The sequence below is a fragment of the Arachis hypogaea genome, chromosome 1 (genome assembly GCF_003086295.3).
Source record: "Arachis hypogaea cultivar Tifrunner chromosome 1, arahy.Tifrunner.gnm2.J5K5, whole genome shotgun sequence".
Classification (NCBI taxonomy): domain Eukaryota; kingdom Viridiplantae; phylum Streptophyta; class Magnoliopsida; order Fabales; family Fabaceae; genus Arachis; species Arachis hypogaea.
The window spans coordinates 69,056,621-69,128,709 of NC_092036.1; the positions used below are offsets into that span (position 1 = coordinate 69,056,621).

The 72,089-nt window shown below is 38.5% G+C and overlaps 1 long non-coding RNA gene and 1 other non-coding gene across 2 annotated transcripts; one reads left to right on the forward strand and one right to left on the reverse strand.

The window, feature by feature from the left end:
- Nucleotides 1-35,167: 35,167 nt before the first annotated feature.
- Nucleotides 35,168-35,599, forward strand: LOC112736619 (uncharacterized). Its single transcript, XR_003168807.2, has 2 exons — nt 35,168-35,340; nt 35,425-35,599. It is a non-coding gene; the product is annotated as an uncharacterized lncRNA (long non-coding RNA).
- An 8,128-nt stretch (nt 35,600-43,727) lies between these two features.
- On the reverse strand, nt 43,728-43,835 carry LOC112717003 (small nucleolar RNA R71). The gene has a single exon (XR_003160541.1). It is a non-coding gene; the product is annotated as a small nucleolar RNA R71 (small nucleolar RNA).
- Nucleotides 43,836-72,089: the final 28,254 nt, after the last annotated feature.

Below are 72,089 nucleotides of genomic sequence, written 5' to 3' on the forward strand. Positions count from 1 at the left end.
AAAGAAGAAGGAGGTGTTGAACCCATATGCACCTTTTCCCCACAGGCTTAAAAGTGGTGTAGCAGGGAGAATGTACTCAAGGTTCCTTGATATGTTTGCATCTCTTGATGTAAATATACCATTTATTAAAGCTCTCCAGCAAATGCCTTTCTACATCAAGTATATAAAGGAGCTACTAGCCAGAAAAAGTCCATTGAAGGGTGGACAAACTATAAAGATGATCAGGGATTGCAGTGCTCTCATTCAACCAGGGCCACCAACAAAAAAGGAGGATCCAGGGAGTTTCCACATTCCTTGTGCCATAGGAGGAACAATTATTGACAAAGGGCTTTGTGACTTAGGAGCAAGCATCAACTTAATGCCTCTCTCCCTAATGAAGAAGCTCCAAATCAATGAACTAACCCCTACTGATGTAATTATTAGGTTGGCTGACAAAACTCAAAAACAAGCAATAGGGGTGGTTGAAAATGTGCTGGTTAAGGTTGGAAGCTACTATCTTCCCACATATTTTGTTGTTTTGGAAATGGATGAGAATCATATCTATCCCATCATTCTGGGAAGACCATTCCTAGCCATAGCCAGAGCACTCATAGATGTAGAGCGAGGAGAACTAGTGCTGAGAATACATGATGAGCAGCTCACTTTCAATGTTTTCAAACTCTCACAAGAATCAAGTCAAGAAAACAAAGAATTAAGAGAAGAGCACAATGAAGCACTGATGAAAGAAACAAACAAGGAAGCATAAACAACACAATTGGAAACCACATTGGATGGGAAGTCACATATTCAAGAAGAACCACATTCAAAGGTAATCCAAAGGGAACCAGAACCACCAGATTCATGCAGAGGAAACAACAAGGATCCCCTAAGGAAAGGAGCTATAGAGAACAAGCAAGCATCAAGAGATACAAAGAAGAAAGTTCCAAGGGGATGGAGAAATAAGAAAATTCCTACAGAAAATTTCTCACCAGGTGATGAAGTGATTTCTACATACTTTCCATCTATACCACCTCACCTTCCCACTATTCCATCTCAGCTGCCTCCTGTGTACACTATCAACAAAATCTTATCTTTGGAGCATATGGAGCTTATCAACAAAGCCAATGGACATAGGTTCACCGCAGGAGGAGAGGATTTTAAGCACCACCAACCACCCTGACAAGGGTCAACTGTCAAGCTAATGACGTTAAAGAAGCGCTTCATGGGAGGCAACCCATGTTCTATACCTCTTTTCTTAAAACTCTAATAATAAGTAATAAGGCAATTTCCATGGGATTTCAAATCAATGTTGACAACTAATATAAAGCTCCTCTACATGCAATGTATAGTACATGATAAGTTTGGTGTTCAAAGCACATCAAGTGAGGTTTGAACACACACTATGAGGAAGATTTATTCCCCAAACTTGTTGCACCATGTGATCACAAACAAGTTTGGTGTACCGACGTGCATGCATGGGAAGCTTAATAGTTGATTGATTTGCATTCATGGAAAGCATTTAGTCATGCAAAAACAAAAGAAAAATAAATATTTTGTTAGTTCACAAATTTTTTCCACCAAAAATTTCAAATAACCCATTACATTTTCTTTTCGTATACAGGGAATCAAAAAGTACATTGATGGTACTTGATGGGGCAATTAAAGAAGGGAGATTCGGCCAAGGGAATTTCACACTTGTCTTCATGGGGAATGTCCTTGGAAGTGTTGCCATGCAACATTGGGAATAGATCATTTCGAAGACCGAACCAAGACCCCATAAAGGAGGTAATCCTTGTGCTCACCTTGCACCAAACCCCAACCGTTCACTATCAAGGCCGTGCCATTGATCTACACCATTCAATTATCACCACCAGCCTATATAAAGAACCCTCACCAATCTAGTCCCTCTCAAATATTCATCCAACCCACCTCTCTTCCATATCTCAAAACACATTTTTCCAAAACACATTATGCCTCAACCCAACCGAACTCTATCTTCAAACCCCTAATCTTTACTATCTTCGCAATTCAAATCTCACTCATGGCATCATCAAGTTCCAAAAGGCGAAGAGGAAAGGAACCCATGGTGCAACCTTCCTTCGACGCCGGGAGATTCAAAACAGCCTTCCATGAGCTCGAGTTCGAATGAATAAAGGACAAGAAGATACTGCCTGAATCAACATTCCAGTTCAATGAAGATGAATGTCCACAAATTCGGGAGAAGATTGAGAAAAGGGGTTGGCAAAAGCTCACTAACCCGGAAGCAGGGGTAAATACAACTCACATCAGGGAATTTTATGCAAATGTGGTTAGAGAAGACAAGACCATAACCCCCACCTTCAAAAGCTATGTAAGAGGAACAGAGGTAGATTTCAACCCAAATGCTATAATTAGAACTCTTCATCTGAAATTACCACAATTTGTTGAGCTCAGGTACCAAGAAAGAATGAACAATGGCCCCGACAATGATGAATTGGAAGAAATTGTAGGTGACATATGCATTGTGGGATCTAACTGGGAAAGATATTCGGATATGAGGCCCCGGTTCATCAGGAGAGGAGACCTCATCCCAGAAGCCAAGGGATGGTTTGAGCTTGTGAGACGATCTATCCTTCCAGCCGCAAACAATTCTGAGGTCAATATTGCTCGAGCTACCATGGTACATTGTCTAATAAGAGGTGGAAGCATCAATGTGCATGAAATTATAGCTGAAGAAATTCAAGAATCAGCCGAAAAGAAAGACTCGGGTGCTAGACTTTGGTACCCCAGCACCATCCTTAGATTATGCATGAAAGCTAAGGTTATCTTTGAAGATAGCAATCCAACTTGGGTAGGTCTTAGGAGATCACTTACACTCCAATGCATAACCCATGTGACTCCAGCTCAATAGCAGAAAAGACCTCATCTAAGGAAGAGGGCATCAGAAGAAGCACAAGAAGAAGAACCTGTCCGAGAAGAAACCCAACCAACAGAACATCATCAAGAAGGGTATTATGACCCAACCAACATCAACTTGGGTCACATCCGAGGAGCCATTGATGATTTATGAAGAATATACATGGAAGGACAAGAACAACAACTGCAATTTCAATCTCAGAGAATGGATCGTCAAGAGGAAATGCTAACAAATTGGATGAATCAAAAAGGGAATGGCAGAAACAGTTAATGGAGCAGCAACAAGAGCACTACTCTCAGCTCACTCAAGCCATAAGTCAAGTGTCTGAAAGGCAAGAAAGCCAAGATAAACGCCTCTAGGAACTCAATCAACGCCAGATGAATCAGATGAAGGCATTCAACGAATTCAGTGTGCTCAATGAAGGAAGGCAACTGCATCGAGAAGAATTTAGCGTCAACACTCAGGCAAGGTTAAATTATATGACTGAGCATATGCATCACTTGCACCCCGACATCCCAAGTTATGAGGAAGTTCGCAAGAACTTAACAGAACAAGAAGAGGGGAAGGTGAAACAGCAAAAGGAAGCATTGAAGAAGAAGATAGAGGATGCCGGTTTCTGGAAAAAGCTGATGGGGAAGCGCAAGGGGAACGGAGACCCAAGTAATCAAGGAGAATCCCAAGGTAGCAGAAGAACATGAGCATACCAATAAGTGAAAGGTGGTGAAGTTCCTTCTTAGTTTATCTTTTTCAAAGCTTTAAATAAGGAAAATCATGTATGAAATAGAACATGCTTCCATGGTAGCTTAGGACTTTCAATTATGCATTTAAGTTTTATTTCTTAGGCTAAGTGTGCTAGCTCAATGTCTTAAGTGTTCACTTTCACCTTTCTTACTTGTAAGCTTGTCTCTTTAAGTTAATCAAAAAAGAAAATGTTATGAAAAGAACAAGAGTGGAGTTATTTTATGAAGTGCATTATGAATGTTTATGGTAGGTTGATTAGTAAGCTAAGTTGGTTCACCAAAGAAGGAAAGAAAGCAACTATCTATCCTAAGTCTTTTGTTTGAGACACACCCTTTGAGACTAGCTAAACAATAAGATCCCAATAGGAAAAGAGAAAGAGCAATAAAAGTGAAAAGGAAAGAAACATAATAAGAAACAATGCTAGGCATCAAGGGTTTCAAATTTGAGGCATGTGTCTGTGGTGTTTAAGTACAAAGGATATACTTGGATGAATAAGCTCTTAGGGGTGCATTATCACTTGGTAACTTGGACTAACTAATTCGTGATTATTAGCTGAAAGTCCACTATCAAGAGTAACCTTTAATACAAAACACTTAGTAACCCAAAGAGGTGCTGGACACCAAGGTCTCAAGAAAGGAAAAATAACAAACCATATGCCTGTGGTGTATATGTATGAGGGAAAGAGACTTGAGGGAGTAAGTCCTTATGGGTGTCTTATCACCTAGCACCTTAAAACCAACTGGTTTGGGAGTGTTGGCTGAAAGCTTATCATAAAGAGTCGCCCTCTTACAAAGCACTTAGCAAAAAGAAAAATAACTTTGAAAAAGAATGAAGGATCAATAAGAAAGAAATCTCAAAAGATACAATCAAGAAGGTGACTAAGGATTTGATAAAGGCTTGAAACCTAGAAGGAAAGAACCTAAGTTGCTATGCATGAAACCCCATAAACCAAGAATGCTACTTCTATCTCATCTTCTTGTTATTTCATTTCATTCTTCTTATGCTTCAGTACTTGCTTAGGGACAAGCAAGCTTTAAGTTTGGTGTTGTGATGCCAGAGCATCTAGGCTAGTTTTACTGACCTTTTCTTTATTGTTTTAGGGTAGTTTCATGCATTTTCTTAGTGAATAAGGCAAGTTTTGGATGAAATTACACTCACACCTTGATTCAAGCAACTTTTGTGAACTTTGCATAATTTCATGAGTATTTTGCTAGAATTGCATGATAAATTGATGATGCATAATCTCATGACTTTGGCTAGAGCTTTGATACACTTTAATTGCTTGTTTTCAGGGCAAAGAAAGCAAGGAAGAACCAGGTTAGTATTCACGTTAACCTAGTTAACGTGAACACTAACGTGGAATGGTAAAGCTTGCAGCATTAATGAGAAAAGTGATCACTAATAACGCCTGTGAAGCCACCCAAAGCTCACGTTACTTGCCACGTTAACTAAGTTAACGTGGTAGTTAACGTAGAAGAAGAAGGAACTCCAATGTTAATGGTAAAAGTGAACACCATTAACGTTGGAGAACTTGGCAATGATCCACGTTAAGAGTCATGTTAACTTAGCTAACATGAACTCTAACGTGGAAGAAGAAACAAAAGCCAACGTTAGTGACACTCACTTTTGTCACTAACGTTGGACCATCTAGCATTGCCTACGTTAACTTTCACGATAAGACTATTAACGTGAAAGTTAACGTGGAGTTGAAATCAAAGAGCCAACGTTAGTGACAGTCACTTTTGTCACTAACATTGGAAGGTGGCTTCACTACTACGTTAAGAGCCATGTTAACTTAGTTAATGTGAGTTCTAACGTAGAGAATGTGGCATATGGAGCGTTAGTGACAAAGGTGAGTGTTACTAACACTCTCGAAGGTGGATCACACCTACGTTAAGAGTCACGTTAGCTATACTAACGTAGACTCTAACGTAGGAACATAGGGGAACTAAGCAACGTTAATGGGAAAAGTGATTCCCATTAACATTTGCGAAGGGGTTTAAGCCAACGTTATTGGGAAAAGTGAGTCCCAATAACGTTAGCCAAGTTTTGAGAAAGCAACGTTAGTGGTCACGTTAAGACCACTAACGTTGGATTTAACGTGGATATATGAGGTTGGAATGTTAGTGGAAAAAGTGAATGCCACTAACGTTCTCGAACCCACAATGGAAATCAACGTTAAATCTTACTAAATACCCAAAGCCTAATTCATCTTTCTCTGCAAGTTGGGCCCACTAAAGATGAGAACTGCTTCAACTCAAGATCCAAAGCCCACATCCAAGACTTGAAGAACTCACTAGAAGATCAAGAGGAGTCGTATATATAGGAGTAGTTTTGAACTATAGAGAAGCTTGGCACTTTTGGGAACTACTCTCTATAGATTTACTTTTCTGCACTTTTAGCATGGATTCTTCTTTTCTGCCATTTTCCATTTCTAGAGCTATGAACAACTAAACCCCTTTCATTGGGTTAGGGAGCTCTGTTGTAATTTGATGGATCAATTATAGTTTTCATTCTTCTTCTTCTTTCTTTTCTCTTGATCTTACTAGAAAGCTTTCGATCTTAATTCAATTGGTTAGTTGTCTTGGAAAAGAAACTCTCCATAATTGGATCTCCTATGAGCCTTGGAAAAGGGATGAGGAGATCATGCTAGAAATGCTTTCTCATGTTGGACCAAATTGGGGTTTGGGCGGATATAGTGACATGTAATCCTCCCAACACTTTGATTTGGAAATACATGTGGTATAATCAGTGACCATACTTCATCTCTTTCCATGAGCAATTAAATCAAGGAATTGGGCAATTGTTCAAGCTTAGAGATATTGGATTGCCAAGGAATTGGGATCAATCACTTAAGATTGCCAAGGAGATTAATGAATGCATTGATTGAGGAAGAGATGAGAATGAACTTGATCCGGAGAATGCAACATCTCCTGAACCCAATGATCTCCCCATTTCTGATCTTACCCATTCTCTTTACTTTCTACCATTTAATTTCATGCTCATTACCCCAAATCCCCATTTAAGATTCTGCGCTTTAATTTCTGTTATTTACTTTCCAGTCATTTAAATTTCTGCATCTCAATCTAAATTCTGTTTAGCTCAACTAGCACATTCTTCTAACTAAAGTTGCTTGACCAATCAATCCTTGTGGGATTCGACCTCACTCTATTGTGAGTTTTACTTAATGACAATTCGGTATACTTGTCGAAGGGAAATTTGTTGAGAGACAAGTTTTCATGCATCAGGAAGATACCTCGTTAGGAGGAGAAGATCATTTTACAAAAGATATCATGCGGGCTAGAGTTCCTAGAAACTTTAAAACCCCCGACATGAGCCTATGTGATGGGACAACCGATCCAAATCACCACTTCAGCAATTTCAAAAGTCGGATGTACTTGGCTGACGCTTCGGACGCTACCCATTGTAAGGCTTTCCCGACGACATTGACAAAAGTGTCTATGAAGTGGTTCGACAACCTGACCCCTAGGCCGGTTACGAGTTTCGACGACCTAGCGCACAAATTCCTTACCCGATTTTCAATTCAAAAAAATAAGTTCAAGCATGCACCCAGCCTACTCGAAGTCAAACAAGAGATCGGAGAGCCCCTGAGAGACAACATGGAGAGATTCAACAAACCATGCTTGGAAATTCAAGACTTGCGTACTGAGGCAGTAATAATGGGACTAGTTAATGGTCTTCGAAAGGGACCCTTCTCCCAGTCTATCTTAAAAAGACACCTGATGAGCGGATATTTTATACGCTTTTTGGCATCATTTTCATATAGTTTTTAGCATGTTTTGTTTAGTTTTATTATATTTTCATAGGTTTTAGTGTAACATTCACATTTTTGGATTCTACTTTGAGTTTGTGTGTTTTTGTGCAACTTCAGATATTTTCTGACTGAAATTGAGTAGCTGGAGCGAAAGTCTGATTCAGAGACAGAGAAAGCACTGCAGATGCTGTCCGGATTTGACCTCCTTGCACTTGAAAGAGATTTTTTGGAGCTACAAAATTCCTAATGGAGCGTTCTCAAGACCGCGTGCCTAACAACCACACGTGTTCTTCTTAGGTTCATGTGAATACTTAAGTGGAAAGCATTGAACTGCCAGCTTGATTATACATCTCTTATACGGCTAATCCACGACTTCGTTGGGGATTTCTCGAGACACCAGTTCAGCCGAGGTATGGGGAGATTAGGATCTCTGTGGTAGAGGCTGGAACAAAGGCGCAGCGTCCTCTGATCCGGAAGATTTGACCTTGTTTGTCACGTTTTGAGTAGGATCACCAAAGAGAATGAACTGCAGGAGCTTCACTCTCAATCAGAATGGATCCGCACTAACCTTAAGGTTCAGATTTGGAGGAGTATTAGCAGCTGCTCAAACCAGCGTCAATCACATACAGCCTGGCATAGAAAAAATCATTCATAATTGAAGAAGACAGACAAGAGTTAATTAGAAAGACAAAGCATCTCCCAACCTTAACCAATTTCTCATCACTGGTTACATTCAAATTCACAAAGTATTTTATACCCTTTTTCTTTATTCCATTTTATGCAATTAAACATATCAACCTAGTTTAGATCTCACAAATCCAACAACTCTTCTATCCGCCTGACTAAGACCTACAAGATAACCATAGCTTGCTTCAAACCACAATCCTCATGGGATCGACCCTGACTCACTCAAGTATTACTTAGATGATCCAGTGCACTTGTTGGTTCAGTTGTACGAAGTGTGGAGATTCGTGCACCGTGTTTTTGGTGCCGTTGCCGGGGATTGTTAGAGTTTGGACAACTGACGAATTATCTTGTTCATTAGATTAGTTATTGTCTTTGATTTTGTTAGCTTCTATTATTTTTATTTTCTTCTTCTCTTTTTTTCGAAAAAAAAATCAAAAACTTTTTCAAAAAAAAATTTCTTTTCTTTGTTTAATCTTTGTTTTTGGTTTGATTCTTTTGTTTTTGTTCTTGTTGAAATTTTTGAAATTTTTGAGTCTTTCTTTCTAAAATTTTTTCAAAAAAGAGTTTCTTTTGTTTGAATCTTGTGTCAATCATTAAGTTTGGTGTCTTGTGTTTTTCTATTACGTTTTTGAAAAATTGTGTTTTGGTTTTCAAAAATTTTAACTTTGGTGCCTTTTGCATGTTCTTGTATTCTTTGAGTTCTTTGAGTTTTGTTCTTGGTGTTCTTCTTGATCTTAAAATTTTTAAGTTTGGTATCTCTGTGTTTTTTTCTTAATTTTCGCACACTAGGCATTCTTAGATCTAAAAATTTTAAGTTTGGTGTATTTTTGTTGTTTTTTCTTTCTTCATTAAATTCAAAAAAATACAAAATATCTTTTCTATCTTTATTTTAAAGTAATTTTTGAACATTTTAAACAAAATTCTGATTTTTTTTCAAATTATTATCTTATCTTATCTTAGTTTTCAATTTCAAAACCAAATCTTTTCAAAAAATCATATCTTTTTCAAAATCTTTATTTTATCTTTTTATCTTTCTTAAAAATTCAAAAATTTTATCTTATCTTATTTCAAATTTCAAAATTTCAAAATCAACCCTGTTCAAAAATCAAATCTTTCTCAAATCTTTATCTTATCTTGTTGACTTTTTCAAATTTCAAATTTTATATTTCAAATCTTTTTAATTTTAAAACTTATATTTTCTTAACTTCTTTATCTTATCTTTCTTACCTAACTTATCTTACCTTTCCTATCTTATCTTTCTTTAAATTTTAAAATTAAATCTTTTTTCAAATCTTTTTAATTCTTATCCTATCTTGTTGACTTTTTCAAATCTTTTTAAATCAAATAATTTCTAATTTTCTAACTTATCTTAATTTCAAATCTTTTCTTAATTAGTTACTTATCTTCTCTCTCTTCTTTTTCAAAACTTCCTAACTAATTCTTCTCTCTTCTAATTTTAAAAAATTCTCTTCTTTTTCTCTCTCTTCTATTTTTGAAATTCATTAACTAATTTTTAATTCTTTTTAATTAATTAACCTTAATTTTTGAATAAAATAAATAAATAAAATAAAAATAAAAATATTTTAATTATTGTTTATCTTTTCTACTTTAATTTATTCGAATTCTTCTTTTACTTCTTCTATCTTCACTCTTCTTTCTCTTCTTCACGTCTCACTTGGAGTTCTCTAGACCCAAATCAAGCATAGAAGCTTCCTTTCTTTCTTCTTTTCTTGTTTATGACCAGGAACTGGGATAAAGAACCTCTCTTTAATCTTGATCCTGAACCTAAAAGGACTTTAAGGAGGAGCTTACAACAAGTTAAAGCACAACACTCCAGAAGAAGCCTTTCAAAAAATTTTGAACAAGAAGCTGAAGATATGGCCAAACCTGAAGGAAAGGCAAGAAAGGTTCTTGGTGACTTCACCATGCCTACCTCTGACTTTTATGGCAGAAGCATCTCTGTACCTGCCATTGGAGATAACAACTTTGAGCTTAAGCCTCAGTTAGTCTCTCTTCTACAACAGAACTACAAGTTCCATAGACTTGCACTGGAAGATCCACATCAGTTCTTAGCTGAATTCTTATAGATCTGTGATACTATTAAGACCAATAGAGTAAATCCTGAGGTCTACAAACTTATGCTCTTTCCCTTTGCCGTAAGAGACAGAGCTAAGATATGGTTGGATTCTCAACCAAAAGAGAGCCTAGACTCTTGAGAAAAGCTAGTTAATGCTTTCTTGGCTAAATTTTTTCACCCCTTAAAGAATGAGCAAAATCAGAGGGGAAGTTCAAACCTTCAGACAAAGAGAAGGTGAATCCCTTTATGAAGCTTAGGAAAGATGCAAGCAACTAATCAGGAGATGTCCTCCTGACATGCTCTCAGAATGGTCTATCCTAGGAATTTTCTATGATGGTCTGTCTGAGATGTCCAAAATATCATTGGACAGCTCTACAGGTGGATCACTCCACTTGAAGAAAATGCCTGTAAAAGCAAGAGAACTCATTGAGATGGTTACAAACAACCAATTTATGTATACTTTTGAAAGAAACCTTGTAAGGAATAGGGTCTCTCAGAAGAAAGGAGTTCTTGAAGTTGACACTCTGAATGCCATATTGGCTCAGAACAAGATCTTGACCCAGCAGGTCAATATGATCTTTCAGCATTTCACTAGAATGCAAGCTGCAACTGGCAGCGCCCAAGAAGTTTGTCCTGATGTAGAAGCTTATGATCCTGATCAACCCACCATGGAGGAGGTGAATTACATGGGAGAACCTTATGGAAACACCTACAACCCTTTATAAAGGAATCATCCTAACCTTTCATGGAAGGATCAACAAAAGCTTCAGCAAGGCTTCAATAATAATCAGGGTGGAAGGAACCATAATAGGTTCTACAATAGACCACCATTCCCATCCTCTCAAGGGAATATGGAGAACCCTAAGCAAAGCCTTTCTAACTTACTCATTGATAAACCCCGTTTTGAGGGTTTATCTTGTGTTGAATTTAGATTATTTTGATAACCTTTCCTCACATTTATTCAATGAATTAGCATAGTTTTGTGATTGTCTCCTTATTTGTGCTTAGATGTGAAAACATGTTTTTTAGGCCTTTAACTTGATGATTTTAATATCCCTTTGATTCCACTAGATGCCTTGATGTGTTTGTTAGTGATCTCAGATTGAAAAGAGTAGGAATGGATCAAAGGAGTAAAGTGCAAAGCATGCAAAGTGGAGAAATCATGAAAAGCCAAAGAGTTGGAAAATGCCATGGGCGCGCACGTGCACTACACGCCTCCGCGCGGATTGCAAACTGACTCATGGACACGCACGCGTACTATGCGCGTTCGCGCCAAAGGCCGCACATGATTTTTAAATAGAAAACGTGCCCAGTGATTTCTGAGAAGCTGTGGGGCCCAGTTGTAACCAATTTTGGCGCCAAAATGCTTTAAAGAACCAAGGATTGAAGGGGGAGGCATCATTCTATCATCATTCTACCATTCTAGCATCTTTAGTTCATTCATACACATTAGAGTTAATTTCTATAGAGAGAAGCTCTCACTTCTCTCTAGAATTAGAATTAGGATTAGGTTTAGGTTAATCTCTCCTCTTAGATCTAGGTTTAATTCATACTTTGATTTACTAGTCCATTATCAATTCTTACTCCTCTACTCTCCTTCTCTCTAGTTTTGTACTTTAATCATTGTAATTCTTTACTTTGTTGTGAATCTACTTTTGTTTCTCTTATTTTCTTTTAATGCAATTTGAGGTAATTCATGATAATTGTGATTTCCTTGATTGTTGTTGTCAATTCTTTGCATTTGATTGTTGTTAGAATTCATTCTTGTTGTGATTTACTATGCTTTTCTTTTGTACCTTCCAAGTGTTTGATGAAATGCTTGGAAGGATGTTAGAGTAGAATTTTATGTTCTTGGCTTGGGAAGGTAACTTAGGAACTCTTGAGTTCCTAATGTCCAAGTGATTGATAGTTGATAGCCATTGACTCTAGCCTTCATTAATTCAATTAGTGGAAAGCTAGGATTTATGGACGTGGATTGATATAACTCACTTGATCTTCGTTGCTACTTGTTAGAGGATGACTTAGTGGGATTGTTCCTTGCAACTATCATAATTGTGGTTAGTGATAAGGATAGAGACCCTTGACAACCAACCTTTGCCAAGACCGTTTTGTTATTAGAATTTCATTACCATTTACTTTTCATGTTTCTCATTCAAAACCCCAAAATGTACAAGTCCATAACCAATAACAAGAACACTACCCTGCAAGTCTTTTGAGAGACGACCCGAGGTTTAAATACTTTGGTTTATAGATTTTAGGGGTTTGTACTTGTGACAAACAAATTTTTGTATGAAAGGATTATTTTTGGTTTAGAGACTATACTTTACAATGAGATTTCATTAGTGAAATCTAAACCGTCAAAAATCTGTGAATCAAAATGGCGCCGTTGCCGGGGATTTGCAATGGTGTTGCGTTATTGGTTATTGTATATATGTGAATAGTGTAAATAGGTTTGTTAATTGCTTGTTTACTAGTTTTTGTTGGTTTTATTTTGTTTTTCCCTAATGAATTCTCACTTTGGCTATGAGTTTGGTTCTAATTGTCTTGTAGGAAATATGAACTCCAATGATAACATGCACCAAGGATGGAACACTCCAAGATGGGAGGAGCCTCAAGGAATTGATCACTCCTATTGGCAACAACCTCCGGATACTTATAGGTATAATTCCCATCCTAATGCATGCCCATTCAATGGCTATGGTGACCCCTTGTGTGACACTCAACAACCACCATCGTATGCCTATAAATCTTATCCTCAACATGTACATCAACCATTCTCACAAGCCTTTCATTACCAAGCACCTCCCTATGATCCACATTCATCATATGACCAATCACCCATACCACATCCTTATGATCATTATGAGCAAGAACCTTTAGAACCACCACAACCCTATCATGATTATTATGAAGAACCACCTCAATGCACACCATCTCCACAATTTTACCAAGCGGAACCATCCTCCTATCATGAACCCTCTCTCCAAAATAATGAACCTTTCTATCCACCCCAAGCCCCAATAGACGATTCTCTCACTTTGTTACTTCAAGGACAAGAGGCCATGAAGTGGGATACACTTGAGTTTGTGACCAACTTGACCAAGGCGGTGCACACTTTAACCCACCAATGTTTGAATACTCGAGTTATTCCCGTAGCCACATGTGAAAAGCCAAAGGAAGAGCAAAACATAAAGAAGATATCAGAGAATCCGGTGAAAGAGGAAGAATTGGTAGTAGTAGAAGTGGAGCAATTAGAGAAGCCTATGGTTCTTGAACCAAAGGAGGAAGTTGTCGAAGATTTAGGAGATGCAGAACTACCATGTGAATCTCAATAACCTCCGGAGAATATCAAGATTGAGGAACATGAGAGGGTTGATCAAGAGATAGATTCAATCATGGATGAATTTCTATCCATAATTGAATCCTCTCCCATTGGACATGGAGTTGAAATCATAGAAGAATGTGCACAACCTCCCATACCCTTGGTGAGCAACGAGAAAGAGAGTGAATCGAAAGCAAGCTACCAAGAGGAACAAGTTGGCATGGTGTATATTGAAATTGAAGAATATGAAGAGGTTGATCAAGAAATGGACTTATTCATCAATGAATTCCTATCTAAATTGAATCACCTCCCATTGGGCAAGAAATCGAAATTCTTGAAGACAACACCAAGCTAAATGACAAAAGGGAAAAGGTTGAAGGAAGTTATCAAGAGGTGGGGATATTCAAAGAAGAGCATAAAGAAGTCAACCTTGCATTGTCTAAGTGTGGGGAGGCTCTCCTTCCCAAGTCACCATCCTACATAACACTCAAGTGGGTAAAACTCTTATCTTCAAGCTTTACTTTCTCGCTTGAATATGGTTTAATTGAAACGGATGGACAACTTAGAGCTCTTTGTAGAACTAAGGGTAAGAAGGAATTGTGTAGTGGTTGGAAATTTGGTATTAGGCTCGTTAAGGCCAAAGCTTCAAGATATAGGAACCATGATTGGAAGAATGCCACTCTGTATGGATCTAGAAGGAAAGCATGGAGTGCTAAAGAGAATTCTATTTGTCAACCACCCGGAAAGAAAAATCATGACATTCAACTTGCGGATGGGTGTGAAGATAAGATATGGGATCCCAGTTCGTTAGGTGAAGACCAACTATGGGGACTCATATCTTGGGGGGAACTTCACCCAAGATTGGTGAAGATGGTTGGAAATTCTATCAACCAATTGAGAAGCAAAGATCTTTGGAGATTCAAGGATGAGTACAAGCATAAGCCACCATGACAATGAGCTTCCCAAATGTCCAACTTAAGAACTTAAACTAAAAGTGCTAGGTAGGAGACACCCCACCATGGTATACTCTTTCTACTCTCTTGTAGATCTCATTAATAAGTGATTTGAGTTACAATTGTTGGTAGGTTTCCATTTCATTTTAGTTGCTTTAATAAATTGATTGTTAGCATTTTAGCATGTATGTTGAATAAATTTTAAACTAATATGAATTTTTGTGAATTGTATACTTTTTGATTGGTTAGGAGCCATAGGTATTGTTAGGGAGTTTATGGGCATTTTAAGCTTTTAGCACTTCTAAAAAAAAGGGAGGGTGGTGCGCGCACGCTGTACGTGCACGCACCCATGAGCGGATGCAGCCCATACATTTTCCAGAGAGTTGGGCCTCTCTTATGCGAACGGTAAGCTTTTAGCCCAACTCGTCCCACACGGACGCGCACAACGTGCGTGCGCGTCCATACACCTTTAACGGAAGGCACGCAGATGCGCATATGCCACGTACGCGCCCCTAGGCTGCTGGCACCAGCCCATATATTTTCCAAAGAGTTGTGCTGGCGTTGGGCCAGCATTAGGCCTTTAGCCCAACTCAAGGTACGCGTAAGCGCACATTACGCTCCCGTGTCCATCCCTGAACTCATCAATGTACACGGACGCGCACCCTGCGTGCAGGCGTCGATTCAAAAATCTCTAACCCTAGGGACGCGATGAGCATCGCGCATTTGCACACCATACCCCCTCCACTCCCAACGTCTATTGCTCTCCTCCTTTCTACTCCCTTACCCCTCCGACCACCAACCGCCGGCGATGATTGCCGTCGCAACCGCTAACCATCACCCTCATTCCTTCCGTCTCTCTAGTTCACACACACTCTCTCACTCCCTTCCGCACCCATTTCACCTCTCCTTCTCTCCTTTCTTCTCTCCACCCCCCTTCTCTGCTACCCCACCGCGACACCGTCGCCATCGCCGGCAAACCTCATAGCCGTCGCGCAACCCTCTCTTTTCCCCTTTTCTTCTTCCACATTCTCTCTTTCCCTTTCACATTCATCACTGCGTCGCCACCCTACTCTGTTTTACTGCCCAAGCCTTATTCTTCTGCTTCCTGCGCCGCCGCCAGAATTGCTGGCTCCCACTGATCTTAGGCCATATTTTGGTTCTGTCCCCTCCTCCATTCTATTTCCCAGTTCCTTTTTCCCCTATCTTTGCTCCCAGGTTTCTCCTCACCACCTCTGCTATGTTTCTTACCTTACTGTTAGTTCATAGTAGTGGTAGTTAGAATTTAATTCTGCATGTTAGGATAGATAGATATAATTGCAGTTAGGTAGCTAGGATGTGGTTAGAGGATTCTAGACCTGATAATTTCTCTATTTGTGTTCATTCTCTGCTTGATTACTTGTCTGCTGCATGCTGATTTTGAGCTGCTCTGTATTCATACTAGTGCTGCCTTGCTACTATATCACTGCTGCTATGTTTGATTGATGCTGCCTAAGTCATGTGAATTCCCTGCTTGTTTGATATGTGAACTCATGTGACTATTTGTGCTATGTTTGCTATCCGGGAATGTCTAAATTACTGCCGGAATGCTGCCCGATTTTCTGAAAATCCCTGTCTTTTTTTACTTGTTATTTAAGATTGAACTTGATACTTTTCGGAATGAGTTTTATAGAATCCATCAAGTTCAATTGTTAGATAACTTCGGGTTGGTCTATCCGTGTTTCATATGTTTCCCGTGAGTTGCTTTGAACCGTTGCATGCTTTAACCTTTCAAGTTAATCAAATGCCTTTGATTTGTGCTATTTTCACCATATAACTTAACTTAGCAATCTCTTTGAAGCATGGTTCATTCGTTTCCAATCATTGGTGAATTTTAATTGTGTAACCCATTTGACTCAATTTGGTTTTCTCTTGGGTTTATATTACATAAAACGCATTTCACACTCGTCACAGCAATTGCATAGCTAGTAACCATGACATTGATGACTTCCTTTCAACTGATTGGTCCTCTTGCAATTTCATATTTCATCATCAATGACTGCTTTGTCCTCATCGATGTGAGCATCCTTGCTTTCTAAGCTTTGTGAACCATCATACCCCTAACCTTTGAACTAGATTTTCTAACTTCTAACTTGCTCACCTAGCTAACTTTTCTCTTTGTTTTAAACTAACCATTGACCATTCTTTTGGGTATGATGCTTGTTAGACTTAATAAACAAGCATGATGTGTTTAATGCTTGAATTCTTGATTTGTGACTTGATTTTCTTTTCTAGCTTGTGGTCACTTGCAATCCTAGTTTTCATTCTTTTAACTCACTTCATGAGTGTATCATTCCATGTTTGCTATCCCTCTACTTGGCTAAGTGCTTATATGTCACATTTGTTTTTGTTTTTTTAGGATGTTAGATAGGGAAAAAGGCAAAGCCAAGGCTACTACCTTTAAGAAGAGGAAAACACCTCAAGCCCTTACCCTGTCCCCTTATTCTCATTATGCCAAGAACCCACTGAATGAAGTGGATAAGGAGAACCAACAACTACAGGCCACTGACACAGGCAAATTCCCAACCTATATTGTGAACTCCGATTCTCCGACTTCCGGAAGAAGGGCATGAACATGGAAAAGAGGCTGTCTCTCCCCAATGACGTAAGACACTCTATTGAGACCCAAATTCAGGAACTGGGCCTCCATTTTATTGATAGAGATCTCGAGAGAATAAACACCTCATGGGTCAGAAATTTCTATTGTAACTTCTTCTGAGCTACCCTCAACTCGGTTCACCTGCGAGGTGGAAAAATATTGATCACTGAGGCTGCCATTGAGGATGCATTCCATTGTCTGCCCCAGACTGGAGCCACAGATGCATGTGACCATGCAGAGATAGCGATATACACTATGACCTTTGACTATGATGCGCTGAAACACGTTATTGCTACTCCAGACGCTATTTGGGTGATGAATTCTGGAAACAAGAGGCCGAAGGGAATGTTATTCACTTATCTGACTAGAGAGGCTCAGACTTGGCAGCATATATTTGCTTGTTATGTCATGCCTACGACGCACTTTACAGAGATCCCTATGGATATGCTCGTCTTGATAGGATGTGTGATGGAAGGGAAGGTGGTATACTTCCCTAAATTGGTTAGGAGATCTATGTGGCGAGCATACGTCCGGGGCCTGCTACCATTTCCATCGATGGTTACTAGGATGATTGAGCTGGATGGCGTCCCCTGGAGGGATGATGATGAGACACCACCACCCTCAGCTGACGATGACAAGGAAGATGTTATTCCTTGGGGTGGATGGGTACATGAGAGGCCCCCTTCCAGACGCTGATCTCGAGCCAGAGCAGCGATAGAGGGAGTTGGACCCCCTTCAGCACCAGCAGGACCTTCTTCTTCAGCAGCAGCAGCACCTACACCACCCCCACCAGCATCCGAGCCGACTTATCTTCTGGTTCAGTGTCTGTTTCACTTTATAGAGCGCAGTGAGTGCCGGATTATACGTTGCCTAGACCGGATTGACCAGATATTCGTGGCCCAGGGCATTGAGCTACCCCCTCTACTAGAGTCCTCCGGTTCTGATGAGGTGACCCATGAGGAGGAGCACGCAGAGGCACATGATGAGGAGCTAGTCCACATAGAGGCACCACCACAGACCCAGGAGACATAGGAGCCTCAGCCTCAGCCAAAGCCAGAGCCGACCGGTGTACCTCTCCCTGAGCCTGAGGATTAGCATCGAGGATGATGCTTGATCTTAAGTGTGGGGAGGTTGCCATTGGCACCGTCAGTAGATTAGTGAACATTTCGGCTATTTCCTAGTTATGCTACCTTGTTTTATTTTGCACATTATTGTATATATTGCTTATGTTGGATACTTTGGACACTTTTGCCTTAGTTGTTGCATATTCTTTCATTTTGGATGTTAGATAGTTGGATGCTAGATATTTCATTCTTTTAGTTGGATTTTTCTTTATATAGTTATCTTTTTAGCTTGTGATTGTGATTAGAAACTATTTTGGATTTGTTAAGACCTAGTTAACCCTTTGCAAAAAAAAAAGAAAGAAAAAAAGAAAAGGGTAAACTAAGGAATTTTAAGAAGTTATCAATCACAACATTTCATTAATAAGCTTAGTCAAATATTGAGATTTTCCAAGGAATTTAACCATAGGGCACCACTCCAATTGATTGAAAAATTTTTGGAACATGGTTTTTGAGCTAAGAATACAAGCGAGTGAGTTTTGAGCCTATTGATGTGGTTACATCTTATAACCACTTATTTCCCTTCTTGTGTGCAATTGTTCTTCTTCTATGATTGTGATCCTTGATTTACCCAATTCTATATGTCCAATTATTCTTTGTATTCATGCATTTATATGATTGAGGCCATTATTTCATTAGCTCACTTAACCAAATAGCCTACCTTTTACCATCCATTGCAACCAAGTTTGAGCCTACACTTAACCCAATTATTCTTTATTTTAACACATTACAAGCCTTAAAGCGGAAGACAATAAAAGTCCCTTGTTTGGATCTTTGATTGGCTTAGGCTAGTGAGAGTGTTTGTTATTCAAATTAGGAGAGATTTAGGAACATTGGTTGGGATAAAAAAAAGATGTTTTGTATTTTCATATTTGGAAATTGGGTACATGCTCATGTATTGACTAAATGTATAGACCTTGTGCATTGATGATGTTGCATGAGGCTTGAAAGAAAAAAAATGAGAAAAATAAAAGAAAAAAAAGATAAATGTGAAAAAGAAAAAAAACTATAAAAAGAAAAAAAGGGAGAAAAGCAATAAAAAGGGGACAAAATGCCCCAAAGCGAAGCTCAATAAAAGATCAATGCATAAGTGTTATGAAATGGAAAGAAAATACATGAGTATGTGGAAAGTGAAAGATGGGTAGTTAGGTTGGAACTCAATTATATAGGTCATTATATAGGTTAGGTGGGAAAGTAAGCTCCTCAAAGATCCAAATTGTAGTCCACTTATCCATATATGATCTTACCTTGACCCTAGCCCCATTACAACCAAGGAAAATACCTCATGATAGTTGTATGCATGCATTGAATGGTTGTTGATTGTTAGATGAGGAACAAATTTTGGAAAGCATGATTAGGGGAGAATTGAGTGAATCAACCCCAAATACCGAGTGAATAGAGTGTAAACACTTTCGGTGAGGGTTCGATGCTCAATTGCATGTTTTCACCACTATCATCTATATTCATGCAATTTTATAAATCCTTTTGATAGTTCCAATACAATTGTGGGTTGGATTTGATTCCTATTGCTCTAAGCCCTTGTGGTTGTATATGATCTCTTGGAAATTGATTTGTTTGACCAAGCAAGTGCATCCATTATAGGTAATTGCATTTAGATAGGTTGCATGTAGCTTAGTTGCATTTAATAAATGTCATACCTCTTTGTTCATTCTAAAATTAGCATGAGGACATGCTAAGGCTTAAGTGTGGGGAGGATGATAAACCCCGTTTTGAGGGTTTATCTTGTGTTGAATTTAGAGTATTTTGATAACATTTCCTCACATTTATTCAATGAATTAGCATAGTTTTGTGATTGTCTCCTTATTTGTGCTTAGATGTGAAAACATGTTTTTTAGGCATTTAACTTGATGATTTTAATCTCCCTTTGATTCCACTAGATGCTTTGATGTGATTGTTAGTGATCTCAGATTGAAAAGGCTAGGAATGAATCAAAGGAATAAAGAGGAAAGCATGCAAAGTGGAAAAATCATGAAAAGCCAAAGAATTGGAAAATGCCATGGGCGCGCGCGCCAAAAACTTGATGTGTGGAAAACGATCCAACACAAAACTCACCGACAAGTATACCAAGTCGCATCAAGTTATAAAACTCACGGGAGTGAGGTCGATCCCACAGGGATTGAAGGATTGAGGAATTTTAGTTTAGTGGATGATTTAGTCAAGCAAACAAAGATATATTTGAGTGATTTTGTATCCAACAGTAAGTAAATAGCAGGAAATGTAAAGGGAGAAGGATGAATTGCAGAAACTAAAGAGAATTGAAAGTAAAGGTACTGAATCTTAAAGAACAAGAAATTAAATGACTGAAATTTAAAGTGCAAGAAATGTAAATTGCGGTAACTTAAAGTGCAAGAAATATTAATTGCTTGAATTGAAAAGGGATTTGAGGACTAGGAATTCAGAATTTAAGCAAGGGAAATTAAATTTCAACAATTAATCAAGCAAGAGATGAATTGAAAGTAACTTGAGTTCAAACAGAAAGTGAAAATGTGATTGCAGCAGTGGTTCAGCAGAAGAACCAAAAAGAAAATTAGATCTCAGGACTCCAGAGACTAGATAGCAGAGTCTAGATCTCAATTGCCTTTCTAGATCCAAGTTCACAAAGCAATTAAAGAGAAATTGAAGATTGAAGCAGTAAAGGAATTTGAATTTAACTCAATTATGCAGTAAGAAAATTAAAGAGATCTTAAATGGAGATTGAGACAGAAGTTCCTCAATTCTTCACACTCAAGTCTCAGACAAAACCCAGTAAAGAAAACAAAAAAATCAGAGGAAGAAGAAGTGAATTCTCTCCTCCAATTCTCAAGCTATTGCAGAAAACAGAAAAAAATTGAAAAATTAGCTTTCAAGTTGACTTCGGATTTAAAAATGGAAGTGAAGGTAAAAAGTAAAAGTTCCAAGTAACAAAAAGAGAAAAAAAGCCTCCCCTCTAATCCTAACTAACACCTATTTATACATTTTCTATTTTTGTTCTAAGAATTTTGAGTGGGCTTGAAAGATGGGTGAAAAATTGAAATAAATTGGATTTTTTTAGGTGAGTTTCAGCCCATGTTGCTCCCAGGAGGCTGCTCTGCTCTTGTGGAGAGCAGAGTAGTGAAGCCTTGCATGGGGATCCAATTAGCGCGCCAAGTGTGGGAGGGGCACCAGGGGATTGCCCTGCCCATGTGGAGAGCGGGGCAGTGGTGTCATGGTGCGTGTCTTGCCTCCCTGCCCGTGTCAATCATGCGCGCGCCCAAGCTCCTGGCCGTGTCAAGTGCGCCTCATTTGCGCCAAGAAATGCTGCTCTGCCCTCCTTGTGGGCAGCGCAAAGCTTTCATTGTTCTTGGGTGAGGTCCCAAGTTCGAAACCTTGGGAAGGCATGCTGGCTCTTTTTCTTTGTGAAGGAAATAAGGGTAGCGCATGCAAGGAGTGGAGGTGCCTTAGGTTCGAAACTTGGGGATGACATTTTGGCTAAGTGTGGCTCATTTTTCCTTGTTAGTGGCGCTACTTCCTTCCCTTCATGTGATTGGGTTCGAAATTCATGGGTGGCACTTGGAGTTGATTTTTCTTGGATTTTCTTCAAGAGGAGCCCGAAATTGCTCTTGAGGAGGGCAGGGCAGAATTTTTCCTTCCCTTGTTTCTTGGCCTAGAATTGTGCTCCGCTCTCAAGGAGGGCAGGGCAATGAAGCCTTGCATGCTTGGTTCATTGTTGTGCTCCCTTGGAGAGCAGTGTGCTCTTGGGGAGAGCAATGTGGCTTCCTCCTTCAATGTTGCGCCACGCTTCTTCTTCTTTTGCCACACTATTTTCTTCCTTTGGCCACACTTCTTAAGCCACGCTTCCTTCTTTTCTTCTTTTCTTCACCTACAAATAATCAAAACAACCAATCAAAGTATCACTAAACTCACAAGGTTTATAAATCAATTAAAAATCAATTAAATTTAGCATCAATTAAATGGTGGTTCTTTGATTCAAATAAAACATGCATTTCCACTCTAAATTACTTACTTATAGTGCAAGAAAGTGCATAAAAACTAGTGAAACAAGTGAAATTAGCTTGAAAAATAGGCATATGATGACTTGTCATCAAAAGCCTTTGGAGGAAGAACCTCTAGTGCTTTCCAAAGAACGCAGAGCTTTGGTTTAGTAGAAGCTACCTCAGAGGCTTCCAGATCCTAGACGCTTCTTAATTCCTTGCACCATAGGCACTATGACCTTTGAGAACACTCTATGTGACTTAGGGTCAAGCATAAACCTTATGCCACTCTCTGTAATAGAGAAGCTGGGAATTTTTGAGGTACAAGCTGCAAACATCTCACTAGAGATGGCAGACAAGTCAATGAAGAAGCCATATGGCTTAATAGAGGATGTCTTGGTAAAGAATGAAAACCATTACATCCCTACAAACTTTATAGTCTTGGATACTAGGGAAGATGAGGATGAATCCATCATCCTTGGAAGACCTTTCCTAACCACTACAAATGCCATGATTAATGTAGCAAAGGGAGAAATGGTTTTCCAACTAGGAGAGGACTACATATTGTTCAAGATGTCCAATCCCAATTCTCCCTCTAATAAGAAAGAGACAGTGGTACAACACCTAGTGTTCCAACCATCTCTTTCAGTGCAGATCTTTACTAAGCCCCCAAACATCAATTCTAAGTTTGGTGTTGTGCAGTGATGAGCAGATATTTTATGCACTTTTTGGCATCATTTTCATATAGTTTTTAGTAAGTTTTAATTAGTTTTTATTAAGTTTTTATAGGTTTTAGTGTTAAATTCACATTTTTGGATTTTACTATGAGTTTTTGTGTTTTTATACAATTTCAGGTATTTTCTGGCTGAAATTGAGGAGTTGAAGAACAAGTTTGATTCAGAGACAGAGAAAGTGTAACACCCTAATTAGCCTAAGCTTTACCTCGTGTCGTAAAGCTAAGGTTAACCAGAGATTAGAACAGTTCTAAACCCGTACATATGATATATAGAAAGAATAGTATACTTCTAAAAGCCTGATGAAGGGTATAGCTCAAAAACCGGATTTTAAAAACGCAAAACATACTAACGAAGCTACTAGCTTAAGGAACAAGAAACAGACAAGATATAACAAAAGATAAGTATATAATATCATAGGAAGCTAGTCATGACTCGCAGAATTTAAGCTGGCTAGACATATATAGGTATACAGAACCATATAGTGAAAACAGCCTATACAAGTTTTGTTCTCTCATATACATGCCTCTAGGCAAAACAAAATACAAAAGGAGAGATGTATAAACAAAATAAACAAAATAAACAAAAGACTCCAAAAGAATCCAAGATCCTCCGCTTCTGTCACCATCCAAGACAACTCACTGAGGTGGGTTGCGACCTGCATCTGAAAAACACAATAGAAATATGGCATGAGATTCGAAGGTTCTCAATATGGTAACAGTGCCCAGTGATGTAGGATATAAGACCCCGGGATGCTAAAGGCAATCCTAAGCTCCATATCTATCACATGATTCAAGCTTAAAGCATTCTAAAATAGATAAGCATAAGTATACCAATATTAACTTAATTAAACCAGGTCATCTATCTTAGGGGATTTCTACTCTAACCAAACACCGTTGTCCTACAGCCTTCACCAACCAATCCTCCATGCGATCCCATCGCCACCGCCTTCCGAACCTCCTCAATCCCAGTAGAAAACATAGGTAATATACAATGCAAGTAAACCACAAGTAGAAGCATATAAGGAAAATAATTCAGATAGCAAGTAAGCATGTTATCCAATTAAGCAAGCCATTATAAGTAAACAAAGCATACAAACAGATACAAAATGCATATGATGAATGCCTGCCCTACTGGCTGTGATATCACATTGTCGGTTCAACTGCCAACCCGACACATCTCCATGGAGACGTCGCCCTTCAGATTTCTCATATGGGAACCCCCGAGATATAGTGCCCGGATCACTGTCCAGGTACTGGCGCCTGCACACTCTATAGATCTGAAGGGATGCGAGCGGGATACTCTTGCCTCAGACCTTACATGTCAACGTAAGCAGGATTAACCACCGTCCTTATGCCGCCGCCGCTACCTCGACAGGTGGGATTAACCACCGTCCCTGCCGGGCGCATAGCGTCTCAAAATCTCAGTAAAAACATTGTTTTAGTGGGTTTCAAAAGCATTTTCAGTATACAGAGATCCATCAACTTAATCCGAGTCCCTGACTCATCTAAACCACTGTCCATTCACAATTCAGTTTCCCAACATCAACAAATCAAAATTTCTCATCTCATATATCCAACACCCTTCACATGACATCAAACCATCCTCAGCACTCCAGAAACCTAGCCCTTCGTTTGCTAATACTCAAAACCAAGCCCAAAAGTCTTAAAAAGGTGTTATAGAAGCTTACAACCTTGTTGGGAAGGTAAAATAGTTGAAAAACAAGTAAATTTGAGAAACAGGACGTGTGCGGCCGCACAGAGGTCTGTGCGTGCACACGCCCAGGAAATTTCAAAATGTGTGCATACGCACAGGTAGTAAAACTTACAGAATCTATTCACTCGCACAACCTGTGCCAGCGCCCCTAACAGATTGGCCTTCCCAACGTGTGTGTCGGCATAGACCTGTGCGTCCGCACAGGTTGAAATTTTCCTTTAGATATGTACGCGCACAAGCTGTGCTGGCACGGCAAACAAAATGCACTTCCCTGCCTGTGCGTGCGCACAAGTGTGTGCGTCTGCATAGGTCAAAATTTCCGTAGGGTGTGCACCCGCACAAGGGTGTGCGTCCGCACATGTCAGAAATAATGAAATTCTGCAACCTTGTAGAATTTTAGATTTTTAACACCAACTTTGAATGATATAAACTTCCTCTACAAAATTCAAAATTTTGCAAACTTTATATCGATTTAAATGGTTTTCAAAAATCTTTATTTCTAAACAAATTTCAACCAATTTCGAAAACCGAGGCAAAAGTTATGATCTAACAAAGTTCACAAAAAAACGCAATTTTACCAAACTTCACCATTTACACAATTTCTTACCATACACATTTCCAAATCATACCAAACCATTCAAAAACCTCATCTTTCATCAAAATTAACCTGTTGTGCCTTAATACACCAACATTATCACATTTTCCTTTACATTTCATCATATTCAACATCAACACCAATATATCACACTTTTACAACCATAATGCCAAATCATCCAATTCAACATCACTTATATCATCATTATCCCCTTTCAAGTTACACAATCAATCATCCTTATCATATTACCATCCTTCATCAAACTCAAACCCAAAAATTATTAATTCATCATAAATCACTACATATCATTATTCAACAACTCAACAACCATTTAAATACAAACCTATCCTATTGGTCACTAGCCTATGTGTCCATGAATATTATATACTACATAGAGGAAACCGAAACCATACCTTAGTCGATTCTCTATATAGCTTCCAACCACAATCCAAGCTTTCAATTCCACTCCAATAAGCACAATTAAGTTCCAGTAGCTCCCAAAGCCAAAAAAATCAAACTATATACATACAAATCACCTCAAATCAACCTAGTGTTCCAATTAAACATAAATTCACAAGGGTTTAATGGCTCTTACCTTTTCCAATGGATTTGGATGTCAAAACCCAAGGCTAAGCAAGGATTAGAGCAAACCTATACATAAAAAATCATAAAACTCATTTAACCCAAAGCCCTAGTAAACCCAAAATTTTGAAGAGAGAAACTGAGAGGGATTCGAGCTTTCCTTGCCAGTTTCTTATTTGGATTTTGTAGAGCTCTTCACAAGAAACGCGTAGCTGCTAACGGCACGTAAATCAGAGCACCGTAGCTCAAGATATCGCGAAAGGAAGAGATGGGTGAATAGTGTTCAAGGGTTTCACTTCTTTCCTTTCTCTTGCAGCCGGGTGTGCGTGTTTGTTAGTGTGTTATGAGTGATTGGGTTCATTAATGAACCCTCATATATGTTGGGCATGGGCCCAACTTGGGCCCGGTCCAACTCGTTAGCGTTTTTAGCCTGTTTGACCCATCTTCGGGCCAAATCTTTAAAATTAACGCCTGGTTTTCCCATTTCTAATTTTTTTCTAAAGTTTTCAATGATTTTTCACTTTTCTCATGCGGTACCAGGCAGACTTGAACCGGTTCAACTGCCAATTTGCAGTTTTTCACGGTTTATCGCAGAAAGCACATTTTCTGACTCAAAAAGACGTACTGAGTCCAAAAATCACCTTTAAATCCTCAAATTCTCTCTCTAACTTTTCCGAATCTAATTTGCGCAATAGATCACTTAATTAACCAGTTGATTAGTTGCGGTTTTTACAAAAAGCACTGCAGATGTTGTTTGGATCTGACCTACATGCACTCAGAAGAGCTTTTCTAGAGCTACAGAAGTTCAAATGGAGCGCACTCAACAGCTATGGAAAGCTGACTTCCAGAGCTTTCCAAAAATATATAATAAGTCATACTTTGCTTCGGATTAGAAGGCCCAAAATTGGCGTCCAATGCCAGCTTCCTGCCCCTTTCTAGGCGTCCAGCGCCCAAAAGCAGAGACCAGTGTCTAAACGCCTAATGAGGACCCCCTAACCAGTGTTTCACACACCAGGAGCCTCATAGCACATGGATCTCATCAAATCTCAGCCTTAACACTCACAAAGTTGGCCCCAGGAGTGAATTTTAGCACTAAATAGACTGTTTTACCCTTACTAGTCATCTGTTTAGTATTAAAGGTATTGAATTTATGTTATTCGAACCTTTTTCTGACAACACGCATAACATACAAGTTTTCCATTATATTTTACTTTCAGTTTGAGTTTCTAAACCTCCTAGGTTGAGGGGAGGAGCCCTGCATATTCCTATGAATTAATAAAAGTATTACTGTTTCTTCTTCAATATGTGTCTGATTTACTTCTAAGATGTACATCCGATCTTCATCGTGGTGAATAGGATAATCAGACAATCAGCTCTATTCATCACATTAAGATGAACGTGCCTGAAAAATACCCGCGTCTACTTGGGTTTGTGTGAATACGTGGCTGGAAATCACAAACCAATAACTATGTTTATACATCTCTTAGATGGCTAATCCACGACTTCGTTGGGAACTTCTCGAGACACCAGTTCAGCAAATTTATGGGGAGATTAGGGTCTTTGTGGTATAGGCTGGAATCTTAAGAAGCATCATTCTCGGATCCGGAAGTTTCGACCTTGTCTGTGGCGTTTTAAGTTGGATCGCCAAGAAAATGAAATGCTAGAGCTTCACCCTCCGTCAGATTGAATGACCACGGGCAATGGCATTTGATTTTGAGCAGAGGAGATCAATAACCACGGGCAATGTCTTTGATCACATACATCCTACCATAGAAGAAGATCATTCACAAGCAAAGAAGATAGTAGTACCAGAGTTAATTCAATAAGACAATGTAACTCCAACTCTCAACTCTATCCTTAATTATAACAATTTTACTGATTTCTATTCCAATACTCCTTTAAATGCAAATTTGACAACACTTCCAACAACCTTCTGATCTGCCTGATTGCAAGAAAACTATTGCTTGCTTCAAACCACAACCCTCGAGGGATCAACCCTGACTCGCTTAGGTATTACTTGGACGACCCAGTGCACTAGCTGGTACAATAGTATGAAGGTGTGGAGATTCCTGCTACCAAGTTTTTGGCGCCGTTGTCGGGGATTGTTGAGTTTAGACAAACTGACAGATTGTCTTGCTCCCTAGATCAGGTAATTTTTATTTTCTTTTCTTTATCATTCCTAATTGAGTCTTTTAATTTTTGCCTTCTTCTTCTCTAATTTTTGAAAATTAAATAACCTTTTACAAAAATATTTTTTTTCTTTGTTTAATTTTTGTTCTTTATTTGAGTCTTGTGTTCTTGTTGAGCCTTTTATTTTTATTTTCTTCTTCTTCAATTTTTCATAAAAAAATCAAAAAGCTTTTCAAAAATATTTTTATTTTCTTTGTTCAAATCTTGTTTTTAGTTAGAGCCTTGTGCTTATGTTCTTGGTAATTGTTGTTCCTTTGAGTCTTTCTTTTTAAAAATTTTCAAAAATAATTTTTTCTTGGTTAAATCTTGTGTCAAATCTTTATGTTTGGTTTCTTCTTGTTATTTTTCTTTTGATTTTCGAAAATTTCTTCTTGGTTTTCTAAAAATTTCAAGTTTGGTATTTGTTCATACATTGGTCTGAGCTATAAAGGTTCGGGTATGACTAAGACAAACCGGCCAACCTCTTTCTAAAATACTCGACCACCGACCTCGCAATGAAGAGGTCGGACATACTGCTGCAGGAAACCCAAGAAAGGCCCAAGGAGGCCCAGAACGAAGGGTCACCGCCTACTAGAAGGCGGCTGGCCAAAAGATAACGATCCCACCTAGAAAAGATAAGATAAGATAACAAACCTATCTCAAAGGAAGGTCGTAGAACACTAAATATAAATACACTGAAGCACTGACAAAAAGGACTCTTGGCAAGGATTAGGAATTGAGGATTCCTATCATAATCATAGACCACAAACATGATAATTGCTAAGAATTAATCCCAATTAGTCTATCCAAACATCGAGAATAAGTCAAAAGGGCATAATTAATCTCAATGCACAAGTCCTAATCAACTCACTAATTAACTTAGTGAAATATTAGCATTAGTGGAAACCAAACTAACTAACAATCCTAATCATAATATCAAATGGACATCTATGACTCAAGGTCACCTAATTATCCAATTCCAAGCCAAGAGTGTGAAAAGCTAGGCAAAAGCTAAATGAGACATTTTATCAAACACCTAGCATGCATCAAAGGAGAAATATCATAAATTGCAATAAAAATAAATTCTATAACTATCAATTGTAATAAAATGATTATAACAACTCAAATAAGCATCAAAGAAACATAAACATCAAAATTGCATTAAAGGAAATTAAAAGTGACAAGTGTGTTCATACAACTAAAATTAGCATAAAAGAGAAATTAACAAAGGAAACAAAGAGAGTAAAGGCAATAGAAGAAGAAAATCTAAATAAAACTACAATTAAACAAGAATTAAAGAGAGAAATTAAAGAGAGAATAAAGATAAAAACCCTAATTCTAGAGAGAAGGAAGAGCTTCTCTCTCTAGAAAATGACCTACAACGTGATAAAACCTAAATCTAAGTGCTCCCCCACTTCATCCTCCTTCAATTTGGCTTTAAATAGCTTCAGAAATAAGTTAGATTGAGCTTTGGAGGCCCAGAAATCGGCCCATCGATTTACAGTACGTGCCAGGATTTGTGCGTACGCACACTTGCTATTTTCTGACTTTTGCATACACAAATATTGTGTGCGTACACACAATTAAACTTGTGTCCACTATAGCAAATTATATATCATTTCGGAGCCCCAGATGTTAGCTTTCCAATACCTCTAAAACGGCCTCATTTGGATCTCGGTAGCTCAGGTTATGATCACTTTAGTACCGAGAGGTCATGACTGGCAGCTTTACAAATCCTTCATTTCTTGAATTCTCCCATTTTGCATGCTTTCCTTCCACTTCTTCAATCCATACTTGCCTTGCAAGCCTGAAATTACTCAACAAATACATCAAAGCATCAAATGGAATTAAAGTGAAAAAAATTTAGCAATTATAAAGCTTAAAAAGCATGTTTTCACTTTCAAGTACAATTTAGGGAGAAATTATGAAACTATGCTAATTCAATGGATAAATACAAGAAAAGTTGATGAAATCCACCAAATTAGAGCAAATAAATATCATAAAATGTGGATTCATCACATCCCCACACTTAAATAATAGCATGTCCTCATGCTATACAAAAGGAAGATAAGAAGGGGAAACAAGATTTATTCAATGTAACTAACTATATGCAATCTACCTATGTGTATGTAACTATACTATCTAACTATCTATATGTATTTAATTAGTCCAAGTAAATCAATTTCCAAGAAGCATCCATACAAAATCAAGGGCTAAAGCAATCATAACCAAATCACATTCACAATTGAATTGAGTCATATAAAACTTGCAAGCTAATAATGATCAAAGGTGGAAATATGGAATTGAGTGATTGAACCCTCACTGGATATGTATATGTAGGGGTGGGCAAAAAAATCCAAACTTTGGATTTTAATCCAAATCCAAACCAAACCATTTAAAAAAAATCAGTTTTAAACCAAAAAAAATCCAAACCAAATTATATTTATTTTATAATTTGGTTTTTGATCCAATCCATTTAAATGGTTTTAAATCCGGATCCAGATCCAGATTCAAATTAAGATCCAAATCTTAAAAAAACCCTAATTTTGGATTTCTGATTCGGTGAACTTTCCTCTTCTACTTCTTCGCCTCTTCTCTTTCGACCGGGGACTCTCAACTCTCCACCACAGCCGGCACCGGAGCAGGCAACTGGCACCGGCACCGTCTCATTCAACGTTGAACGGGTCTCACCTCTGTTTCTCTTCTTCTGCCTTTGGTCTTCTCCGCCGTCATCTTCAGTTCTTCACCGTCGTTGACTCATTGCATCAAGCTTTCATTGTATCAAGCTTTCATTGAACTTGGGTGTAGACGTGTAGTAAGTCTCCATTTTAATATCAAGCTTTCATTGTTATACTAATTAGTAGAGTTGAATATCAAGTTTATACTAGTTTTCTGTTCCAGGTTTTTATTTTATTAAGTTTGATTATGAATATCTTCACCAAAATGCTTTGGGAAATATTTCTTAGGAAATCTATGAACTGGATGAGTCATGAATGCAGTACTTTTGTTATTGGTATGAATACTTATGAGTTATACAGGTTATGTAAGAGTGGTATAGTATAACTTTGAGGCTTGTTTGCGTTGTAAGATGTGACTTTGTTACTAAGCAGAGATAATTTTGACGGATTGTGTTTCTAAGGTGATGAATATTATTGTTTGGGTCAAGAATTACATATACAGGACTTTTGAATAATGAATTTGTTTCCCATTCAGATTACTTTTATTGTGGGAGATTGGTTTGTTAGGACTTTATGCAATGTAGCACCAATTTTGTTGATTTTTCCCATTAGAACCACAGGAGTAGTGGATCTATTAACTCTATGGTTTAAGCTGATGTTTGACTTATCCTAATCTATTGCTATTGTTTCTGTATTGTTTTAATTTTGTATTGAAACATGTCATTATGTGTCAATGAGTCAACCTCCCCTAGTTTTCTTCCTTATTGGAAATCTTTGTTATCTTAAAACCTTTGTTGTTTTCACTCGGTAAGATTTCTATCTGTGAACTATTGGACTAATAAGCTCTCTGTTTATGAGCAGAGGTTATATGGTTTTGCAATATGCTTTTCGGCTGGATTAACTTTTACACTATTGGTAAGTCTAGAAGCATGATTTTTCTTTCTAATTAGAACTTCTGCTATATATTAGCTTTTGGTTTAGTGCAAATTATTCTTCATAATGAAACCTTTTGTTGTATCCTTTTCTTTTTGAACTATAAAAGAATCTTATTATTAAAAAAAAAACAAAGAGAAGAATACAACTATGATTCTTTTGGTACTTTCTGTATAATCTTAGGTTTTTATCTCCAACTTATATTTGACTACATAGCTAGAAACTAATGTAGTGTCATTTATTCTTACCATTGTACAGTCAATGCTTGTTTTTCTGAAACCAATCAAGCTTAACTCTCTTCATTTCTTCTTCCAATTCCTTCAGCAGCTTCTTGGTTTTTTCTGAATCATTTAATAGCATTTCCTTGTCCTCTTCCAAGCTTTTTATGTTCCTCTTTATGTTCTGTTAACTTATATATGTATATACTTGCAAATTTGCAATGTTTGATTCTATATGTTCTGTTAACTAAGCTTGTATTTTTTATACACATGACCATACAATCTCGTATTTGCCTCAAAATTCTATAATAATAACATAAAAAGAAGATAAGGTTAAGTGCTTTAGATTATCTTTACCAATGATCAATATATGCACGTATATATACATATAAATAAATAAGGCACGGTCCTCTGCCATAGATTCATATGAATACCTTACTACAACCATAAATAGTTAAAATATGCATGTTCTTTAATTTTAGAAGAGAACTGCACTCATTACTATCAAGTTCTTGCAATTGAGAAATTTGACATAATAAACAGAGGTTCCTGCATTCTGGGTAATTAACAATTTCACCTCCTGCATAGACTTTGAAATTTGGGCACATTAATATTATTGTGAGTTCTTTATGAGAAATCCCTTGTAGCCTTTTGAGTTTTGACATTATTCATTTGTAGTTTTTGAACAATTGAATGCTATATTGTAACTTTGACTCTTTGAGCACTGGATTGAAGCATGTATGTACTAACATAGAATCCTGTAACCAAATTTAATTTGTTGCGTTTTTGCTAAGGTGGTCCCTGTAATTTCTATAAACATTGTATATATGTAATGCAACTTTAATTTAATTTAAAGCTGATATAAATCTTATATGTAGCAAACTTTGAAATAGCTAGGTTTCTTTCTTATGCGGTAAGAAAAATGAATCGCCATCGGCACTAATAAATTAATAAGAAAAGGGAACATAAAGTGATGGGATATCATATTAACAATGACAACATGTAATAATAACAATAACAATAAGTTATATAATCTGATTCCTCTGAAAAAGTGGCCTTATGGTGGTCATGATTTCTTCAACAGAGCTTGTCTCGTCTGCACAGTGCCTTAAACAATTCCAAAACTGCTTGTGTTTTTTCTCTCTGTATTGGTTAGTGCAGGCAGGTGCAGATAGTAAGATATTGTTGTTTTGAGGTACAAGACAGTAATTTTCATAATCTTTAGGCCGTGTTTTCTTTGCGAGATATATGAACATGCATTAGTTTATGAATCATGCTGAAGTTTTATTGGCTGCTGTTTCTTTGGATTAGTTTGTGTTAATTTTAGCATGTTTGGCACCAAATTTTGAGTTATGTACACCTTGCTTTATATGCAGAGCAAGATGACTGAAAATAGTAATATTGAAGCAACGGGGATGTCCGCTAGTATTCAACCATCTTCTCCATCGTCAGGTATTCGTAAGAATCGGTCAGCTGTCTGGGATCATTTTGATGTAGAGAATGCTACTGAGAAGAAGGCTAAATGCAAATATTGTGGTAGCTTAATACAATATGGGAATGGAACCAGCTCAATAGGTGGTCATTTGAGAAGATGCAAGCAAAATCCTAATAATGATTCGAACAAAAGAAGAAAAACAATGACCACACCGACTATAGATGAGCGTGGTATTTTAAATTCACCCAGTGCTTCCAAATTTGACCAAGAGGAGGCTTGAAGGGCACTTGTGGAAATGTTTATTGGGGAAGAGCTACCATTTCGCTTCGTTGAAAGCCCGAAATTCCGAAAATTTGTGCATGCCCTACAAGCAAGATTCAAAGTTCCTTCACGGACTACATTAGCACGTGACATTGGAGCTCTTTATGCTGAAGAGAAGATGAAGTTGCAAGATTTTCTTTCGGCAAATTGTGGTAGAGTATGTCTAACCACTGACACTTAGACTTCAACTCAAAATTTTACTTATATGAGTTTGACAGCACACTTTGTTGATTTGGATTAGAAATTACATAAAAAAATACTTAATTTTTGTCAAGTGACAAGTCATTCAGGAGAGGTTATAGGAGCAACAATTGAATCTTGTTTAAATAATTAGAATTTGAATCGGGTCTTTAGTGTGACAGTTGATAATGCCTCCTCTAACGATGTTGCAATTAAATATCTGAAGCAGCGATTGAATTCTTGGAATAGCATTATTTTGAATGGTGAATTTATTCATATGAGGTGTTGTGCACATATTATAAACTTAATTGTAAAAGAGGGGTTGAAAGAGATTGATGAATCAGTCTTGAGGATTTGTAGTGCAGTAAAGTATGTTAGATCTTCTCCATCTAGAGCTAGTAGGTTTCAAAAGTGTGTTGAATTATAAAAAAACCAATATAAAGGCTTGCCTTGCATGGATGTTGAGACTAGGTGGAACTCTACCTATCAAATGTTAGAGGTAGCTTTGAAGCATCGCAAAGCATTTGAGTTGCTTACTTTGAAAGATAATACCTATATAGGAGAGATGAATGGAGGAAAAGGGAGAGGTGTTCCTTCTGATTCAGACTGGGAGTATGCTGAGTCCATTGTACCATTTTTGCGAGTGTTCAGTGATGCCACTATATGTGTTTCTGGTACCTTATATGTTACCAGTGATATGTATATGAATGAAGTATTTGCAATTGGACGATTTATTCGTCATTCTTGTGATTCTGTTGATTTTAGTACTATGTCAATGGCAGAAAGGATGAGGGTTAAGTATGAGAAGTATTGGGGCAATCCTGATTCGGTGAATATATTGTTATTGATTGCTATCGTACTTAGTCCAATGCAAAAGATTGAGTATGTCAATTATTTCTTGGATTACTTCTTTGGAGAAGAAAAAGGAGGCAAATTGAAGTCAAAGTTGTCCAAGTGCATAAAGTTACTTTATCAGCAATACCAAAGTTCTGAGGAAGCAAGTGAAGCTGATACGTAAGATGTTCAAGCCAACAACATTAATACCGATCTTCATGGCATGGGCTTTTTTCTGCAAGCAACCGGTCGCAGAACAAATACAAGATCTGAACTTGATAGATATTTACAAGAAGAATGCGAGCCATACACCCATAAGTTCGATATACTAAACTGGTGGAAGGTCAACTCAACCCGATTTCCAATTCTTGGAAATATGGCTCGTGAGGTATTGGCTATACCTGTTTCTACGGTAGCTTCGGAGTCTGCATTTAGTACTGGAGGAAGAGTCCTCGATCCATACCACAGTTCCTTAACACCTAGAATAGTAGAAGCCTTAGTCTGCACAGGAGATTGGCTTAAGGAAGATCTTTTCTCTGCTTTAGATGATGATGATGAAGTTCTTCAACAAGTTGATCAAGGTATAAAATTTGTTTCATATTTCTTCTCATTTTATTTTATTTTTGTTTTTGTTATCTTTCTATTTTAGAATTTAGGAATTAGTTACCAATTAAAAGTTGTTGAATATAGACTTGATAATTAATTTGATTCCCTTGGCAGATATATTTTCCTCTAATGATGGTGCTTGTTCTATGGCGGCATTAATTGATAATCTTGATGATGACTAGGTATGTTTAATATTCTCATTTGGTTTAATACTTTCATTCAAAGATTTGTTTTAAAATGACAAAGGTATATTTTGTTATTTGCAGATATATTTTCCTCAAAGGTTGTGGTTGTTTGATGATTTTGTTGGCAACTTGGCATCTTTTGATACTTTGTGGTTGTTGTTTTAGAGAGATTTTTTGGTGGTATTCTTTTGATGTCTTGAGAATGATTAAATGTTATATAGATTAGCTATTGTCATTAGATTTATAAAGAACCAAATTCTAGTTGTAATGAACCTATACACTTTAAAATGACTTTAGTATTAATTTTTACTTTTAAAAAAATTATGGTTTAAAAATTAAATTTCTAAAAACTGGTTTTAAAAGTGAATTTTATAAAAAAAACCGGATTTTAGATTTGGATTTTAAAAAACTGGATTTAAAACTGGATTTTAGATTTGGATTTTTTAAAATAAACTGGATTTTAGATTTGGATTTAAAAAAAAACCGGTTTTATATGTAAAACTGGATTTAAAACCAGTTTATAAGTAAAAACCGGATTTAAATTCTAAAACCGATTTAAAACCGGTTTTTATTTTTACAAACCGATTTAAAACCGGTTTCTCTCTTCAATCCAGTTCTGGTTTGGTTTCATGAACCATAAATCTGGTTCTGAAATGGATCCGGTTTGGATTTAAAAAAATCCAAACCATGCCCGCCCCTACGTATATGCACTCTAATCACTCAAGTATTTAGGATCAATCCACTAAATTCTCCTCTAATCATGCTTTCTAAAGTTTGTTCTTCATCTAACCAATCAACACAAATTTAATGTACATATGCAAAAATCATGAGATCTTTTCAAGGTTGTAATGGGGCTAAGGGCAAAGGTAAGGATATATATATGGCTAGGTGGGTTTACATTTGAATCTTTGATTAACCTAAGTTATCACCTAAGACATACACAACCTATACAATTCTAATATCAAGCTTAGCTACCCATGATCTCACTTTTACAAATACACACACTCATGCATCAAATTCAATCACATATGCATTGATTACTATTGAATTTCTCATTGGGGTAATTTTTCCCCTTTTCATTATTTCTTTTCTTTTTTTTTTCTTTTCTTTTTTTTCAAGAACATAATTTATACCAATTCATCAATGCATATGGTTTCTATAATATTACATGAGTATGCACCCAAATTTCCAATTTTTTTTCAACAAGAATAAAATACATTTTCATCAACCTAAGTTTCCCACATCTTTCCCACACTTAAACATCACACACACTCACTAACTTAAGCTACTCAAAGATTCAAATAAAGGACATTTCATTGTTTTTCGCTTAAGGTTAATGATGTGGCAAAATAAAGAACAAAAGGGGATATTCATAGGCTCAAAGTGACAAACAAAGGTGAATGAAATGGTAGGCTATTTGGGTTAAGTGAGCTATAAAGAAATAATGACCTCAATCATATAATTCCATAATCAAACATTAAATAATGGATATATAGAATTTAAACAAACCAAAGATTGCAATCATGGAGAAGAGCATACGCAAGAATAAAATAAGTGGTCAAATAGTGTAACCACACAATAAGGCTCAAAATCTCACAAGTTGTATGTTCTTTAACTCAAAAACCATATTCCATAATGTATGAATCATGCAAGTTTCAAAGAATTTCAACTCAACTCAATTTGAATTTTAATGCCTTTTATAAAAAGTAAGTTTCTTGGAAATTTCATTAAATTGACTAACATTTATTCTATATGTATATAATGTGATTGGATGAAAAAAGTAAAAAAAAAATCCTAAGTTTAAATCCTAATTTCAATCAAACCAAAATAGCAAGTATATAGGAAATCAAACTAGGTGCAATCATCACATCTTCCAAAATCACAATCATAGCTAAAAAACTAAAAAAACATATGTAAAAGCCAAGATTAAGAGCAAAATGCCAAAATATACATACCTACAGTATAATACTAAGTTATGTATAAGCAAAATTAGAAAGTGCAATAAACTAAGAAAGTGCAATAAACTAAGTAAAAAGGTTTTCAAAAGATAAAACATATACAAAACAACTAAAAAGTATAAAAAGAAACTAAACTAAAAGTGTTCGGAATGAAGCTTGTCACCCAAAATGCACTTGCTGAAGATGCACAACCTCCCCATACATAAAATGTAGCACCGTCCTTGGTGCTCACGATCATGCAGAGTGGAAGGAGTCGTCACTGCATCACCTCTACTGTCCCATGCCTCCTGCGGCTCATTACGCTAGGCCTCCTCTGGTTCATCACGCTAGGCCTCCTCCTCCTCAAATGCTCATAAGCAGAAAACTAAATCACAAAATAGCATATATATATATATATATATATATATATATATATATATATATATATATATATATATATATATATATATATATATATATATATATATATATATATATATGAAGTGAACAAATAATGTATATTTGAATGGAAGCATGCATGAGATTCAAGTTGAAAGCAAACAAAAGCAACCTCCAATCAAATAAATGAATCTAAGAAAGCAAACTTGCTTGTTTATCAAAGAATAAAAGAAGGAAGGAGCATTGTTGCTATCCACAAAGAGAAAGAAAATAGTTAAAAGGTAAAAGGAAAGTTAGTTGAAAAGGAAAGGTAAAGTCAAAAGTTAGTTGAAGAGAAGAAAACAGTTAAAAAGTTAGTGTTAGTTGAAAAGAAAAAGAAAGTTAAAAGTTATGTGAGAAGAAAAAGTTAGTTAAAGAAATGGAAGAACAATAAAAAGTTAGGTGCATAGTCACAAGTTCTTTAATTCTAAAAAGTTTCAAAAATTTCAAAACAAGCAAGTTTGTATTCATTTCTCAATAATTCAAAATGCCAAAACAAGTGATGCACATGTATGTGTAGAACACATAATCAAGTAAATATCAATCACAAGTAAAGTGGCATAAGTTTAAGCAATTTGGTGTTTAAAATTGTCTAACTAAAAGAAAGATAACACTGCAAGGCATTATGATTATACAGGCAGGTGGTGCTGGTGAATAGATTGCATGGGAAATATGTGGCACACCAAACTTAGAATTTTAGTGTGACACTTTCCTTTTAGATTTGATGCAATCATCCATAAAGATTGAAAACAGATTATTGTAGGGCAACACCAAACTTAGAATGTAATCATATGCCAATTTATTGAAATTTAAACAAAGCAAAGAAAGACAATAAACGAAGCAGAGAAATGACATGTTACCTAAGGTTGGGCTGCCTCCCAACAAGCACTCTTTTAGTGTCATTAGCTTGACATGTTGTTCTTCACTTTCTTCCTCTTCTTCCAGTTTGTTAAGAGGAATGACCTCAAGGGAGGAGAAGATTCAGCTATTGTCCCCTGTTTTGGTCTCTCCTCAGCAAGCTTCCTTTTGTAAGGTTCTTGTTTGAGCTTGCTTGCTGGTTCAGGGGTAGGATTGGTACTCTTGTTAATTGCCTTCACTTCTTGGATATCAAGACTTGGTGGTTGTGTGATTATTGGAGTTTTATCTTCATCAAGAGCCTTTTGAATTAGTGGTTCTATAAGCTCTTTCTCTATGTACTTCTCTGCTTCACTTGAGTGTGAATTCTCTCGATTGACTTCCTCACTTTCTTGTTCTTCCACTTCCTCCCTTGCACTCAACATTTGACTTAGTAGCACTTTCATGGAGGAGGTTTGTTATTCTTCCCAAGATTTCTTCATCTCCTCTTTATATCTCTCAATCACAGATTCAAGTGTTGAGCATCTTTGGTCCAGGAAAGTTTGTGGAGGTTATGAGTCTTCATGTTCCTTTGTCATCTCAAGTGCAGTTTCAAGTTCAACCTCCTCCACCACTTTATTCTTCATTGAATGTTTGCTTGACACAGATGTCTCTTCTTCTTGTTCTTCAATTTCCTCCTTCACATCCATCAAGTGATCTTCATCTCCCTTGCTTAGCGGTTCTGAGTGTTTCCTTATATTTTCCAAGTGTTCATCCATCTTCTTGAAGAGGGTCTCTTGGTCTTTTCAGGATTGTTCTTGCCTTTGCAAAAATTCTCTGTGGACTTTTGAAGGAAATCCTCAGCTACTAGCTCAAAAGATGAAGATTGAGAGAAATTCTGTGGATATGGATGTATGGTGGTGAGATTGTTTTAAATAGTATGGAATGAATCTTTTGGATTGTGAAATGAGTTTTGTGGTTGGTGAAATGAGTCGTGTGGATCTTGGAGGAAATTTTGTGTTGAGGCAAAATCAAGTGATAAAGAATTTTCAAGTGAAGAAGTGGGAGGTGAGGTTGGAAAATTTTGCATGAATGAGTTGAAGGTTTCCTCAAGTGATGATGGCTCTTGATAAGTGGAGTATGAACTGTCAATTACTTTCTGGTTTTGATCCTCCCATCCACAATGTGAATCATCGTAGAATTCATTAGGGTGTGGATCACTTTGTGGCATTGGGGGACAATCTTGCATGAATTTATTGAAAGCATAATCAAGAGATGATGTCTCTTGCTGAATATCATATGGAGCATTAGAATTCCCTTCCCATCCATAGTTTGTGTTAGTGTCATAACAGTATGATTCACTTTGTGACTATAGGAGGAAATTCCTTTCACTTGATTGTTCACACTCTTATTGACATGTCCAGACACCATGAGGGTAATGACATAAATCATTTTGTGATTCTGGACAGTTGATGAGCGGATAATTTATACGCTTTTTGGCATTGTTTTTAGTATGTTTTTAGTATGTTTTAGTTAGTTTTTATTATATTTTTTATTAGTTTTTATTTAAAATTCACCTTTCTGGACTTTACTATGAGTTTGTGTGTTTTTCTGTGATTTCAGGTATTTTCTGGCTGAAATTGAGGGACCTGAGCAAAAATCTGATTCAAAGGCTGAAAAAGGACTACAGATGCTGTTGGATTCTGACCTCACTGCACTTGAAGTGCCTTTTCTAGAGCTACAGAAGCCCAATTGGCGCGCTCTCAATTACGTTGGAAAGTAGACATCCTGGGCTTTCCAGCAATATATAATAGTCCATACTTTTCCTGAGATTTGATGGCCCAAACTGGCGTTCCAAATCAGCTCAAGACTGCCCGGCGTTTAACGCCGGAACTGGCACAGAAGTGGGAGTTAAACGCCCAAACTGGCACAAAAGCTGGTGTTTAACTCCAAGAAAAGTCTCTACACGAAAATGCTTCAATGCTCAGCCCAAGCACACACCAAGTTGGCCCAGAAGTGGATTTTTATGTCATTTACTCATTTTTGTAAACCCTAAGCTACTAGTTCTCTATAAATAGGACCTTTTGCTATTGTATTTTCATCTTTGGATGCCTAGTTCTTAGATCATGGGGGTTGGCCTCTCGGCCATGCCTATACCTTGTTCTTATGTATTTTCAACGGTGGAGTTTCTACACACCAGAGATTAAGGTGTGGAGCTCTGCTGTACCTCGAGTATTAATGCAATTACTATTGTTCTTCTATCAATTCAGCTTATTCTTGTTCCAAGATATTCATTCGCACTCAAGAACTTGATGAATGTGATGATTATGTAATGCTCATCATCATTCTCACTTATGAACGCGTGCATGAAAACCACTTCCGTTCTACATGCAAACAAGGCTTGAATGTGTATCTCTTGGATTCCTTAATCAGAATCTTCGTGGTATAAGCTAGAATTGATGGCGGCATTCTTGAGAATCCGGAAGGTCTAAACCTTGTCTGTGGTATTCTGAGTAGGATTCAAGGATTGAATGACTGTGACGAGCTTCAAACTTGCGATTGTGGGGCGTTAGTGACAGACGCAAAAGAATCACTGGATTCTATTCCGACATGATCGAGAACCGACAGATGAATAGCTGTGCTGTGACACAGCGCGTTGAACATTTTCACTGAGAGGACGGGACTGTAGCCATTGACAACGGTGATGCCCAACATACAGCTTGCCATGGAAAGGAGTAAGAAGGATTGGATGAAGACAGTAGGAAAGTAGAGAGACGGAAGGGACAAAGCATCTCCATACGCTTATCTGAAATTCTCACCAATGAATTACATAAGTATCTCTATCTTTATTTTATGTTTTATCATTAGTCCTCCATAACCATTTGAATCTGCCTGACTGAGATTTACAAGATGACCATAGCTTGCTTCATACCAACAATCTCCGTGGGATCGACCCTTACTCGCGTAAGGTTTATTACTTGGACGACCCAGTGACTTGCTGGTTAGTTGTGTGAAGTTGTGATAAAGAGTTGAGATTGTAATTGAGTGTACCATGTTGATGGCGCCATTGATGATCACAATTTCGTGCACCAAGTTTTTGGCGCCGTTGCCGGGGATTGTTCGAGTTTGGACAACTGACGGTTCATCTTGTTGCTTAGATTAGGTATTTTTCTTCAGAATTTTTAAGAATGAATTCTAGAGTTTCAAGGTGATGTTTTTATCATCACCAAAGCTGATTGATTTTCATCAATTTAGCTCTTGAATGTAATGTCCTGCTGAAGCTTGGCTAGCCATGTCTAATCTTTTTAGACTAAAGCTTTAGACTAACATTGCATGATTCCTGGAATTCTTATTAAAAATTTTGAATCTCTTTATTTTCTTTTCCATATAATTTTCGAAAAAGCACAAAAAAGTTATAAAATCTTAAAATCAAAAATATTTTTATGTTTCTTGTTTGAGTCTAGTGTCTAATTTTAAGTTTGGTGTCAATTGCATGTCTTTATTCTTCTAATTGTCGAAAATTACATGCATTATGTTCTTCATTGATCTTCAAGTTGTTCTTGATGATTTCCTTGCTCTGATGTTTAAATTCTCTTGTCTTGAGTGTTTTGTTGTTTCTCATATGCATTCTCAATTTGTTAGTGTCAATAGTATACAAACTTCTAAGTTTGGTGTCTTGCATGCATTGTTTATTTGATTTTAGTTGCATTTTGATTATTCCTCATCATTAAAAATTCAAAAAAATTCTTAATTTGTGTCTTTTCAAGTCAATAATACAGAGAATTGAAGATTCAGAACATACAGCAGAGGAATTACACAGAAAAAGCTGGGCGTTCAAAACGCCCAGTGAAGAAGGAAAATTGGCGTTTAAACGCCAGCCAGGGTACCTGGCTGGGCGTTTAACGCCCAAAAGGGTAGCATTTTGGGCGTTAAATGCCAGAATGGATACCATTCTGGGCGTTTAACGCCAGGATGGCACAAGAGGGAAGATTTTGTTTTTAATTCAATTTTTTTTTCAAGTTTTCATAATTTTTCAAAATCAAATCTTTTTCAAATCATATCTTTTCAATCATATATTTTCAAAATCAATTTCTTTCATTTTTCAAAAATACTTGCTAACAATTAATGATTTGATTCAACATTTCAAGTATGCTGCCGTTTCTGTTGAGAAAGGTTTAATGTCTGAATCATATCTTTTAAATTTCTTGTTAGCCAAGTCATTAATTTTAAAAATCAAATCTTTTTAAATTGTTTTTCAATCATATCTTTTAATCACATCTTTTTCAAAATAGTTTTCAATCATATCTTTTTTATTTCTAATTTCAAAATCTTTTTCAAAAATCACTTTATTTCTTTCCCAACATTAATTTTCGAAAAATCATTCTCCAATTTTTCAAAATTTCTTCAAAATTTTTTAATTTATTTTCGAAAATTCTTTCCCTCTTCTCACATCCTTCTATTTATGGACTAACACTCTTCCTCAATGCACAATTTGAACTCTATCCCTCTTGATAAGTTTGAATTCTTCTTCTTCTACCTCCGCCTTCTATTCTTCTTTTCCTCTAACACCTTAAGGAATCTCTATACTTTGACATAGAGGATTCCATATTTTCTTGTTCTCTTTTCTTTCATATGAGCAGGAGCAAAGACAAAAGCATTCTTGTTGAGGCTGACCCTGATCCTGAAAGGACCTTGAAGCGAAAGCTAAGAGAAGCTAAAGCACTACTCTCTGTAGAGGACCTAACAGAAATCTTCAAACAAGAAGAAGACATGGCAGACGAAAACAACAACAATGCCAACAATGCAAGGAAGGTGCTGGGTGACTTTACTGCACCTACTCTCGACTTCTATGGGAGAAGCATCTCTATCCCTGCCATTGGAGCAAACAACTTTGAGCTTAAGCCTCAATTAGTTTCTCTAATGCAACAGAATTACAAGTTCCATGGACTTCCATTGGAAGATCCTCATCAGTTTTTAGCTGAATTCTTGCAAATCTGTGACACTGTCAAGACCAATGGGGTTGACCTTGAGGTCTACAGACTTATGCTATTCCCTTTTGCTGTAAGAGACAGAGCTAGGATATGGTTGGACTCACAACCTAAAGAAAGCCTGAACTCTTGGGAAAAGCTAGTTAATGCCTTCTTGGCAAAGTTCTTTCCACCTCAAAAATTGAGTAAGCTTAGAGTGGAAGTCCAAACCTTCAGACAGAAGGAAGGTGAATCCCTCTATGAAGCTTGGGAAAGATACAAATAATTGATCAGAAAGTGTCCTTCTGACATGCTTTCTGAATGGAGCATCATAGGTATCTTCTATGATGGTCTGTCTGAATTGTCCAAGATATCATTGGATAGCTCTGCTGGAGGATCTCTTCATCTGAAGAAGACGCCTGCAGAAGCTCAAGAACTCATTGAAATGGTTGCAAATAACCAATTCATGTACACTTATGAAAGGAATCTTGTGAACAATGGGACGAATCAGAAGAAAGGAGTTCTTGAGATTGATACTCTGAATGCCATATTAGCTCAGAACAAAATATTGACTCAGCAAGTCAATATGATTTCTCAAAGTCTGTCTGGAATGCAAGCTGCACCAAGCAGTACTAAGGACGCTTCATCTGAAGAAGAAGCTTATGATCCTGAGAACCTATCAATGGAAGAGGTGAATTACATGGGAGAACCCTATGGAAACACCTATAATCCTTCATGGAGAAATCATCCAAATCTCTCATGGAAGGATCAACAGAGACCTCAACAAGGTTTCAACAACAATAATGGTGGAAGAAACAGGTTTAACAATGGCAAGCCTTTTCCATCATCTTCTCAGCAACAGACAGAGAATTCTAAGCAGAGCCACTCTGACTTAGCAACCATGGTCTCTGATCTAATCAAAACCACTCAAAGTTTCATGACTGAAACAAGGTCCTCCATTAGAAACTTGGAGGCACAAGTGGGTCAGCTGAGTAAGAAAGTTACTGAACTCCCTCCTAGTACTCTTCCAAGCAATACAGAAGAGAATCCAAAAGGAGAGTGTAAGGCCATCAACATGGCCAAAATTGGAGAGGATGAAGAAGCAGTGAATGCCACTGAGGAAGACCTCAATGGACGTCCACTGGCCTCCAATGAGTTTCCTAATGAGGAACCATGGGAATCTGAGGCTAACACTGAGACCATAGAGATTCCATTGGATTTACTTCTGCCATTCATGAGCTCTGATGAGTATTCTTCCTCTAAAGAGGACAAAGATGTCACTAAAGAGCAAGTTGCTAAGTACCTTGGAGCAATCATGAAGCTAAATGACAAGTTATTTGGTAATGAGACTTGAGAGGATGAACCCCCTTTGCTCACCAAAGAACTAAATAACTTGACTAGGCAGAGATTACCTCAAAAGAGACAGGACCCTGGAAAGTTCTCAATACCTTGTACATTAGGCACCATGACCTTTGAAAAGGCTCTGTGTGACCTAGGATCAAGCATAAACCTCATGCCTCTCTCTGTAATGGAGAAGCTAAGGATCTTTGAGGTACAAGCTGCAAGAATCTCACTAGAGATGGCAGACAATTCAAGAAAACAAGCTTATGGACTTGTAGAGGATGTTCTGGTAAAGATTGAAGACCATTACATCCCTACTGATTTCATAGTCCTAGAGACTGAGAAGTGTATGGATGAATCCATCATCCTTGGCAGACCCTTCCTAGCCACAGCAAAGGCTGTAATTGATGTTGACAGAGGAGAATTGATCATTCAAGTGAATAAAGAATCCTTTGTGTTTAAGGCTCAAGGATATCCCTCTGTAACCATGGAGAGGAAGCATGAAGAGCTTCTCTCAAAACAGAGTCAAACAGAGCCCCCACAGTCAAACTCTAAGTTTGGTGTTGGGAGGCCACAACAAAATTTTAAGTTTGGTGTTGAACCCCCACATTCAAACACTAAGTTTGGTGTTGGGAGATTCCAACATTGCTCTGAACATCTGTGAGGCTCCATGAGAGCCCACTATCAAGCTACTGACATTAAAGAAGCGCTTGTTGGGAGGCAACCCAATGTTATATTTATCTATTTTCCTTTTGTTATTATATGTTTTCTGTAGGTTGATGATCATGTGAAGTCACAAAATCAATTGAAAAAGCAAAAACAGAATGAAAAATAGAAAGAAAAATAGCACACCCTGGAGGAAAAGCTTGCTGGCGTTTAAACGCCAGTAAGGGCAGCAAATGGGCGTTTAACACCCAGTCTGGCACCATTCTGGGCGTTTAACGCCAGAAAGGGGCACCAGACTGGCGTTTAACGCCAGGATTGGCAGAAAGGGCGTTTTTGCATGCCACTTGGTGTAGGGATGAGTTATTCTTGACACCTCAGGATCTGTGGACCCCATAGGATCCCCACCTACCCCACCACTCTCTCTCTTCTTCACCCACTCACCAATCACCTCAATACCTCTTCCCCAAAAACCCTTCACCTATCAAATCCCACCATTCTCTTCACCACTCACATCCATCCTTTATAAAACCCCACCTACCTCACCATCCAAATTCAAAATACTTTCCCTCCCAAACCCACCCATAATGGCCGAACCCTACCCCTCTCTCCACCCCTATATAAACCCTTCTTCACTTCTTTATTTTCACACAAAGCCCCCCATCCATCTCCTATCTTTCTTCTTCTTCTACTCTCTTCTTTCTTCTTTTGCTCGAGGACGAGTAAACCTTCTAAGTTTGGTGTGGTAAAAGCGTTGCTTTTTGTTTTTCCATAACCATTTATGGCACCTAAGGCCGGAGAAACCTCTAGAAAGAGGAAAAGGAAGACAAAAGCTTCCACCTCCGAGTCATGGGAGATGGAGAGATTCATCTCAAGGGTGCATCAAGACCACTTCTATGAAGTTGTGGCCATGAAGAAGGTGATCCCTGAGGTCCCTTTCAAACTCAAAAAGAGTGAATATCCGGAGATCCGACATGAGATCCAAAGAAGAGGTTGGGAAGTTCTTACCAACCCCATTCAACAAGTCGGAATCTTAATGGTTCAAGAGTTCTATGCCAATGCATGGATCACCAAGAACCTTGATCAAAGTGTGAACCCGGACCCAAAAAATTGGCTTACAATGGTTCGGGGGAAATGCTTAGATTTTAGTCCGGAAAATGTAAGGTTGGCATTCAACTTGCCCATGATGCAAGGAGATGAACACCCCTACACTAGAAGGGTCAACTTTGATCAAAGTTTGGACCAAGTCCTCATAGACATTTGTGAAGAGGGCGCTCAATGGAAGAGAGATTCAAGAGGGAAGCCGGTTCAACTGAGAAGGCATGACCTCAAGCCCGTGGCTAGGGGATGGTTGGAGTTTATCCAACGCTCAATCATTCCCACTAGCAACCGGTCCGAAGTTACTATAGACCGGGCTATCATGATTCATAGCATCATGATTGGAGAGGAAGTAGAAGTTCATGGGGTTATATCCCAAGAACTTTATAAGGTGGCGGACAAGTCCTCTACCTTGGCAAGGTTAGCCTTCCCTCATCTCATTTGTCACCTCTGTAATTCAGTTGGAATTAACATAGAGGGAGACATCCTCATTGATGAGGACAAGCCCATCACTAAGAAGAAGATGGAGCAAACAAGAGATCCCACTCATGAACATGAGGAAATTCCTCATCATGAAATCCCTGAGATGCCTCAAGGGATACACTTTCCTCCACAAAACTATTGGGAGCAAATCAACACCTCCCTAGGAGAATTGAGTTCCAACATGGGACAACTAAGGGTGGAGCACCAAGAACATTCCATCCTCCTCCACGAAATTAGAGAAGACCAAAGAATCATGAGAGAGGAGCAACAAAGGCAAGGAAGAGACATTGAGGAGCTCAAGCACTCCATAAGATCTTCAAGAGGAAGAACAAGCCACCATCACTAAGGTGGACCCGTTCTTTAATCTCCTTGTTCTTTATTTTTCTATTTTTCGAAAATTATGCTTTATGTTTTATTTATGTTTGTGTCTTATGATCATTAGTGTCTTAGTGTCTATGCCTTAAAATTATGAATGTCCTATGAATCCATCACCTTTCTTAAATGAAAAATGTTTTTATTACAAAAGAACAAGAAGTACATGATTTCGAATTCATCCTTAAAACTAGCTTAATTATTTTGATGTGGTGACAATACTTTTTGTTTTCTGAATGTATGCTTGAACAATGCATATGTCTTTTGAATTTGTTGTTCATGAATGTTAAAATTGTTGGCTCTTGAAAGAATGATGAAAAAGGAGACATGTTACTGAGGATCTGAAAAATCATAAAAATGATTCTTGAAGCAAGAAAAAGCAGTGAATTCAAAAAAAAAAAGCAGAAAAAGCCAATAGCCCTTTAAAGCAAAAGGCAAGGGTAATAAAAAGGATCCAAGGCTTTGAGCATCAGTGGATAGGAGGGCCTACAGGAATAACATCCTGGCCTAAGCGGCTAAACCAAGATGTCCCTAACCAAGTGCTTGTGGCATGAAGGTGTCAAGTGAAAACTTGAGACTGAGCGGTTAAAGTCGTGATCCGAAGCAAAAAGAGTGTGCTTAAGAACCCTGGACACCTCTAATTGGGGACTCTAGCAAAGTTGAGTCACAATATGAAAAGGTTCACCGAGTTGTGTGTCTGTGGCATGTATGTATCCGGTGGAAATACTGGAAAACAGAGTGCTTTGGGCCACGACCAAGACTCATAAAGTAGCTGTGTTCAAGAATTATCATACTTAACTAGGAGAATCAATAACACTATCCGGATTCTGAGTTCCTATAGAAGCCAATCATTCTGAACTTCAAAGGATAAAGTGAGATGCCAAAACTGTTCAGAGGCAAAAAGCTACTAGTCGCGCTCATCTAATTGGAGCTAAGTTTCATTGATAATTTAGAGTCTATAGTATATTCTCTTCTTTTTATCCTATTTGATTTTCAGTTGCTTGGGGACAAGCAACAATTTAAGTTTGGTGTTGTGATGAGCGGATAATTTATATGCTTTTTGGCATTGTTTTTAGTATGTTTTTAGTATGTTTTAGTTAGTTTTATTGTATTTTTATTAGTTTTTATTTAAAATTCACTTTTCTGGACTTTACTATGAGTTTGTGTGTTTTTCTATGATTTCAGGTATTTTCTGGCTGAAATTGAGGGACCTGGCAAAAATCTGATTCAGAGGCTGAAAAAGGACTGCAGTTGCTGTTGGATTCTGACCTCCCTGCACTCGAAGTAGATTTTCTGGAGCTACAGAAGTCCAATTGGCGCGTTCTCAATTGCGTTGGAAAGAAAACATCCTGGGCTTTCCAGCAATATATAATAGTCTATACTTTGCCCGAGATTTGATGGCCCAAACCGGTGTTCCAAATAAGCTCAAGACTGCCCGACGTTTAACGCCGGAACTGGCACAGAAGTGGGAGTTAAACGCCCAAACTGGCACAAAAGCTGGCGTTTAACTCCAAGAAAAGTCTCTACACGAAAATGCTTCAATGCTCAGCCCAAGCACACACCAAGTGGGCCGGAAGTGGATTTTTACGTCATTTACTCATTTTTGTAAACCCTAAGCTACTAGTTCTCTATAAATAGGACCTTTTGCTATTGTATTTTCATCTTTGGACACCTAGTTCTTAGATCATGGGGGCTGGTCTCTCAGCCATGCCTAGACCTTGTTCTTATGTATTTTCAACGGTGGAGTTTCTACACACCATAGATTAAGGTGTGGAGCTCTGCTGTACCTCGAGTATTAATGCAATTACTATTGTTCTTCTATTCAATTCAGCATATTCTTGTTCCAAGATATTCATTCGCACTCAAGAACTTGATGAATGTGATGATTATGTGATGCTCATCATCATTCTCACTTATGAACGCGTGCCTGAAAACCACTTCCGTTCTACATGCAAACAAGGCTTGAATGTGTATCTCTTGGATTCCTTAATCAGAATCTTCGTGGTATAAGCTAGAATTGATGGCGGCATTCTTGAAAATCCGGAAGGTCTAAACCTTGTCTGTGGTATTCTGAGTAGGATTCAAGGATTGAATGACTGTGACGAGCTTCAAACTCGCGATTGTGAGGCGTTAGTGACAGATGCAAAAGAATCACTGGATTCTATTCCGACATGATCGAGAACCGACAGATGAATAGCCGTGTTGTGACAGAGCGCGTTGAATATTTTCACTGAGAGGATGGGACTGTAGCCATTGACAACAGTGATGCCCAACATACATCTTGCCATGGAAAGGTGTAAGATGGATTGGATGAAGACAGTAGGAAAGCAGAGAGATGGAAGGGACAAAGCATCTCCATACGCTTATCTGAAATTCTCACCAATGAATTACATAAGTATCTCTATCTTTATTTTATGTTTTATCATTAATCCTCCATAACCATTTGAATCTGCCTGACTGAGATTTACAAGATGACCATAGCTTGCTTCATACCAACAATCTCCATGGGATCGACCCTTACTCGCGTAAAGTTTATTACTTGGACGACCCAGTGCACTTGCTGGTTAGTTGTGCAAAGTTGTGATAAAGAGTTGAGATTGTAATTGAGCGTACCATGTTGATGGCGCCATTGATGATCACAATTTCATGCACCAACAGTATCTCATGTGCTTTGTTTGATTAATTTGTGGCTCTGGAGCAAATCTCCATGGATTGGAGTGCTCAGAATTTGCAATTTCTTGGTGATACTCCCAGCCACCATTAGAATAATGACTTAAATCATTTTATGGTGGTGGGAAGTATCCCATATGACTCTCTGGCTCATCTTGTGGTTCTGAAGCATATCTCCATGGATTGGAGTGCTCAGGATCTGTAAATTGTTGGTGATATTCCCAGCCATCATTAGAAATTGGTGATGGTGGGTAATATCCCATAAAATTTGTTTGATAATAAGATGAGTTGAACTCTATTTGAATTTTGTAAAACACAACACCAATGGAAATTGAAATTCATGTCACAGAGAAGAATTTCTTAGTGAGATAATAACTCAAACACCTTGCTATCAACTTAAAACAGAAAACAAAAACAAATAAAATGCTTAATCTAGACTTCTCTCACCCACTTAATCATTGTCGATCTAAATCAATCTCCGGCAACGGTGCCAAAAACTTGACGAGTGGAAATTAGATTTCCACACAAACTCACCAACAAGTGTACCGTGTCACATCAAGTAGTAATAACTCACAAGAGTGAGGTCGATTCCACAGGGATTGATGGATCAAGCAATTTTAGTGGGTGATATGTCTAGTCAGGCTAACAGTAATGAATTGGATGAAATTGAAGCAACAGAAAGTAAATTGACTAAAAATTGTAAATGGCATAATGTAATTTGAACAGAAGCTTAAATGACAAGAAAAGTAAATTGCAGGAGATCTAACTTGCAGGAAGTAAATTGACAGAGGCTTGAAGAACAAGAAATGTAGATTGCAGTAAATGTAAAGGGACATGGATGTTGGAAAATTAAATGAAAGCAGTAAATCAAACCTCAGAACAATTGTAGAAGAATTAAATTGCAAGAAAATTAAATTCAGATCACAATAAACTTCAAATGTAAAGTTACAGAAAGTGGAATTGCAGAAAAAGAAATTGTAGCAGAAAAAGAAATTGTAGTAGATAAGGAAATTAAAATTTGCGTAAGCCAAATTGAATTCAATACTTGAAATGTAAAAATGTAGAAAGATAAAAGTGTATCAAAGAGAGTTTCCTACTCTAATCCTACTCCTAATGCTCTCTAGTAGAGCCATCCTAACAGATCTAATGAAATGAGACTGATGCCTTTATATAGGCTTTACAAAGTGAAAAAATGAAATTGAAATTGAAAACAAATTACAATTTAAATGAAATTCCTAATCTAACTATTTCTTGTGCCTTTGAGTGATGTCCATGAGTTTTGCTTGCCTTGGTATGTCAATGGGCTTTTCAAAATTGGCCTTGAATGAATGGGTCAGGAGTGGCTTGGTTCAAGTGAGTCAGGGTGTGTTGGTGAACTCCCAGTGTAGCGCTCCGTTTGGTTTTGTGAGCATAGTGCTCACTAGCCTTTGGCCTAGCATGCTTTTAGTGTAGCTCTCACTAAGTGAGCGTTGTGCTCAATATTTGAGCGCTATGTCTTGTGTTGAGTGCGTCAAGTTATGGCCCGATGAAAAAGGCATGGTCATGCTGTCACGAGGCTTAAAGAAAAGCCTGAAAATGCTCACTTTAGTGAGCACAGCGCTCACTTCTTTGAGCGCCAGTCTTGCTTTGCCTTGCTTTCCTTGCTAGCAAGGCACGAAAATGCTCTCTTTCATGAGCACAACACTCACTTCTTTGAGCGCTAGTCTTGCTTTGCCTTGCTTCCCTTGCTGAAGAGCACGCAAATGCTCACTCTCACTTAATTGAGCACCAGCCTTGGATTAAGAGATCCACACTTTATTTTCATGGGTCACGCTTTTTAAAGTGTGGCCTAATGTCCAAAGCGTGCTCAAACTTCAAAGTGTGCCCAAAATTCCTCTTTTCTTCTTTTTAGCTTATTTTGTGCTTCTTTTGCTTTTTTTCTTCTTATTTCCTACAAAATTTATAAAATCAAAAGATCAAGAAAATATACCATTTAAGCACAAAAGAATGCAATATTTAAGCACTAATCATAAATTTTTTGTATGAAAAAGCATAGAAAATATGACATGATGACATGTCATCACTGGCAAAATCAATACAATGAGAAACAAGTCAATCAAGAAAAATTCAAACACCAAATTCAATGAGGCATAAAAGTCACAAGTTGAAACAAGAATTAGAAACTCATGATCTATGTGACTTAATGTAAATTAGGTATGAATAGAATGAATCAAATTAGGCACATAGATTAAAAACCTTCAAACTTGTGGGTTTATGCAAAAAGAGGCTCAACTTTTCCAAAGAGTTTCAAGTTATGGTCAATTTGAAAATTCACTTGAACTATTCAATGCATAGAAGTAAATTATCATCACAAGTAAGAAAAGAAATTTAGAAGCATGACCAAAACTTTCAAAGAAGTTCTTGAGGCATTTTCCAAAACCATTTAGCAAACAAGATTCTATTGACACAGAATTCCGTCAATTGGAATCTTGTTGTACCAAGTAAAACAATGTGATTTAACGAAATAGGTTTAGGAAAAATTTGACAGCATTTCAACAGTAAATTGGCCATTTCCCAAATTCAAAAAATGAAGTCAGACTCCATATGAATTCATTAACAATTAAAAACACAAAAACCATATATGAGTTCTTATGAATTGAGCAACTAAGCTAACAAACAGCAATAAAACAATAATAAGCAATTCAAACCAAGCCAACCAACAACAATCAGCATTCTTTCTTTGAATTTAACAACCAACCACAAGTATTCAACATGAATTCAGACAATTAAGCATCCTAAATCAAGTGATTAAGTTCAAATTGGCACAAAATAGCAGCAATACAACTTCAATTCAAGCATTAAGTAAAATTGTCATCATTGTAAACCCAATCTAGAAATTTTGCATTCCAAACAACATCCATTAACAAGAGTAAAGTAGCAATAACACCATGCAGCAGCATCAAACAAGTTAAATAAGCACAGGGACAAATCATCAGCAACAAATAGAGAAAAAATCAATGAAACAGCAACATAACATCAATAACAATTTAAACCAAACCAACAGCATCAAGCATATTAACTAAATGAAATCACTAACTAAGAATTAAACTCTAATCAAATCTAACGACACAAAATGACACTAACCAGCATACTCTTAGCACCATTAACACCAAACCAACAACATAACTCATAGCAACACCAAAATTCATCAAAACCAGCCCAGAGAATCACCACATAATCAAATGATTTTCAAACAATCCCAGCAGCCATATCTCAGCAAAACATCAGAAGCACAGCGAGTTCTCACAATCAAGCAATTAATCAAATACTACCAGTGGGTTATCCATTAATTCAATAGAAAATCAATCAGGCCAAACTAAACGAATTCAGCAGCATTTTTTCAACAAAACAATCAGTAAAATCATAATATTTCCAATTTCTCAACCCAATCACACAATTAATCCAATACCTCCAGCAACATATTCATCAAAATGGGCAGTAAATCAGCAAAATCAACAGAAAGAAATTGCAAATAATTTTAGTAGTCAATTTTCAGCAAAATCAGCCATTAACAAGCATGTCATAGAGTCAGAAATCAACCAAATGAACCTAAGCAAAATGCTTGTTATAACTGAAACATAGATGAAATTTCATAAGGAGAAGTTGAACTGAAACCTGTTTGAAGAACAGGGAAGGGGAATGCAAAAATAGGGGAAGCAGGGGTTGGAGCAGCAGTGACAAGCAGTGTCATTGGGTGGTGTTGAGCACGACAGTTTCAGAAAGGTGCTGGCATCGGCAGATTGCTAGCCAGAAATTGGAGGACAGGGCTGGGGTGCAACAGTTTTGGCAACAAAAGCTGAGACAAAGGAAGTGTTGGGACGCGTTGGGAAGGAGAAAAGGAAGTTGCTGGTGTGGATGGTGGGCTCTTGGTTAGCGGGAAGGTGATGGTGGAGGCTACGGTGGTTCGCGGTGGTGGTTGGCAGAGCTAGGGTTCGGACAGAGGGAAGGGAGCGTGGTGGAAGCAGGGTAGCGGCAAAGGCGATGAGGGTTGCTGGTTGCACTGTGGTCCTGGGCTTGGGTTTGGTGGTTCTACGACTGAGATAGAGAGAGGAGAATTTGATGAGCGAGAATTTGTCATTGATTCGGAATTTCTCAAATTAGAAACCATTCGTTGTAAGTATAGCCAAATCAACAACTAACTATCAACATCAAAGTTTAATTCGAAGAATAAGTCACAATACAAAACAAATAACCGGGAGTTTGAATTCCCGGGTCGTTCTCCCTAGGGATTGCAATGAAATGCTCCATTGTTGGCTATGAGAAAAGCAAGGGAGGTTGATGATAATTGGCAAGAAACTGAAGTGCAGGAAAGTAAATAAGCATGTAAGGAAATTAAAACTCAAAGCAAGCAATATTAAAAATAGAATTCAAGTGACAAAAAGGACTCTTACCAAGGATTGGAGAATTGAGGATTCCTATCATAATCATAGACCACAAACATGATAATTGCTAAGAATTAATCCCAATTAGTCTATCCTAATATCGAAAATAAGTCAAAAGGGCATAATTAATCTCAATCCACAAGTCCTAATCAACTCACTAATTAACTTAGTGAAAGATTAGCATTAGTGGAAACCAAACTAACTAACAATCCTAAATCACAATATCGAATGGACATCTATGACTCAAGGTCACCTAATTATCCAATTCCAAGCCAAGAGTGTGAAAAGCTAGGCAAAAGCTAAATGAGACATTTTATCAAACACCAAGCATGCATCAAAGGAGAAATATCATAAATTGCAATAAAAATAAATTCTATAACTATCAATTGCAATAAAATGATAATAACAACTCAAATAAGCATCAAAGAAACATAAACATCAAAATTACATTAAAAGAAATTAAAAGTGACAAGTGTGTTCATACAACTAAAATGAGCATAAAAGAGAAATTAACAAAGGAAACAAAGAGAGTAAAGGCAATAGAACAAGAAAATCTAAATGAAACTACAATTAAACAATAACTAAAGAGAGAAATTAAAGAGAGAATAAAGATAAAAACCCTAATTCTAGAGAGAATGGGGAGTATCTCTCTCTAGAAAATGACCTACAACATGATAAAACCTAAACCTAAATGCTCCCCCACTTCATCCTCCTTCAATTTGGCTTGATATAGCTTCTAAAATGAGTTGGATTGGGCTTTAGAGGCCCAGAAATCACCCCCAGCGGTTTGCAGTACGTGCCAGGACTTGTGCGTACGCACACTTGCTATTTTCTGACTTGTGCGTACACACAAATTATGTACGTACGTACACATAAACTTGTGTCCACTATAGCAAATTATATATCATTTCGTAGCCCCGGACGTTAGCTTTACAATGCCACTAAAACCACTTCTTTTGGACCTCTATAGCTCAGGTTATGATCACTTTAGTACCGAGAGGTCAGGACTGGCAGCTTTACAAATCCTTCATTTCTTGAATTCTCCTATTTTGCGTGTTTTCCTTCCACTTCTTGAATCTATACTTGCATTCAAAGCCTGAAATTACTCAACAAACACATCAAGGCATCAAATGGAATTAAGGTGAATAAAATTTAGCAATTATAAAGCTTAAGAAGCATATTTTCACTTTCAAGCACAATTTAGGGAGAAATTATGAAACTATGCTAATTCAACGGATAAATGCAAGAAAAGTTGATGAAATCCACCAAATTAGAGCAAATAAATATCATAAAATGTGGATTCATCAAGCACCCAGGTATAACTCATACTCCAACTCTACAAAAAACCTGCCTAAAGCCTGTACTGACTTTAGCAGCGGAGTCTCTTGCAGGTACCACCCCCGTCCGGTGAGCGAGGGCCAGCGGCGCCCTCCACTCAAACAAGTCAGACACGACAATCCCGATCACACCAAAAGATCTCATCCGAGATCGATCTTGATGTTTTAGGTAACCCTCGAAACATTGGCGTTGTTGCCGGGGACCCTGGAAGTCATCCCATCAAAAATGGCAAACAACCCTCTCACCAACGACCATGCCTCTGGACTAGAAGAAGGAATGCCTAGAAAAGACACGGATGCCACACAAACCTCCCCAAAGGATGCACACCACTCCAAAGGAGATAAGCCACCCCAAAATGCAGAAATCTTGAACACCATCCGTGAACAACAAGATTGCCCCAAATAGCTCGAACAAGAAACTAAGCAACAACGAGAGGCCGAGCGAGACCTTCGAAGAGAAACAAGACAATGACGAGAAGGACAAAGCCAAACACGCGCCAAGCCTGTTAGGGATAAAGCAAGAAGATCGTGAAAGCCTCCGCAGCTACATGGAAAGGTTCAATAAAGCATGCCTCGACTTACAAAATCTCCCTACGGAAGTAGCCATCATGGGACTCATTAACAGCCTACGAGAAGGACCTTTTTGTCATTTCGTATCCAAGAAGCATCCAACATCTCTGAACGAGGTGCAAGAACGAGCCGAAAGATACATCAATATGGAGGAAAACTCCCGATTAGGAGATACCTCAAAAGCCGGATTCTCCTAACCACCTCGGGATTAGGATAAAGAGTCCAAGAAAAAAGAAGACCAGTCCGTAGAGAAGCCCAGAAAATATCACAACTACACCCTTCTTCGGGTATCCCTCGTGGACATATACCCAGAAATATGCAACACTGAGAAGATCCCCCCTCGCCCGATTAAACACAAGAGAGGAGGAAGTCAGACAGAGTATTGCGAATACCACCGAATATACGGGCACCTTATCAACGAGTGTTACGACTTGAAGAATGTCATAGAAAAACTGGCCCGAGAAAGGAGACTAGATCGGTTCCTATTGATGAGCGGATAATTTATACGCTTTTTGGCATTGTTTTTAGGTAGTTTTTAGTAAGCTCAAGCTACTTTTAGGGATGTTTTCATTAGTTTTTATGTTAAATTCACATTTCTGGACTTTACTATGAGTTTGTGTGTTTTTCTGTGATTTCAGGTAATTTCTGGCTGAAATTGAGGGACTTGAGCAAAACTCTGAAAAAGGCTGACAAAAGGACTGCTGATGCTGTTGGAATCTGACCTCCCTGCACTCAAAATGGATTTTCTGGAGCTACAAAACTCCAATTGGCGCGTTCTTAAAAGCGTTGAAAAGTAGACATCTAGAGCTTTCCAGCAATATATAATAGTCCATACTTTATTCGGAAATTGACGACAACGCCAAGTACATGCTGCTGTCTGGAGTTAAACGCCAGAAACACGTCATGATCCGGAGTTGAACGCCCAAAACACGTTATAACTTGGAGTTCAACTCCAATAAACGCCTCAGCTCGTGGATACATCAAGCTCAGCCCAAGCATACACCAAGTGGGCCCCGGAAGTGGATTTATGCATCAATTACTTACTCATGTAAACCCTAGTAGCTAGTCTAGTATATATAGGACTTTTAACTATTGTATTAGACATCTTTTGACAGTTTAATCTTTTGACTTTGTAGTCTTTGATCATTCGGTCTTTTGATCATTCAGGGGACTGGCCATTCGGCCATGCCTGAACCTTTCACTTATGTATTTTCAACAGTGGAGTTTCTACACACCATAGATTAAGGGTGTGGAGCTCTGCTGTACCTCAAGTTTCAATACAATTACTATTACTTTTTCTTCAATTCTCTTTTATTCTTATTCCAAGATATACGTTGCATTTCAACTTGATGAATGTGATGATCCGTGACACTCATCATCATTCTCACCTATGAACGCGCGTGACTCACAACCACTTCCGTTCTACTCTAGGCCGGGCGCATATCTCTTAGATTCCCCAACAGAATCTTCGTGGTATAAGCTAGATAGATGGCGGCATTCATAAGGATCCAGAAAGTCTAAACCTTGTCTATGGTATTCTGAGTAGGATTCTGGGATTGAATGACTGTGACGAGCTTCAAACTCCTGAAGGCTGGGCGTGATGACAAATGCAAAAGAATCAAGGGATTCTATTCCAACCTAATTGAGAACCGACAGATGATTAGCCGTGCTGTGACAGAGCATAGGACCATTTTCACTGAGAGGATGGGATGTAGCCATTGACAACGGTGATGCCCTACATACAGCTTGCCATGGAAAGGAGTAAGAAGGATTGGATGACTGTAATAAGAAAGTAGAGATTCAAGAGGAGCACAACATCTCCATACGCATATCTGAAATTTCTACTATTGATTTACATAAGTATTTCTATCCCTTTTATTTTCTATTTATTATTAATTTTCAAACTCATCATAAACCAATTTAGTCTGCCTAACTAAGATTTACAAGGTGACCATAGCTTGCTTCATACCAACAATCTCTGTGGGATCGACCCTTACTCACGTAAGGTATTACTTGGATGACCCAGTACACTTGCTGGTTAAGTTGAACGGAGTTGTGAGCTTCTCTAACAGTGCCTGGAACTCTTGTATCACAATTTCGTCCACCAAGTTTTTGGTGCCGTTGCCGGGGATTGTTCGAGTATGGACAACTGACGGTTCATCTTGTTGCTCAAATTAGGTAATTTTCTTTTCAAAAATCTTTTTCAAAATTTTTCTTTTCTTTTTCGTTTTTCCAAACTTTATTTTTGAAAAAATTAATAAAAATACAAAAAAAATCATAAAATCATAAAAAACCAAAATATTTTGTGTTTCTTGTTTGAGTCTTGAGTCAATTTTTAAGTTTGGTGTCAATTGCATGCTTTAAAAAAATTTTTCTTGCATTTTTCGAAAATTCATGCATTCATAGTGTTCTTCATGATCTTCAAGATGTTCTTGGTAAATCCTCTTGTTTGATCTTGATGATTTCTTGTTTTGTGTTGTTTGTTGTTTTTCATATGTATTTTTCGTTTGTTAGAGTCCATGCATTAAAGATTTCTAAGTTTGGTGTCTTGCATGTTTTCTTTGCATCAAAAATTTTTCAAAATTATGTTCTTGATGTTCATCATGATCTTCAAAGTGTTCTTAGTGTTCATCTTGACATTCATAGTGTTCTTGCATGCATCATGAGTTTTGATTCATAATTTTCATGTTGTGAGTCATTTTGTTGTTTTTCTCTCTCATCATTAAAAATTAAAAAAAATCAAAAAATATCTTTTCCTTATTTTCCTCCAAATTTTCGAAATTTTGGGTTGACTTGGTCAAAAATTTTTAAAAATTAGTTGTTTCTTACAAGTCAAGTCAAATTTTCAATTTTAAAAATCTTATCTTTTCAAAATCTTTTTCAAAAATTATATCTTTTTCATTTTTTTTCTATTTTTCGAAAATTTCAACAATATTTTTCAAAATTTGATTTCAAAATATCTCATCTAACTTCCTATCTTCTAATCTTTTCAAATTTAATTTTAATATCTTTTTCAACTAACTTTTTGACTTTTTGTTTGTTTCTTATCTTTTTCAAAACCACCTAACTACTTTTCCCTCTGTAATTTTCGAAAATATCTCATACCTTTTTCAAAATTATTTTCGAAATTCTCTATCTCTTTTCTTATTCTATTTAATTATTTATTTACTAACACTTCTCTTCACCTCTCTTCATCTAAAAATCCGAACTCAATCTATCCCTTGTGTTTGGATTCTTCACTTTTCTTTCTTCTATCCCCTTCTTTTTCTACTAACATAAAGGAATCTCTATACTGTGACATAGAGGATTCCTCTTTCTTTTCTTGTTTTCCTTTCTTTCATATGAGCAGGAACAAGGAAAAAGGCACTCTTGTTGAAATTGATCATGAACCTGAAAGGACTCTAAAGATAAAATTAAGAGAAGTTAAGTTACAACAATCTAAAGGTAACCTTTCAGAAATATTAGAGCAAGAGAAGGAGATGGCAGCCGAAAATAATAATAATGCAAGGAGAATGCTTGGTGACTTCACAAAGCCAACGTCCAAATTTGATGGAAGAAGCATCTCCATTCCTGCCATTAGAGCCAATAATTTTGAGCTTAAGCCTCAACTAGTTGCTTTAATGCAACAAAACTGCAAGTTTTATGGACTTCCATCTGAAGATCCTTACCAGTTTTTAACTGAGTTCTTGCAGATCTGTGAGACTGTAAAGATGAATGGAGTTGATCCTGAAGACTACAGACTCATGCTTTTCCCTTTTGCTGTAAGAGACAGAGCTGGAATATGGTTGGATTCACAACCTAAGGATAGCCTGGACTCCTGGGATAAGCTGGTCACTGCCTTCTTGGATAAATTCTTTCCTCCTCAAAAGCTGAGCAAGCTGAGAGTGGATGTTCAAACCTTCAAACAAAAAGATGGTGAATCCCTCTATGAAGCTTGGGAAAGATACAAGCAGCTGACCAAAAGATGTCCATCTGACATGTTTTCAGAATGGACCATATTAGATATATTCTATTATGGTCTATCTGAATTTTCGAAAATGTCATTGGACCATTCTGCAGGTGGATCTATTCACCTAAAGAAAACGCCTGAAGAGGCTCAAGAACTCATTGACATGGTTGCAAATAACCAATTCATGTACACTTCTGAGAGGAATTCCGTGAATAATGGGATACCTCAGAAGAAAGGAGTTCTTGAAATTGATACTCTGAATGCCATATTGGCTCAGAACAAAGTGTTGACTCAGCAAGTCAACATGATCTCTCAAAGTCTGAATGGATGGCAAAATGCATCCAACAGTACTAAAGAGGTAGCTTCTGAAGAAGCTTATGATCCTGAGAACCCTGCCATGGCAGAGGTTAATTACATGGGTGAACCTTATGGAAACACCTATAACTCATCATGGAGAAATCATCCAAATTTCTCATGGAAGGATCAACAAAAGCCTCAACAAGGCTTTAACAATGGTGCACGCAATAGGCTGAGCAATAGCAAGCCATATCCATCATCTTCTCAACAACAGACAGAGAATTCTGAACAAAACACTTCTAATTTAGCCAATCTAGTCTCTGATCTATCTAAGGCCACTTTCAGTTTCATGGATGAAACAAGATCCTCCATCAGAAATCTGGAGGCACAAGTGAGCCAGCTGAGTAAGAAAGTCATTGAAACTCCTCCCAATATTCTCCCAAGCAATACAAAAGAGAATCCACAAGGAGAGTGCAAGGCCATTGATATAATCAATATGGCCGAATGCACAAGGGAGGAGGAGGATGAAAATCCTAGTGAGGAAGACCTCCTGAGACGTCCTTCAAGCAAGAAGGAGTTTCCTATTAAGGATCCAAAGGAATCTGAGGCTCATACAGAGACCATAGAGATTCCATTAAATCTTCTTCTGCCATTCATGAGCTCTGAAGACTATTCTTCCTCTGAAGAGGATGAAGATGTGACTGGAGAGCAAGTTGCTCAATATTTAGGAGCTATCATGAAGCTGAATGCCAAGTTGTTTGGTAATGAGACTTGGGAAAGTGAACCTCCCTTGCTCATTAGTTAACTAGATATTGGGATTCAGAAAACTCTACCTCAAAAGAAACAAGATCCTGGCAAGTTTTTAATACCTTGTACCATAGGCACCATGAGCTTTGAAAAAGCTCTATGTGATATGGGGTCAGGGATAAATCTTATGCCACTCTCTGTAATGGAGAAGCTGGGGATCCTTGAGGTACAACCTGCCTTATTCTCATTACAATTGGCAGACAAGTCATTGAGACAAGCTTATGGAATAGTGGAGGACGTGTTAGTAAAGGTTGAAGGCCTTTACATCCCTGCTGATTTCATAATCTTAGACACTGGGAAGGAAGAGGATGAATGCATTATCCTTGGAAGACCTTTCCTAGCCACAGCAGGAGTTGTGATAGATGTCAACAGAGGTGAACTAGTCCTTCAATTGAATGGGGACTACCTTGTGTTTAAGGCACATGGCCATCCCTCTGTGACAAAAGAGAGTAAGCATGAAGAGCTTCTCTCAGTTCAGAGTCAAGAAGAGCCCCCACAATCAAACTCTAAGTTTGGTGTTGTGAGGCCACAACCAAACTCTAAGTTTGGTGTTAAGACCCCATATCCAAACTCTAAGTTTGGTGTTGGGACTATACAACATTGACCTGATCACCTTGTGGCTCTATGAGAGCCACTGTCAAGCTATTGACATTAAAGAAGCACTTGTTGGGAGGCAACCCAATTTTATTTATCTAATTTTTATTTTATTGTTATTTTGTGTTTTATTAGGTACATGATCATGAGGAGTCACGAAAAAATATAAAAATTAAAAACAGAATCAAAAACAGCAGAAGAAAAATCACACTCTGGAGGAAGCACAGGCTGGCGTTCAACGCCAGTAAGGAGCATCTGGCTGGCGTTCAACGCCAGAACAGAGCATCAACCTGGCGCTGAACGCCAGAAACAAGCAACATTCTGGCGCTGAATGCCAGGAATGTGCCTAAGAGGAAAAGCTGGCGCTGACCGCTAGTAACAAGCATGAAACTGGCGTTCAACGGCAGAAACATGTTATATGTGGGCGTTGAACGCCCATAATGTGCACCAATGGGCGTTTAAATGCCAGAGTGGTGTGCAAAGGCATTTTACATGCCTATTTGGTGCAGGGATGGAATTCCTTGACACCTCAAGATCTGTGGACCCCACAGGATCCCCACCTACTATATTCCCACCTTACCTCCTAATCCTATTTCTGTGATGAGTATTCCCTATGTCACACTTCCCAACACTCTTCACCAATCACCTCAATTCCTCTTCCCAATCACCCCCTTCACCACTCACATCCATCCACTATTCCCCATAAACCCCACCTACCTTCAAAAATTCAAAACCATTTTCCCACCCATTCCCACCCTAAATGGCCGAACATATACTCCCCCCTCTCCCTATATATACCCTTCCATTCTACTTCATTTTCACACAACACAACCCCCTCTTCTTCACCTTGGCCGAACCTACATCTCTCCCTCTCTACCATATTCTCTTCTTCTTCTTCTTCTCTTCTTTCTTCTATTGCTCGAGGACGAGCAATATTTTAAGTTTGGTGTGGTCAAAGCACAATCTTTTTTGTTTTCCACTACCATCAATGGCACCTAAGGCCGGAGAATCCTCTAGAAAAGGAAAAGGGAAGACAAAAGCTTCCACCTCCGAGTCATGGGAGATGGAAAGATTCATCTCCAAAAGCCATCAAGACCACTTCTATGATGTTGTGGCAAAGAAGAAGGTGATCCCTGAGGTCCCTTTCAAGCTCAAGAAAAATGAATATCCGGAGATCCGACATGAAATCCGAAGAAGAGGTTGGGAAGTCCTAACCAACCCCATGCAACAAGTCGGAATCTTAATGGTTCAAGAGTTCTATGCCAATGCATGGATCACTAGGAACCATGATCAACGTATGAACCCGAATCCAAAGAATTATCTCACAATGGTTAAGGGGAAATACTTAGATTTTAGTCCGGAAAATGTGAGGTTGGCGTTTTACTTGCCCATGATGCAAGGAGATGTACGCCCCTACACTAGAAGGGTCAACTTTAATCAAAGGTTGGACCAAGTCCTAATGGACATATGTGTGGAAGGAGCTCAATGGAAGAGAGACTCCAAAGGCAAGCCAGTTCAACTAAGAAGACTGGACCTCAAGCCTGTGGCTAGAGGATGGTTGGAGTTCATTCAACACTCCATCATTCCCACTAGCAACCGATCTGAAGTTACTGTGGATCGGGCCATCATGATTTATAGCATCATGATTGGAAAGGAAGTAGAAGTTCACGAGGTCATCTCCAAGAAATCTACAAAATAGCCGACAAGCCCTCCACCATGGCAAGGCTAGCTTTTCCTCACCTTATTTGCCACCTATGTTACTCAGCTGGAGTTATCATAGAAGGAGACATCTCCATTGAAGAGGATAAGCCCATCACCAAGAAGAGGATGGAGCAAGCAAGAGAGACCCTTCACGGTTCTCAACAGATACATGAGGAAGCTCATCATCAAGAAATCCTTGAGATGCCTCAAGGGATGCACTTTCCTCCCAACAACTACTGGGAACAACTCAACACTTCCTTAGAAGATTTGAGCCACAATGTTGAACAATTAAGGGTGGAACATCATGAGCACTCCATCATTCTCCATGAGATAAGAGAAGATCAAAGAGCAATGAGGGAGGAGTAACAAAGGCAAGGAAGGGACATAGAAGAGCTTAAGGACATTGTTGGTCCTTCAAGAAGAAGACGCCACTAAGGTGGATTCATTCCTTGTTCTTATTTCTTTCTGCTTTTCGGTTTTTATGTTGTATGTTTATTTATGTTTTGTGTCTCTACTTCATGATCATTAGTTTAGTGACTATGTCTTAAAGTTATGAATAATTCCATTAATCCTTCACCTCTCTTAAATGAAAAATGTTTTAATTCAAAAGAACAAGAAGTACATGAATTTCGAAATTATCCTTGAATTTAATTTAATTTTATTGATGTGGTGACAACACTTTTTGTTTTCTGAATGAATGCTTGAACAGTGCATATTTTTGATCTTGTTGTTTATGAATGTTAAAATTGTTGGCTCTTGAAAGAATGATGAACAAAGAGAAATGTTATTGATGATCTGAAAAATCATGAAATTGATTCTTGAAGCAAGAAAAAGCAGTGAAAAAGAAGAAGCTTGCGAAAAAAATGGCAAAAAAAAATAGAAAGAAAAAGAAAAAGCAAGCAGAAAAAGCCAATAGCCCTTAAAACCAAAAGGCAAGGGTAAAAAGGATCCAAGGCTTTGAGCATCAATGGATAGGAGGGCCTAAGGAAATAAAATCCAGGCCTAAGCGGCTAAATCAAGCTGTCCCTAACCATGTGCTTGTGTCATGAAGGTCCAAGTGAAAAGCTTGAGACTAAGTGGTTAAAGTCGTGATCCAAAGCAAAAAGAGTGTGCTTAAGAGCTCTGGACACCACTAACTAGGGACTCTAGCAAAGCTGAGTCACAATCTGAAAAGGTTCACCCAGTTATGTGTCTGTGGCATTTGTGTATCCGGTGGTAATACTGGAAAACAAAATGCTTAGGGCCACGGCCAAGACTCATACGTAGCTGTGTTCAAGAATCAACATGCTTAACTAGGAAAGTCAATAACACTATCCGAAATTCTAAGTTCCTAGAGAAGCCAATCATTCTAAACTTCAAAGGAAAAAGTGAGATGCCAAAACTGTTCAGAAGCAAAAAGCTACAAGTCCCGCTCATCTAATTATAATTAATATTCATTGATATTTTGAAATTTATAGTATATTCTCTTCTTTTTATCCTAATTGATTTTCAGTTGCTTGGGGACAAGCAACAATTTAAGTTTGGTGTTGTGATGAGCGGATAATTTATACGCTTTTTGGCATTGTTTTTAGGTAGTTTTTAGTAAGTTCAAGCTACTTTTAGGGATGTTTTCATTAGTTTTTATGTTAAATTCACATTTCTGGACTTTACTATGAGTTTGTGTGTTTTTCTGTGATTTCAGGTAATTTCTGGCTGAAATTGAGGGACTTGAGCAACTCTCTGTAAAAGGCTGACAAAAGGACTGCTGATGCTGTTGGAATCTGACCTCCCTGCACTCGAAATGGATTTTCCGGAGCTACAGAACTCCAATTGGCGCGCTCTTAACGGCGTTGGAAAGTAGACATCCAGAGCTTTCCAGCAATATATAATAGTTCATACTTTATTCGGAAATTGACGACGTAACTTGGCGTTGAATGCCAAGTACATGCTGCTATCTAGAGTTAAACGCTAGAAACACGTCATGATCCGGAGTTGAACGCCCAAAACACGTTATAACTTGAAGTTCAACTCCAATAAACACCTCAGCTCGTGGATAGATCAAGCTCAGCCCAAGCATACACCAAGTGGGCCCCGGAAGTGGATTTATGCATGAATTACTTACTCATGTAAACCCTAGTAGCTAGTCTAGTATATATAGGACTTTTAACTATTGTATTAGACATCTTTTGACAGTTTAATCTTTTGACTTTGTAGTCTTTGATCATTCGGTCTTTTGATCATTCAGGGGACTGGCCATTCGGCCATGCCTGAACCTTTCACTTATGTATTTTCAACAGTGGAGTTTCTCCACACCATAGATTAAGGGTGTGGAGCTCTGCTGTACCTCAAGTTTCAATACAATTACTATTACTTTTTATTCAATTCTCTTTTATTCTTATTCCAAGATATATGTTGCACTTCAACTTGATGAATGTGATGATCCGTGACACTCATCATCATTCTCACCTATGAACGCGCGTGACTCACAACCACTTCCGTTCTACTCTAGGCCGGGCGCATATCTCTTAGATTCCCCAACAAAATCTTCGTGGTATAAGCTAGATAGATGGCGGCATTCATGAGGATCTGAAAAGTCTAAACCTTGTCTATGGTATTCCGAGTAGGATTCTGGGATTGAATGACTGTGACGAGCTTCAAACTCCTGAAGGCTGGGCGTGATGACAAACGCAAAAGAATCAAGGGATTCTATTCCAACCTGATTGAGAACCGACAGATGATTAGCCGTGCTGTGACAGAGCATAGGACCATTTTCACTGAGAGGATGGGATGTAGCCATTGACAACGGTGATGCCCTACATACAGCTTGCCATGGAAAGGAGTAAGAAGGATTGGATGACTGTAATAAGAAAGTAGAGATTCAAGAGGAGCACAGCATCTCCATACGCCTATCTGAAATTTCCACTATTGATTTACATTAGTATTTCTATCCCTTTTATTTTCTATTTATTATTAATTTTCGAACTCATCATAAACCAATTTAATCTGCCTAACTGAGATTTACAAGGTGACCATAGCTTGCGTCATACCAACAATCTCTGTGGGATCGACCCTTACTCACGTAAGGTATTACTTGGATGACCCAGTACACTTGCTGGTTAAGTTGAACGGAGTTGTGAGCTTCTCTAACAGTGCCTGGAACTCTTGTATCACAATTTCGTCCACCACCTATCCAACAGAGTGAACGAGCCAAAAAAGAAAAGAAGGGACGAAGAGGGTGGACGAGCTGAACGCCCCCCTCACACCCTTGAAAGACATGTTCACATTATTAATGGAGGATTCGTAGGAGGAAGGATCTCCAAATCATCCTGCAAAAGAAACCTTAAAGAGGTATACCACATCAGAGAAAGGGATAGGTCACCGGAACTCCCCACTATCACCTTCACCAAAGAAGATGCCGCAAGCAACATCCCTGAGCATGATGAACCCGTGGTTGTTACCATCATACTAGCGAATGCCAACCTTCACTGAACACTAGTTGATCACGGAGGCTCCGCGGATATCCTATTCAAATCTGCCTTTGATTAACTCAGGCTACAAGAAAACGAGCTCAGAGCGTATCCCAAAGGCCTGTTCGGACTGAGAGACGCTCCAATCCAACTACTCGGATACATCCCATTACACACTACCTTTGGAAAAGGAGCACGGTCCAGAACACTGAGCATCGACTACATTGTAGTCGACATAAGCTCTACAAACAACGCACTCATAGGTCGTACAATGCTAAATAAGCTCACCGTAGTAGTCTTCACTCCACACCTATGCATGAAATTCCGAACCCCAGAAGGGATAGCCACCATAAAGGGAGACCAAAAACTCGCACAACGTTGTTACAACGAAAGTATGAATCTTAAAGGCGACTCCACAGGAAAAAAAACCAACACTATAGAACTCAGAGGAACTTGAGCTTGCGAAGAACTTCGCTCTCAACCAGAAGGCAAGACCGAAGAGGTTTAAGTCAGAGATACTAAAGACAAAACAACAAACATAGGGGCGAACCTAAAAAGAGACCTAAAGGAGCTGCTGACAAAGTTCCTAAGGGAGAATTCCGACCTATTCGCGTGGAAGGCCGCGGACATGCCCGGCATTGATCCCGGCCTAATGTGCCATAAACTGGCAGTGTACCCTGGATCTCACCCAGTGCAACAGAAGCACAGAAAACTCGGCCCAGAGAGATTGCAAGCCGTGGAAGAATAGGTAAAGGCCTTATTAGAGGCAGGGTTCATAAGGGAGGTTAAGTACCCATTATAGCTAGCGAATGTCGTACTGGTTAAAAAGTCAAATGGAAAGTGGCGGATGTACACTGATTACACTAGCCTCAACAAAGCCTGCCCAAAAGATCCCTACCCACTCTCGAATATAGACACTGTAGTCGACGCGTCATCGTGATACAAGTACCTCTCCTTCATGGACGCATAGTCGGGGTACAACTAAATCCCGATATATCAACCCGACCAAGAGAAAACCTCGTTTCCAACCCCAAAAGCAAACTACTGCTACATAGTCATGCCATTTGGACTTAAGAACGTAGGGGCTACATACCAGAAGTTGATGAACAAGTTTTCGCCAACCACATCGGAAAACTGATGGAGTTTATGTAGACGACATGCTAGTAAAGACACAAAGAGAAGAAGCGCTATTACCTGACCTCGTCGAAGTGTTGGGCACCATAAGAAAGCACGTGATGAGACTAAATCCCGCAAAGTGCACTTTCGCGGTAGAAGCTGGCAAATTCTTAGGCATTATGCTCACCCAGATAGGGATTGACGCAAATCCAGATAAATGCTAGGCCACACTCAGCATGAAAAGCCCGACCTGCATCAAAGAGGTAGAACAGCTAAACAGAAGACTAGCGGCCCTATCTAGATTCCTAGCCAGATCGGTCTTGAGATATCTCCCTTTCTACGCAACACTAAGGAAAAGAAAGAGGTTCGAATGGACCCCAGAATGTGAACAAGCCTTCCAAGACTTCAAGACATTCCTGGGGTAACCACCCATCCTAACCCGACCCCGGCGTGGAGAAGAACTGATCCTATACCTTGCCATGGGAAGTCGGGCGATAGCGTCAGCCCTAGTCAGAGAAGACGAGAATGGATAGCAACCCATCTACCTTATCAGTAAGGCTCTACGATGGGCTGAACTAAACTACCAAAAGATAGACAAATTCGCCTACGCCCTTATACTCACTTCCCGACGACTCTGACCATACTTTCAGGCCCACACCATCAGAATACGGACCAACCAACCCATAAAAGGTATCCTACAGAAAACCAACTTAGCTAGAAGAATCTTACAATGGATAGTTGACTTGTCCGAATTTGATCTTAAGTATGAAGCTCGAACAACCATCAAGTCTCAATACCTGGCCGACTTCGTCGCGGAGTACACCAACACCCCAGGCTAGAACCTCTACGTTGACGGATAATCAAACAAAGTCGAGAGTACAGCGGGTGTCATTCTAGAAAGTGATCAGGGAACCAAACTCGAACTCTCCTTAAGGTTCAAGTTTCTTGCCTCAAATAACAAGTCGAGTACGAAGCCCTACTGGCTGGTTTGAAGCTGGCTAGGGAAATCGGAGCTCAAAAGCTTACCATCTTCAGCGACTCACAACTAGTCACCTCGCAAATAGAAGGAAGCTACCAGGCAAAGGATCCCACGATGAAGAAATACCTAGACAGGACCAGAGAATAACTTGGAAAATTCATGGGATACGAGATATGACATACACCTCGGGAATAAAACGTCCGAGCTGATGCACTTTCAAAACTAGCCAGCACCAAACTAGGGGGCAACAATAGAAGCCTCATCCAAGAAACTCTACAAAATCCGTCAACTTTAGAGGAGCAGAAGGTCCTAAACATATCGGAGAAAAAATGAACTACCACAAATCTGAAACACTTCCCACAGACAAAAATGAAGCAAAAAGGCTTATAAGGGGGTACAATATTACACCTTGGTAGACGACACCCTATACAGAAGAGGGATGTCAACACTTCTCCTCAAGTGCGTCCCGACCTCTGCCACAAAAGAGGTCCTGGAGGAAGTTCACAATGGCATGTGCAGCAACCACCTCGGGGCATGGGCACTATCCAGGAAGGTCCTTCGAGCCGATTTCTACTGGCCGACCTTACAGAAGGAAGCAACCGAGTTCGTCAAAACGTGCCTCCCATGCTAGAAGCATGCCAACTTCCATATAGCTCCACCTGAAGAGGTTATTTGCGTCACTTTACCCTGGCCATTCGCAAAGTGGGGGCTCAACCTCCTCAGACCATTCCCCCAGGGATCAAGGCAAGTCAAGTTCCTCATTGAAGGAATAGACTACTTCACAAAAGTGGATCGAGGCAGAGCCATTAGCCTCTGCCACCGCCAAAAGAAGTTGAAAGTTTATATACATAAACATTGTCACAAGGTTTGGGGTCCCATGCTCCATCACCATAGACAATGGCACTCAGTTCACCAACACGGGCTTTACGAACTTGGTAGCCGATCTGAAAATCAAGCACCAGTTCACCTCTGAAGAACACCCACAAGCCAACGAACAGACGGAAGCCACCAACAAAGTCATATTGGCCAGGTTAAAATGGAGGCTACAGGATACAAAAGGAGCCTTGGCTGAAATTCTCCCGCAAGTCCTGTGGGCATACTGGAAAATGCCACACTCCACCGCCGGGGAGTCACCCTTCTGACTTGCTTACGGAATGGAGGCAATGATTTCCGTAGAGGTACAGGAAAGGTCCCCTAGGGTGATCTTCTACAATGAGGATACTAACTTCCAAGCAAAAAGGGAAGAGCTCGACTTACTTACAGAAGTCCGAGAAAGAGTTCGGATTTGAGAGGAAGTGCTAAAGCGTCGAATGGTTTCAAGGTATAATCGGAAGGTAATCCAATGAAACTTCACCACCAACGACCTCATCATAATTCGAAATGATATCAGAGCAGGTCGGTCAGGAGAATGAAAGCTAGCAGCTGGAAAGGGCCATACCGAGTCACAAAAGTACTAGGAAAGGGTTACTACAGGATAACCGAACTCCAAGGGTGAGAGCTCTCAAGGTCATGGCATGCCTGTAACCTAAGAAGGTACTACAACTAGAAAAAGATCTTATGCTAATGCGCACTCTTTTTCCCTAAAGGGTTTTTTAATGAGGCACCACGCCAAGATCTAAAAGCTGCCCGGCTAGTAGGGTAAGCACTCACATGTACACACTCTTATTTATATTTTTAACCTTATTACTTGAATAAAATTTTAAGATTCTTTAAAAAGTTTCCTGCCAAGATGCATTAATTTATGCTAAAAAAACACAAAATTCATCGCCCAACCAGGAAAGGTCGGCAAGGTGAAGCAATAAAGCCCGAGTTAATGCAAGAAGTTATAAAAGTAATCCATATAAAGCGATCTGACGAGGTCGGACAAAGAATGGGATTACTAAAAATAACTTGAGAAGGGCCAATAGAGAAGTTGGACCAATGAAGGATCACTAAAAAGGGAACAAGACCATACAAAGGCACGACCTTGAGACGGGACTAAAAATTCGTCCAAATAAACTAAAAGGAAAAGGTTCTATGCAAGAATGCTACCTAAAAGTTATCGGAAACTGAATAAAAAGCCCGGACCACAAGCCACGAGAATGACGCCACTAAAACAGGTGGTTGTTAGATCAACTAAGATAAAGCACGGTCCAAAAGGCAAAGAGGTAGAAGTTCATCAACACTACCTCAGAAGACGTCAGACCACAAAGCTCCGAACATCTAAAATCCCAGGGGCATGAGAGCCCGCGAAGAGATACCATTGCCAAAGCATAAGGCCATACAAAGGTTGAAAAAATAACCTTGAAACAAAGGCTCCTCGCTAAAATCAATCAGTACAGACAGAGACGGAAAATTGAGACATTAAAAAGGCTCAAGGGCTGGCATCAGGAGCAAGAAGTCGGACTTAGGCCTTCAAATTCTCATATAGCGCAATCATACCATTCACCACATGGCCTTGGAGCTCGGCATAATCATCATAAGCCAACTGAAGCCTCTCCTTCATCTCCAACAGCTCGCGATATGTCCGAGTATAACTCTCCTTCACCATTTTGGTCATATCCTCGGCCTGATTGGCAGCCGCCACCGCAGCAGTAGCCCGAGCCTTTTCCCTCTCTACAGTAAGCTCCAGCCCAACAGTCTTGGCCTCCAACTTGTCCTTCAGACCCTTCACCCTGTCATATTCGGCCTTGGCCTCCTCCAGAAAAGCCTTAGTGGCACAGACAGGGGACTCTTTGACAACCCAA